At 35.7% G+C, this 72,089-nt stretch overlaps 1 protein-coding gene across 2 annotated transcripts; it reads left to right on the forward strand.

Annotated features, from left to right (window-relative positions):
* The first annotated feature begins 3,910 nt into the window (after positions 1-3,910).
* On the forward strand, positions 3,911-53,052 carry SAMSN1 (SAM domain, SH3 domain and nuclear localization signals 1). 2 transcript variants are annotated; one of them, XM_081072486.1, is made up of 8 exons: positions 3,911-4,070; positions 26,217-26,288; positions 29,050-29,199; positions 32,992-33,121; positions 35,448-35,599; positions 38,464-38,670; positions 40,882-41,032; positions 51,881-53,052. In XM_081072486.1, exons 1-8 carry the CDS (start codon positions 4,014-4,016, stop codon positions 52,081-52,083), a joined length of 1,122 nt encoding a protein of 373 aa, XP_080928612.1. In that variant the 5' UTR covers positions 3,911-4,013; the 3' UTR covers positions 52,084-53,052. The 2 variants fall into 2 exon arrangements, with proteins under 2 accessions (XP_080928612.1, XP_080928613.1); XM_081072487.1 differs by lacking the exon at positions 3,911-4,070 and adding an exon at positions 18,486-18,562 and having other exon boundaries at positions 51,881-53,042.
* Positions 53,053-72,089: the final 19,037 nt, after the last annotated feature.

Here is a 72,089-nt window from a genome sequence, read left to right on the forward strand (position 1 = left end):
CTTGGAAGAAACTTAATCCCTATGCTTAATTTCAAGCTTTGCTGGAAGAATCCTCAAGAGCTCCCTTCTTCTTTACACATTCTGTTAGTGGGAACAGAATTTTCCCTTCTCCCAATCATTGTCTCAAAAGTTGAGCTCATCACTCCCTAAAGAAGGTTACTGGGGCAAAGCAGAAAAAGAAACACTGTAAGATGTTTTAATTAGCAAGACACTAGAAGGGATTTCAAGAGTTTGGGGAAGGGGCTGGGTCCCTTACTGAAAACAATTAGTAAATAGAGACTCCAGAAACAGAGAATGAATAAATGACTTCAAAGAGCTAGGAAATATGAGATTCACAGGGAAGCCACCTTCCCCCAAATCTCTTCACTCCCACCACAAGCTTGGGGGAAGATCCACCCCACCATTTCTCCATAAACCCCCACCTCTAAACAAGGAGGTATTTTATCTACTATGAGGTAAAAATAAGCTAAATATCTAGAGGAGGGACAACATCCAATGTGTTGTATATGAAAATATGACTTTAAAACTAATATCTGAATTACTGAGTAAACTGTGTAGAATTTCATCAGACCCTAGTGTGTATTTGCTTCAAGAAATCCTGGGTAGGGCCAGATTTGTATAACAGTGTAGGATCTCCACTTCTAGAAAGCCATACACAGGCAAGAACAAAATTCTCCCACTGGACTTCTTTCTGTAAAATTCCCTTCTCTATTTGTAGAGAGAAACTTGCGCTGAGGGGCCAGGAAGAAGAGAGGAACTATCAAGGTTAAGATGCTTTTATGATTTACTTGTTTTCTTCTATATCATAAGTGATTAAATTCTGTAGATCTGAATAGAATGTAATCCATTCTTTTTCTATAATTATTCTATCTTACATTAAATGTTAATTTCAAATTGTACTCCATGGTAACCGTCTTATTTCCATTATTTTTCAAGTTCCTGGAAGATGTCTCTCTCCTTTCCTCCTCCAACAATGCATTTCAGGTGTAATCAGAAGTATTTTTGGTTATAGTTACTAAAATGGCTTTTGATTATGGCTGCCCCAGCAATACATGGAAGCATTTGATTTACTGTGACCATGTCCACATGTTGGAGAAAATATAAATATTAAGGCAGTGTCGAGATCCTAGTCCCATTTTTAAAGATTTGGTCTGAAAACCCTCCATCTATTAATAAATGTGTCTTGAAATAATAATTAGGTTAGGATTAATCCAAATATTATTATCCAATTATATTATTCAGTTTGATGACAGGAAGCAAAGAGATATAGATGGACATCATCGGGTAATTAAGATGTCAGAATCAAAGACATTAGACAGCATTTTCTCATATCGATACTTTTCTGATACCTATGATTTGAATTTGATAATTCATGTTTTACAAATATATCAATAAATATTTGTTGGACTGCTGAAACAACTCTTTTATATCTCACCTTTCTTTCTCATAAAACACACCCCAATAGCTATCATTTGATTGCAATGTCTTTAAAGATCTGACTCACCCTCCATGACGCATATATATGCCCACAAAGATCCAAGCTTGTTTCACCCTGCCTGGCTGGTAAGGCCATTAAGGTCATGTGTAAAAACAATGCACTGAGACTTTGCTCTTTTGCAATTTCCCTGTTTCAGAACACGTCTTAAGTAACATGTGGCTTAGTGGTTTAATCATGAAAGGGTGTTAGGTGTGCTCAATACAGACTCTCTACCTTATTCCTGTGCCGTCTTACCTTAGATGTTTGAATTTGCTGGATCACCCCAGGCCACTTATTAAATACCTTGGTGGTCCCAGAATATCATAAAATATTAGATAATTAATTAAAAAAAAACAAGAAAAACCACTTTCTACATTGTTACCTGATATTTTGAGAAGCAAGGAGTTTAATACAGATTGTCATAGGACCTCAAATGTCATATCTGTCTTTTAATCTCCAGAAAACATTACTCTTGAATAGAAGAGAAAGTTGGAAATTGCTTCTCTCATCTGTAATTCTGAAGGGAAAAAATTCAGTTTTATTTACATGTTAAATATTTCTTATAGTGTTAATAATGGTAAAACGCCTAGAGATCATAAATTGAGATTTTAAGAAAACTGCTTGGAGTATAACACTTTTTAAACTGCATTTAGTCCAGCTATAGTTACGATGAATATGAGCATTCTCTATTCTTTAGGTATCATTGTAGAAACCAACGTAAACACCACCCCAAACATAACTGCTTGAAATCACTTGAAATCACCCCAAACGTAACTGCTTCTTTAAGATCCACAAACACTTCCTAACATAAAACATTACTTAAATGATAAGTCATAGAATAAGTATGTTTTTTATTGATATTTCCTTTTACCTTCACCAAAACCCTCTCGTGTAGTAAGCACATTATCATGCCCATATTATTGATTGAACTCCACAGCTGAATTAAATTTCTATTCACATATCAAGAAATGGGGACACAGAGGGTGCAGATGTTTCAGTTAACAAATATATTTTTCCATGACTTTCAATTTCTGAAGACGAAACAAACAAAAATTACTTAGGCTACTGACATAAACCTAAAATAGAAAATTTGAAAGAAGGCATACTTCTAGGGAATTACCCATCCTCAAAGTCTTGAGGTGTTTTAGTGTTATCCTTTGTGTCATTATCTTGAAAATATCAGGTGGGTATTTCTTGAAAATAAAATTCTGCTCTTAGTATCTACTAGAAGCATATTAATGATAATCTTGACAAGTGTATTCCTTCAATTGTATTATAGAACAAAAACTTTTTTTAAGCTAGTCAAAAGAATTGTTGTGTTGGCAGACAGCACACAATAGATTCTCAGTTCAATATTTGTTAAACAAATTAGTGAAATTTGAAAACTAGAACTGGACCTCAGGGAGGAGGGGCTTAGAGATGTGAGGAAGACAAAGAAATAGGGTCAGTTGATTTGTTATCTAGAGAAGCTGCTCATCAAGAATACAGAACCACTGCTTTTCAACCCAGGGGTTTTATAAAGAGAAATCTAGATTAATTTTCTTAACAAGCCTGTTTTAACAGAACTGGAATTTCAGACATTCCGTAAGTCTCCCTTTGGAGCAAGAAGGCATGCATTTCTTGCTTTTACTTCCTGGATATCTTGGTTTTGGCGTTACAATAAAAATGTTAAACCCTTTAGTTTAATGAGGAAAGTCTTTCTATGTCATATTAGTGCTATTCCAGGCCTATTAAATACGGATTCTGGATGCTTCATTTGAGGGTACCATTGGTCTACTGGACCATTACTGAAACAGTGATTATCAGTATATGGCATTGTAGTTTGTGGCAGAAAAACATCTGGTTAATTGAGAGTTCTGTTAAATTCATTTCCATATTATTCAGGGCTTTACAATATAGTGTTATGTTAAAAAAATAACAATATGCATAATCGTTTACTTTTGGAGTCATATCCCCATTTATATTTACATAAATTTCATTCACTCTACTTTTTAAATATATGCATGCATGCTTTAAATAGGATTACTATTTTATAAAATCTAGTTTATTTCAACTTCTGGAAATGTAAAATTGACTACCCTGAGAATTCTCTTCATTTTTTTTTTACTGCCATAAAGCACACATCTCAAGTTTTATTTTATTTATTGGCTCAGATGTTTTCTTCCCTAAACCCATAGAATGTGACATAGATTTTTATTTTTATATAAACTGAAAAAAATGAGTTTTATTTTGAAATCCTTATGGCTCTTATAATAACTGCAGGCATGTCAAAATGTGAAGTTCCCGAATCTACCTCATAGAATATAGCAGAGGAAGAACATTAAAAAGTTACCAAAAAAATTACTTAAAAAAAAAAAAAGCCAAAAACCTTTATCCGTGTCAATGTGAAGTCACATCCTGACCAAAGAAGGAAGTGGCAGGTCACAGGGCTGAGACTCACTTACTGCTGTACATCACTGGCAGCACACTGCTGACTGGCCTCAGTTCTTCCTCTAACAACACAAAGCGTACTCACTTGGACTAATCTGAATTCAAAATGCTGAAAAGAAAACCATCCAATGTTTCAGAGAAGGAGAAACATCAGAAACCAAAGGTAAGGTAATTTCATACATACTAGTCAAACACAACTAAACCATTTAATAGAACTCGCACACACACATTGTTCTTATCTGTCACGCACAAATAAATTCAACCATAGGGTTGAATGCCTCATGGCAAATGTGGAAAAAATTGAATGACAAAATTGAGCCTGACAATTATTGCCTTTGTAGTTTTATCTTGTAGTGCCTATTTGATCATTTGCATCTGTAACTGAACTTTGAAATCAGATTATCAACTTCCTGAGATCAATTTGGTGGTCTCTGTTTGAAAGGTTGATATTATAAAATCTTCTTGCACATTTTTAATAACTATAAAGTTGTTAATATCTATTTAACAATCGATCAAATGCATTTTATCTCTTAACTGCTCAGCTCTTGACAGTATACTTAATTGTGAGAAGGATGCAAAAATAGATACTTTGGTTAAATATTTGATTTTTTTCCACTTTCCTATTAAAATATGGCAGCCGTTTGGAGATAGTGTTTTTCTGTTCTGTCTCTTGAACTAATAGCATTACTAAGGAGGAGACTGTGTTGTGTTTTAGGAAGCATCAAAATCCCATAAATTGACAGATTTGTCAAATTGGTTCTATTTGGAATGTTATTCTGGTTTTAGTCTTGACAATAATTGCTACTTTAAAAAATAAAGCATAAATAGCAAAGTTCAGATTCTATTGTAGAAGTCTAAATTAGTTATTTATTATGAAATACTGGGGGAGACAATTTCTTTATTACTTGTGCATTTCTTAAGTTTCTTAGGTAACTAACATTTTTAACCTGCTTATAAATGAACGATAGTTGGGTTCAAATGTGTTTTTAAGGACTGATTTATTATATGCTATTCGTCTTGAATTGCTTAGCACCCATTCTGAAAGAAAGGAGTTGGGAATTAATTGTGAACTTTTGAATTGATATGGCATTGAACACTGGTCAAGGTTTTAAAACTCTTTGCAAGTTACACACAGTCTCTCTGAAGGAAACTAGAAATAAATTATTTCCAATCTTTGGAAACTAAGGATAAATGACTTTTAATATTAATTCTTTCTCCCACGAAGATCTGATAAAAGATAGATAAGCATTTTTAGTTAAAAATACAGCTGGGTAACATATCACAATTTCTGTATTTTTCCCTAATATAAAAATTCAAGATAACATTTCCCAGAGTACAAAAAAGGTTTCTAAAAGCATCACTTACTTTTTTATTTAAGATTAATTTTATATAAAATTTACTTTATTAAATGCAGCCAATATTGAGTTCATAATAGTAGATTTAGGAAGATTGCAGAAGTTAGCATGAAGTGGTGGTTTTCCTCCCAGTATTTAAAATCTGAAGTTAGAATATCTCCTAAGGCCTGCATTATGTAGTGAGTTACTATGTCATTAAACTATTTTCAAAATGATACTTCAATCAATTATCATCATTCGCCTTAACTGCAGGAACTATAGTAATAATATGGATTATTGTTCATCTTAGTGATGTCCTTATTCATAAAAGTAAAAATATATTTGATAAAACATGCACCTGAAAACAAAATATATCACCAAAAATAATCACATTGAAACATGTTAACTTTTGTTGTGAATTAATTCTCATTTCCTTTAGATGGGTGGTTTTCTTCTATATAATTTTTTAAATTAATTTCTTTTCCAATTGCAGATGACGTGCAATATTACATTAGTTCAACAGTATAGCATAGTGGTTAAACATTTGTATAATTTGCAAGGTGATTCCCCTGATAAGTCTAGTACCCACCTGGCACCATACATAATTATTACAAAATTATTGACTATATTCCCTATGCTGAACTTTACATCCTCATGACTATTAAGTAACTACCAATTCCTACTTCTTAATCCCTTCACCTTTTTCACCCTGTGCCTCCCATCTGGCAACTATCAGTTTGTTCTCTGTATCTGTGAGTCTGTTTCTGCCCTGTTTGTTCACTGATTTTGTTCTTTAGGTTCCACATATAAGTGAGATCATTTGGTATTTGTCTATCTTTTTTTATTTATTTCACTTAGCAGAATACCCTCTAGATCCATTAATGTTGTCACAAATGATAAGATTTCTTGTTTATTTTTTTAAATGGCTGAGTAATATTCCAGTGTATATATATACCGCATCTTCTTTATCCATTCTATATGAATTTAGAGATACGTGGGTGTATATGTGCAAATGGGTTTGTCATCCATTCCAGGCCAACTAAGCCATTTTCTTTGAATATGGAAGATATATTTTCTCAATTATAATAATTATGTCTTAGGAACATTTATTTTACTGGGTAATTTTCTTTGTGTATCTTATGGGGAAAAAACAGAGTCCATAAGAGATGGGAGAGATGGATGTCATGATGATCCCTACAAATAAATGAGTAGTAGAAGGAGGAGTTCAAATCCCTTCATCTACTGGATGAACGTAAGGCCTGTGTCTAGAAAGATAGAATAGAACCATCAAGAAATCAATCTGAAACATAGGGTATCACTGTCTACACTGATTAATTACATACCAGACGATAGTTCACATCTCCTGCCTTAGAAACGTACACTCCTTGTGCTATACTATTTCAGAATCACTGAGATTTCTTTTTGTTTTATTGTAAATACTAAAGTAGGTAATGAACAGCATTAAAAATGATGGAAATATTATATAATCATCTATTTCATGTTAACTCCTGTGGGTTGTATTTCAGGTGACCTAGTACCCAATTCAAATGGTGAATGCATACTGGGGGTGCCAAAAAACGTACACATTTTAAGAGATGTTATCTGTGTATTACTTTTTTAAGTTGAATTGAATTACAGTAGCAATGTACAATATGATGTTTGCTCAAAAGATGGCATTAATCTAATTAAGGGTAACGTCATTCAGTGTATTACAATTTTAATACAGTTTTTTTTCCTTTCTTAAAATGTGTATACATTTTTTTGGCACCCTCTGTATTATACCTAATATTACCTCAAATAAAAGTTATGAAACTGTTCATTTGAAAAGGAATTAAATGGAAGACTTTGTTATTAGTGTTTCAAAATAAGTCTTATTGTTGTGAGAATAATTCAAAAACAAGGATATAAAATGTAGCAATAGATTTTATTAGTCTTATATCCAAAACAATTTATTATTTTCTTATATTCACAAGACTTATTAATAAACATGTCCATGATTTTTTTAAAAAGTCAAAACACATGTTAAAATACTGTTTTACCATATGTAATTTTATCACTAATGTGTCCTCTTTTTCACCCTTTATTCTTCTGTTTCTCCATTTTTGGCATGGGTTCCTGCCCTCAAATACCTCATAAATAGGATCAGTAGTATCCATAGCTATTATAAGACTTTCATAGTGTATATTAGGAGGGAAAAACCATAGGTATCCCATAAGGGAAACTGGAAAAGCCTTGGAAAATTGTTACAAAAGAAACCCACTATGTATGCTGGAATGTTAGTAAATTCCAACAAATTCAATTTGTATCTCAGAACTCCCTATTGTGTATAGGTACATTGCAGATTAAAAAGAGAAATTTTATAAATAGTGGTTAATTATTTTACATTCAGTCAATCAAAAACAGCCTTGCTTAACATACATGCAAGGTACTGTACTTTCCTTTTTGAATTTTATTTGCAGCTTATCACTAGTGCCCCACTACTGATAATGATTTTTTTTTTAATTAACCATATCCAGGATTCATATTTGGTAAGACATGATCTCATTACACTCGATAAATCCTTACATTATAAAACATAATTCCCCTTGACTGTTTTTCCAACTAAAATGTACTATTTTTAGTTTTCTATATTTATTGTGAGTTTATCGCATATCTATTGCTGTGTTCAGAGCTTTCTGTACACAAATAATTTAATATTTGTAACAGCTTTGTGAGGGAATCACTCTTATTTAGCCTTACAGCCTGCAGAAGGCATAGAAGAGGTTACTTGAGCAAAGACATGTAGGTTAAACAAAAAAAAACTGTGATAAGAAATATAGATATCAATTTCTAGTACTCCTGTTCTTAATTATTGAGCTGGCATTATGAGCATAGGGACCGTAGATATTATTTCTATTTCTGTTTTAATTACCAGCTAAATTTTAAGGAAACCAGGCAGGATACGTCTTTAAGAACTTCTGTAAGTTGGAAAGGAATTTAGAAATCTTTCATTTCTGTCTATGATTAAATGCAAGAATTCCACCTACAGAATCCCTCCAGGTGTCCACACAAGCTGCAATACTCACTGTAAAACGACAATAACAACTTTCAAATTGTTCAAATTGTCAAAGTAAAATCATGAGCTAATATTGATCTAAGTGTAACTATGTATCTCCTTCCTGCACGTAGCATAGCACCTTCAGTGCAATAGGCTCTTAATATTATATATATTTGTAAAGTTAATGAAGTTTCTTGAGTACTACATTGTAGCCTAGTTCAAGTATAAAGCTCACTAGTGTTATGCACTTTCATTTCTCTTGGTAGCAAGTCTTTTAATGTGCACGTAAGAAAGTTTGCATGTATGTGTTTAAAAATAACTAATTCATGTTTAAGTTTGATTTTAAGAAGCACACCAATACAGTAACTGTTGTGCAAGAATCTCTAGAGAGGCCAGTTGTTACATAGCAGTAGACCTTTGTTCCAGGTCAGGGAATATGGTAGAAACTTAGAAAACAGAAAAGGAATAGACCCTACAAATGAAACTGCAACTCAAGAAACTGGTCTTTGTTTGGCTGGAATTAATGATCTATGTTAATAAATTTTAACTGAGGCTTTTCTTTGAATAAAAGAGATTCAAATACCACTGTTAAGGTAAAGGGAAACATTGGAATAATGGCAGTTCTGGAAGAAGCTTTTTTTCCCCACCATTTTAAAAAAATCTAAAGTGCATAATAAATGAGACACCATTAGTGTCACAGATGCTAATTTTCACTAGCAATGACTGAAGTGGCATTCTTTCCCATTTGCATTTGATCCTAGCAATGATGAGAGGTGATGAGTTGATTATGAGCTGTTTTCACTGCACTGCCCGCTGTGCAAATTTATGCTCCTAGACAAGGATGACACATAGTTGTGGCATTAAAGAGCTTTTTTTCTTTGCTTTTCCCTTGAAGACTGTTAAGATACACTTTAACTCTTATCTGACCAAGCAAAAGGGCTAATGAAATTATTTTTCCCCAAATTTACAGGAAAGAAAATGGTCCGGTAAATGTGAAATTTTTTTCCCAAAGTATTATAGCTAGTAAAAAAAAAAAAAAAAAGAAAGAAAAAGAAAAGAGAAAAAAAAAAAGTAATTTGGGGATATATGGGACAGTTTTTTTTTTTTTTTTTTTGTTTTGTTTTCTAAACTTTCTTCTAAACTAGTTTCCACCATACTGCTTCCTTTGGATTCTTCATCTGGGTATAATTTTCAGACTTCAGTTGATGTGAATTCACTTGAATGTTTTGTCTTTTCAAACAAAGTGATCTCAGATGTGTGATATACAATGTAGGTAATATTTTAAATTCACTTTTCCTGTTTAATAAATGGTAGGTGTAAATGCACGTTTATATTACCCCCCTCTGCAGCCCAAAACTGCCTCTCAAGAGGTTCTCTTCATTTATGTATTTAATTAGTATTTATGCCATATTTGTTTTCCAAGAAATTTTTTAAGTAAATCATGATGCAAGCCTAAAACTAAGATGAGTCAGGAAAAAACAAAGTGTAGACCATGATCAAAGGTGTCCCAGGGCCATTGGGTTGAGTTGAGCATGGATCTAAGTGTTTCTCCTCAGTGTGGTTGGACAGATTAGCAGCATAAGCACCTCAAGAGTGTGTTAGAAAGACAGATTCTTTGACCTATCCCAAGCCTATTAAATCAGAATATACATTGTGACAAGACACCCCAGGAGTTCTGGGAGCACTTTCAAGTTTGGAAATATGTTCATCTTGATGGTTCTCAACGTAGATGGCACAGGTGAGTAACTGAAGAGCTTGAAGGAATACTATGATTGGGTTCCATCTTCAAATATTCTGATTTACTTCATAGAAAATATGCCTGAGCATAAAGAACTTTTAAAATTTCCCTATCTGGAGCCGTTTATTTCTACTAATCTTTTCAAAATACTTAGAAGTTAATTCATTTATCCATTCATCCATTCATTCATTCATTCTCCAAAGTAACACATATCTATTGAGTGCTTACTATGGACAATATATACCATCTGCTGGGGAGACAGTGGTGTTTAAAACAAAGATCCCTGCCCTAGACAGGATTTACATGTACTGGGGATCACAGACGATAAACAAGATAAGTATGTTAAATACTAGGTAAATGATGCATGCTAGGTAAATGATAAATGCTAAGAAGGGAAGGAGGAATGTGAAATACAAGGGACCAGGGAAGACTAGGTAAGAATGGGACATTTGAAAAAAGAGCTGGAGGACATGGAGGAGCTGGCCATGACACTGACTGAGGAAACAGTATCCCACGCAGAGGGGAGGGAGAGCCCATCGGAAAACTGAGGTGGGATTGTCCCTGGGGTGTTTGAAAAGCGATGAACCAGAATACGTAAGGGGAAGAGCAGTCACAAAGAGACAGATCATAGAGGGCCTCCCAGGTCATTCTAAAGATTTTGGCTAGTGATGAAAGATTTTGTGAAGAGAGGAGAAGGATCTGGCTTACCCTATGGGGGGTTGATTCTCTTTTGTATTTCAAATACATTGAAGGGAGTGAGGGAGGATGCAGGGATATGAGACCCATCAGGAAGCTATTATAGAAACTAAAAAAGAGATGATGGTGGCTCACATAAGGGAAGTACTAGGGTGGATATTGAGAGACGTTGAACTTGGGACCTATTTGTACATATTGTATACATTTGAATAAGTATAAGAAACTTACCACATGTGCTTGAAAGATGGTAAACAGAAAGGCAGCCACCACCCTGCACTGTTCTTGCTTCCAGCTGGTGTTTACATTCCAGAGAAGTGCCTGCATTCTTCTGCTCATAGAAATTCACTCCCTAAATGATGTACCACTTCCTAATGGTTTCTGCTAGTTTCTTCAAAATATAGGGTTTTGCTTTGTTTTTATTGGATTTCAGTTTCATTTCTAGGATACCTCAACTCAGAACAGTTGAACTATAATTTTTCTCATTTCACCACATTTAATTATTTGAAAGAGTTAAATAATTTTAGCCTTGAAAACTCCTCTCCAAAAAAAAAGCACTCATTCATTTTAGCCTTCCCATTGTACAGAATATGAATCTATAATCGGGTGTATTTTTTGTTTTGTTTTGTTTTGCTTTTTTTTTGCAAGCAAGTTTCAAGAGGTTTGGGGTCAAATAGACTGGTTATACTTGAGAAAAGTGTTTAGACAATATACAGGAAGTCAGAAGACATATGAGTGAGAGAAATGATGGAAGTGTAGATGTCCCTTTGGAAATCTGGATATTATATCCTATAAGAAGAGCATAAAGTCACTACTTTGACTACCAATGCACTGGATTTGTTAAAAATCAATTTAATGAGACACTTATCTCTTTAATCTTTTCTTGCCTTGCTTTAGAGATAAATGGCTTCATTATCCCTTCAGACTGTGTGTTTTTTTAATATGTAATGGAATTAAGTCCATACTCCACATATCAAAGTTTCCAAATTTAGCATTACCAAACTGATTCATTTCTCTTCCTTTCTCGTGTTAAGGATTTAGGTGAACTTTTAGAAACAAGACATTTGTAATTAGCTTCTTAGTAGAGAACAAAAATGTCTTTCATTAAGAATTGATTAATAAGAATAGAAGAGGGTTTTAAGCTGTCTCTCGTGGTAGATGAAGTGAATCTTTCATAGATAGAGCCATTTGTCAACACAGCTGGCTGTGTGTCCCCTTTCTCCCCTCATGTGAAGAGCTCTGGAATTCTTCACCCAGTCTGTATTGGATTTCTCGGGCTTCCGTAACAAAATACCACAGGCTGGGTGACTTACAGGACAGAAATTTATTTTCTCACAGTCCTGGAGGTTGGAAGTCCAAGATCAAGGTGCTGGCAGGACTGGTTTCCTCTGAGGGCCACACTGAAAAGATGGGTTCCAGGCTTGCAGATGATCACCTCTTGTCGGCCGTATCACTTGATTGTCCTCTTGTGCCTTTAGAACTCCTGGTGCATTTCTTCGTGTGTCCATATCTCATCTTTGGGTGGTTCTGACCATCATGCTTCCCTGTCTGTGCTTTCCTTAGCCTAGAATGTCTTTGCTCATTTTTTTCCAACTCATGAATTCATATCTATCTATCTTTTAATACCTGGCTGGACTCGCACTCCCTCAAGAAAACCTCCACCATTTCGCCCGAGGCAGTGCTTTAGACGGCATTCTGACGGAGTAGTGGGACATGGGTTTGAGGTCCTATTTTGATATGTCCTCACAATGGGAGGTTGAAGGCTTCTCTAGAGGTTTGGTGTGCTTCTCTGAAGAAGGGGATTTGTGAAAACATGTCACATAGGACTGATGGGATAATTAAGTTAATTACACATGTAAACTCCCTAGCACATAGTGCATGTTTGATTAATAATCTCTCCCTCCTTTCTTTATTCACAGTGCTTGCTCCACACCTCCATTCTGTCTCTTACCATAGTTTATTCTAATGTGTCCTTCCAGCTAGAGTCACCGTCAAGAACGGGATGTATCTTATTCATATTTGTATCCCAGCAATTTTTGTTGGGTAAAGAGGGGGACTGAACTCTGACTTTCAGACTCCATGTGCTTTCTATTCCACTTTGGTAACCATCAAAAACATTTGTAATATGGAACGTAGTCGTGATTTCTCAATATATGTACAATTAAGTGTGGAATGAAGAATGGGTAATATTAATCATCTAAAAAAGTAATCTACTTCAAGACATTTTTTAAATGGGTCATTGATAAAGATCTGAGCAACACCCACATAAAACAAAGTAGCCATTCTTAGAATCAGAATGAATGAAACAAAATAATCATCAAAAATTGTAATGCAATCTGTTCGAAGGGAGAAAAAAGCATTTGCAAAGGGTATTGCTTTTCAGGGAGCTTAAAAAGGAGTGGGAGAATAGAAATTTGCCACTGTGTTTGTAGAACAATCTGGATTAGCTGAAGCAGATATTTCTTTCGGCTCAGACTTGCTCACTTAGGTGAGATGTGTACTTTGGGCTATTGTAACTTCTTGTCTACAGCCTTTACTGTCACCTAATTCACTTTCCTGTGACTCTACTATACTAAGCAAACAACCTCCCCACAATAATTTTGTGTCCCAGGTAGTGTTTCTTCCAGGAGAGACAATTCTCGGATCAGTCAACAGGAATATACATTCTTCTTGGCAGTTGAATTTCTCATACCTAATCAATGCTTGGTATTACCATTTTGGGTATCTTATTCATTTATGAGTCAGTCCTCTCTAAGTTTGTTTATTTCTGCAAGCTGGAAAAGTAAAGATGGGAAAATCATTTCTATACTTGTCAAAATGAGGGCCTGATACTGGACACGGAGACCTGTCCAAAGAACTGGGTTGCTAGAAGGACCGGCCGAGTTGCCAACTGGCCCCACCTTTTCTCTATATACAAACAATGAAGACAACTATAATAAACCTTCTTTGCTATGTTGTTCATCATTTTATTAATTTAGTCCTGAGATATGTATCAAGGCAAATTTGCCTTGTATCAAATTCTATTTTACAATTCATAGTGCTATGACAGTCTGGATGTTTAGTTCAATTTTCTCTGAATATTTCACATGGTAATAGCTATGCAACTTTCAGTTTTTAATTAAGTAAAAGTAATAAATAAATAAGTCAATATATAAATTTTGTAGTGCTTATGAGTATATACCGGGGGTGCCAAAAAATTGTATGCACATGGCTTGCATTCATCTTTTGTTATCGGTATACACTGAGTATTACAACTTTAACACAGTTTTTTCCTTTCTTAAAACGTGTATACATTTTTTTGGCACCCTCTGTATTCTTTATATTGTTAGTTATTATACAGCCACCATCATCTTTTCTAAATTAGGCTATCTACAAATTTTAAATGACTTTAAGTTTATGAATATATCACTATAATCATTTATCCATTTTAAAGCAGCAAGTACTAACGAAACAAGTGTTTATCATTTGAAAAATAAAATTATTTCAAATACCGGGGATGCCAAACAATTTACATGACTTGTATTCATCTTTTGTTATCAGTGCATATTGAGTATTACAATTTTAATACAGTTTTTTTTCCCCTTTCTTAAAATGTGTATACATTTTTTTGGCACCCTCTGTAAAATGTTCTGCAATTATTGGACATTATCTTGTTGGTTTAGGAATGATCATAAACTTCATTTCTACCGCTACTATCACATTTCAACACCACTATTAATCCCACAATAGACTGAAATAGTCATATAGCCAAATCCAAATTAACTGAAAGGGAAATAAGTGTAGTAGACAATGAGAAAGTTAGAGAACCCAAACAATTCTTCCAAATACCCTAGCATGAACGCACTACAATTTTTTCCACCTATTCTTTCCCTATTTGGGATTACATACCATGTATTTATCCCACGTAAACATGTCTTTCTGTTCTTACTAAGAAAAACATGTTTAAATTCCTAAGCATAGTGGCAGCAGGTCCTGCCTGAGATGGGAATGTTTATAAGCTTTATGATATTAACTGCAGCACTCAACCTCAGGTGGCATAAAGCATGCAAAAAAGAACTTTCTGTCAGTTTTATTATTTCTAAAAAGGTTCCCCTTGAAGCAGAAGAGTGACCTTGCTCTGCTGAGCTGACATATGCCACTGGATTAATGGTCGAGCTCTGCTGGAAGGAAGCTCACAGAAACATTACAACTCCAGAAGCTGGGCTGGCGGTGACCATTAATCAGGGGAACCAAAATCATGCATCAAACACACTCATTTAAAAGTAGTAAAAATGGCTTAAAAAAAACTTTTTGAGAATTAGCTTATTGTTTGTCATTACTTTTGTTCAAGGAGATAACTGCACGACTAAAATGTCCTTTAGGAGACCTTTAGAAAGGTTATTATGTACCCAGGGGCCAAGTGAGTATAGAGGACATTTAAGACTGATGGAGGTAACTAGCAGGGAGTTTTTGTTCCAGAGAATTTGATGGGGAAGCTTATTAAATGTATTCTATTTTTCATACTTAATTTTTACTCCTTTATTTCACCATGATTTCAAAGCAGTGGTTACTATGGATATTTGCCTCTTTGTGATGATTTCAAGACCAGAGTAACTGGATTTAGTGGTAGAAACATTTGACTGGTAAACTTGTTAGGAGGTTTTTCAGGAACCTAAATTTGAATCAACACATTCAACTATTATATATATTAAAAAGTATCTAAACAGACTTAAAAGTACTGTACATTCTTCCACCATGTGTTAGCAAATGAAAAATTTTTAGGACTTTTTCTCTCTTGGATTACTAAAAAGGAAATAAGGCCTAAGATCCTGAAAGAAAATGTTCAGTTTTATTTAGCGGATGATAAGTTCCTCTTGCTTTTAAAAAATCTTTTTAGTGATAAAATTGAAGACCTTCTCTTTTATATTTTTAATAGTTTGTCTTTTAGATTAATGACACTGCACATAATACATATCAGATCATTTCATTATTAGGTAGAAAAAAGTAGTAGAATCAGGCCTTTATTAAAAAAAACAGAATATTTGATACTTAAGATTGTGGTCAATGTAGTAAGGCCTATTGCTATTAGTACTTTAAAGTTATTTTTCTCCGTAAAGCACTGTTGTCTTCTTTTACCATGATATTCAATATTACCTTCTTTTGTTAGCCATATCCTATAAAGGAGAATTATTTATGCAGAATTATTTATTTGTTTTTGAAGTTTAGTCATAGGATTAAAATATTTGATAATATTGTGACCACAGTGAAGAACTATTTGATATTTGGTTATAAGTAGAAAAAAATCAAATATGCACACACACAATAAAGAGTTAATTTTCTAAATTTATAGGAGGATAATACATATTTCTTGTAACTGGAAATGTGAATCATTCATCTTGGGTATCAAATTCTCTCTGTCAAGGTACCTAGAAAACAGAATTAGTAATGGAAATTTGCTCAGGGAAATAACTTATCTTAGGGTAGCGGTGGTAAACGTAGGAAATATGTTACCCGTAATCTCTCATTCCTCTTCTCACTATCTTCCCTAAAACACCCAGGATCATCTGTAACTATAGTAGACCTGTGTTAACCATGAACTCGTTAAGCATGAAAGTGGCTTTAGAACCCTTTTCAACACAGCTGTTCATGAAGGTCTTAACAAACTATACACGCTGGTGCAAGGATTGAACACTTTTTGGTTTCCAGAGATAGACAATTTTGGTTTCCAGAGATAGACCATCCAGACAATGGAAACTCCTAGTGAAATATTCTTGTACCCAATACACAACACTTATCTAGTGCCCAAAATGATTATGATCACTCGAGATAATGTTTCTTTCTCTCCCTTGAAGAGTTCAGGAGATAATTGTATTAGATACATTTCTGTAATCTAGTGCTCCTTTTAATATACAGTGCATAGTAAATCACTTTTTTGTTACTTTACCACCATTTTAGCAATTATGATCTTTGGATTTGGTGATTTCTAAAGAGTTTCTTAGCCAATAACTACACAATCTCTTAGAGTAAATATTTTTTTAAGATAGTTAAGCAAATTCAAATTGCATTGATTGAAATTAATTTCACTTCCAAAATCTGTGATCATTTTAAGGGGACTTTCTTTAGATTGACCATAAACTATGTAGATATAGACATAGGAACACAAAATGTCTTTCATGTACTAAGACGTGAGTACAAATTAGTATTTGTAAATGGGTGAATATAAATATCCAAGTTGACATCTATTATATATTTTTAACTTTATTTTGTGTGTGTATATAAACTTAATCTGCTTTTAGGAATTGCTTCTGTATTTGTATACTATTCATTTGAATAGGGCACCGTTTAGCTCTTATCGATTGAAGTTATTTGGTTGATGGCACAAATAGAGTGTAAATTCTTCCAGGATAGATTCTTGCCTATCTTGTTCACATTTTTAAAAGCTTTTCAGTTCCTTTATATTCTATAGGAATTTTTAAGAATCCTTGATATCAAGGACTGAACTTTTGCCACGTTATACTTTTTCCCTGAAGAAAACATATTTAAGACATATCAATACTACTTACTTGAAGAACTCTTTTCAAATAAAAGAGAATATCTTAATTTCTATTCAATTCCTAAAAGTGCAGCATGACTTACATTTTATGGATGCAATGTCAATCATGAGCTACCGTAATAAATCATGCAAAGGTACAATTGAGACTTTGAAGTATTTGAGTCTTCTACTCATAAAACTTGTTTTTTTGTTACATTAAATGGGCCGATATGAGTAACCACTTTTACGGGTTATGGATCATTCTGCATTGATTTTTTTAAATTCTAGTTTCTTTCCTTTGAGGCAGTTTCAATTTGCAAAAAACATCTCTAGTAGCACATCAATGTTTGAAAGTAAAGCTTTAGCATGGAAATGTTGACACAACTTTAAAGCATATAGTGGAGTCAGAATCTGCACTCCCTTTAGATATTTTGCAGCTGGGAGAAAAGATACTGACCCAGGCAGATCAAGTAGACTAACTTTTGTTCTAAGAGTGCAGATGTATGTTGAAAATATTCAGAGTACTGATATACAGAAGGTGCCCAAAAATGTATACACATTTTAAGAAAGGAAAAAACTGTGTTAAAATTGTAATAATATATACCGATAACAAAAGATGAATACAAGTCACATTTGACTTCTGCAATTATGAGAGGTGCTCAAAGTGGTTACCATCCATGTCCAGACACTTCTCATTATGGCGAACTACTGCTTGAGCAGCGTTGACCTAAATGTTAACATCTCTTAAAATGGGTATACATTTGTTTGGCACCCGCGGTATATTTGAGCATTGGGTTGTCTTTACCCAAGGTTAAATGTTAGTGTTAAAGACCATGTTTCACAGCTCTGGCTGTCTTTTAGCCTTCAGCCCCTCGGGTGCCCTATGCAACCGTCTTCCATTGACACTTCATGAGAGTATAATTATTTAACACTGAGGCAAACGTAACAGATTATTTTAAGTCAGTTAAATTTTTTTACACTCTTCAAAATATCTCAGCAGCTGAGTTAGTTAGAACAATTAAATCCCCAAATGTCTTTGGACATTATTGAAATTTAACATATTATTATTATAGAATATTCATACAAGTGCATAATGAAACTAAATTCCAATCTTCTAGAGCTTAGTACTAACCAACACTCTATATACAGTACTGAGATGATGTGAGAACTAATTGGCAGAGTGTAATTTTTAATTTGCCAGTATATTTCAAAATACTGCGGATGTCTGACTCACATATGCAAATTTTTTCTTTGAAACAGACTGTGAAACTTTTCTACCAGTGTCTTGCTCAAATATTAAGTCATGCTGGAGATAAGATTTTACTTGAGGACCCCAAAGTTGGTAGGTAATTATAAAATGAAAATAAGGGTCAAGTTCTTTTGGTCAAAAGGTTGATTTACACGTCCAGAAAGAAACTTCCTAATTCTTCTTCACGTTGATAAATTTAGGCTGGCCATTGTTCAAAGAAGCTTATTCAGTTCCATCCTTTCTATCAAGCTAACTTTCCATAGTTTCCATCCTGCTCACATAGCAAATTTCTTTGAAAATAGAAGAAAGGATCAAAACCTTGGAATTTTTTTTCAAGTTCTTGGTCCTATACGTTTTCTCATTGAGAAGGACTAGATGACTTCTAAGAACCCAACCAGTTTTATATCATGAAATGACATTCTGTAATAACTAGAATTATTGCAAAACTGCCGAAGAAATGTGACTAACAAAAAATGAATCCTCTAAAGTTCTTTAAATTATACATTGCATTGTGTAGATATACACACATACACAAATACACAAATGTGCTCAAACATCCCAAATGATACTTGTTCAACCCTAGTAGAACCAAGTAGACTATGTAGAAGAATGTAATCTTCACAATGTAATCTCAGTTTCTTAAAAGGCACTCCAATAACATACATTTTTATTTTGTTTTATTTTTTTCCTTTGGCAAAAAATGTTTCTGTGCATTTTCTTTAATTTATTAGTTTCAGGTGTACAAGACAAGGTAATACTTAGATGTTCATCATTTATATCCCTCACACTGTGAACCCCTCTCCCCCCATCCACTATCCCTCCGACCTCGCACCGAGCCATCACATTATATATACAAAATTATAGTTGGCATTCATTATTGTTTAGCTTCTGGTGTACAATGCCATGATCAGGCATCCACAATATCCCTGAGGTGGTCTCCCAAATAGGACGCATGTCCATCGGATACCCAACAAAATCTTTACGACATTATTGAATAAGTTCCCCAAATTAATTTTCAGAAAACCCTGAGGCCATCTTGTGGTTACCAGCTGCTTCCTAATCCCTTCACCTTTCCCCTTATTCCCCTCCCCGCCCATCTAACAACTCGCAGTTTTTTCCTTTTTGTCCCCAAAACTGTTTCTGATTGGTTCATTCACTTATTCTTTTCTTTAGATTCTGCACATAAGTGAGATCATATGGTACTTGTCTTTCTCTTTCTGACTTATTTCACTTAACATAATGTTCTCTAGATCCATCCATGTTGTTGCAAATGATAAGATTCCTTTCTTCTTTATGGCTGCGTAGTACTCCATTGTATAAATGTACCACAGCTTCTTAATCCAGTCATCTACCGATGGGCATTTTGGTTGTTTCGATGTCTTGGCTATTGTGTAAAGTGCTGCAATAAACATAGGAGGGCATACAGATTTTTGAATTGGAGTTTTGGATTTCTCCGGGTAGATGCCCAGGAGTGGAATTACTGGATCATAGGGTAGTTCCATTTTCAGATTCCTGAGATACCTCCATACTGTTTTCCATAGTGGCTGCACTAATCTGCAATCCCACCGACAGTGCACTAGCGTTCCTTTTTCTCCACCAGCATTTGTTGTTTGTTGATTTATTGATGATAGCCATTTTGACTGGTTTTTATCACAAAGTTAGTTGTACCCGAATAAATTTAGAAAGTAATACTTTCTTTTCTCCTTAAATATGTATGTACTTTTAAAAAAATTGACCTAAGCAACACTAATGATATTTTTACAGATTCATTCTTTAGAAACTTATGCTACCATCAGCTCGCTTATTTATTTATTTATTTACTTGTTTACTTACTTACTTATGGAGGGGAACCTGGATTAACTTTTTTTTTTTAGAGCAGTTTTAGGTTTACAGCAAAAGGAAGGTATAGAGTCTTCCCATATATCCCCCCAGTCCCCACACATTATTGACTCTATACATTATTTTCTAGCTATTATATAAGTACACTTATTTTTTCTAAACCAACATTTCATTATGAATATTTTCAAGGATATTTAAAAAGTAGAGTGAAGTGCAATCTACACCATATGTCCATCACCCAGTTAATCATTAAATAATGTCCAGTTATGTATCCCCTTTATGCCCACACACTTGCTACCCCTCACTAGATTATTTTGAATTTTAAATAAAAAATAACAATACTTCTTTAACTTCTTCAAATAGCTAATTATTTAAAAATTTCCTTCGTAGTCTTCTGGATGTTTTTGTTATAGTAGTTTACTTGATTTATGTCTAAACAAGATTCATGGACTGTACTCCATTGATACAACTCTTCAAGATTCTTAATTTATACTTTACTTTTCATCTTCTTTTTCTTTCTATTGATGAGTTTAAAAAATCAGGTTATTAAAAATTCAGGTCCTGTAGGTTTTCTCTTTGTCTAGATTTTTATGATAGATGGCATCCTCTTGGTGTAAGTTATCATGCTCCTCTGTCTTTGTATTTAATCTGCTAGTGAAATACAAAAGCTTGGTGTGATTGACTTTTTTAAAAAATTATTTTCTTGGTGATACTAGGTGCTTCCATTGTGAAGCATATATTCCGATTCCCTCTTTTTGTGATTTTAGTAGCCATTGCTAATCTTTTCCTAGATCCATTATTTCACTAGGGGTTTACAAAATGGTAATTTGTAATTTCATCATTCTTAAATTATTAGCTAGGAAAAACATACATACTTATAAGATGTCTAACAATTAAATTCACCAACTTGCCACGATGCACTTACGAAGGTATGGCAGTTAAGTTCGCGAACTCATCCTAGAAAAAGTGCTACATACCTCATTGCTGAATATCATTATGGTCACCTTCCAAGTACTCCCCTTGGGAAGCTATGCACTGATGGCAGCGCCTGGTCCACTCTTCAAAGGAATTTTGGATCTCTGTCTGGAATGGCCATCAGACCTGTCATTGTCATTTTACTCTTGATATCCTGAATATCATCAAAATGTCTTCCTTTAAATATTTCCTTTATCTTCGGGTAAAGAAAGAAGTCATTGGGGGCCAGATCAGGTGAGTAGGGAGGGTGTTCCAATACAGTTATTTGCTTACTGGATAAAATCTCCCTCACAGACAGTGCTGTGTGAGCTGGTGCATTGTCGTAATGCAAGAGCCATGAATTGTTGGCAAAAAGTTCAGGTTGTCTAATTTTTTCACACAGCCTTTTCAGCACTTCCAAATAGTAAACTTGATTAGCTGTTTGTCCAGTTGGTACAAATTCATAATGAATAATCCCTCTGATATCAAGAAAGGTTAACATCGCTGCAACAAGTTCACGAACTTAACTGTCAGCCCTCATACGTGGGCAGCAAGTCCCTCTGTAAGATTTCATAACCTTAGTATATCAGCCTCACATCTGTGTTTGCGTCGACGTGTAGCAGGGTCTTGCTGAGTGGCATTCATTATTGTTGTTGTATATTTTGTGTGCCATCACGAGAATGTCTAAGCTTTAATTAGAACAATGAACAAACATTAAATTTCTCGTTAAACTTGGCAAGAGTGGAAGTAAAATCAGGGACATGTTAGTCCAAGTTTATGGGGATAATGCTATGAGGGAAACTGCAGGATACAAATGGATTAAACAGTTTTCTGAGGGGAGAGTGCATCACTGATGAAGAGAGGTCAGGTTGGCCAGTAACAAACGGAAGTTACAAAAACATTGCAAATATTCATCAAATTGTGCGTCAAAATCATTGGCTGACTGTGAGAAGCATAGCAGACCAAGAGAACATTGATAGAGAAACAGTTAGAAAAATCTTAACTGATAATATTGGCATGAGAAATGTATGTGCAAAAATGGTCCTGAAGAAGCTCTTGCATCACGACAATGCACCAGCTCACACGGCACTGTCTGTGAGGGAGTTTTTAGCCAGTAAACAAATAACTGTATTGGAACACCCTCCCTACTCACCTGATCTGGCCTCCGATGACTTCTTTCTTTACCCAGAGATAAAGGAAATATTGAAAGGAAGACATTTTGGTGACATTCAGAACAGCAAGGGTAATACAACGACAGGTCTGTTGGCCATTCCAGAAAAGAAGTTCCAAAATTGCTTTGAAGGGTGGACTAGGAATTGGTGTGCATAGCTTCACAACGGGAGTACTTCAAAGGTGACTATAGTGATATTCAGCAATGAGGTATAGGTATATAGAACTTTTTCTAGGATGAATTCACGAACTTAATTGTCAGACCTCCATATGTATGTATAGAGAGAAGATTTTCCTCATTAAATATGTCGTGACTCTAAAATATATTTCATACAAGAACAGATTAAAGATTTAAGTATTTCCCTTTACTTGCCAATTCTAACAATATGACTGTAACATTTCAAAGACAACTACTGAATTTTCTTTTTAGCTTCATTATGGACTCATGGATTTTGATATAGTAGATGTATTTTAATATAATTCAGTTATTATTCTTATTGATAATAAAATTATCCTATGTTTGGATAAAATCTACTGCAGTGAGAATATTTTCAATATGGCCCCTGTATTGTTTTGACATGGCCCCAGTAGACTTTGAAAGTTTACTTATGGTAGGACAAGATGAAAATTCTGAGAATTCTGACTGAGAATCTTGACTCCAAATGTTATTGACATCATTACTTATTTTCATTGTCCCTCAACATATGTATTTATATATACCAATGTTATTAATGTGATTACTGAAAATAGGTTAAATTTTAATTTGTCATTGCTTTTTGTCCTTTGGACAGTCAAATTACTGTTTTTTAAATTCACTTAAAATAATTCCTCTCTCTAAGCCACCACTTCAATATGGAATTGGGTTAATTTGTTTCATTTTTCTCTGGAATCTTTAGGGGTTGTTTTATTTTTATATAATTTTTGTATAAATATGTAAAATATAATATGTGAATGGTCTTAAAGACAAATCTACAAAACAAGGTATATTCAGAGAAGTCTATTTTCTCTCCTGTCCCTTTTGTACTTTATTTTGCCCCATTTCTCTAAGAAGGAAAATACATATTTGCCTGTATTAAACCATACTCATGTATTTCCACCCCTAAAAAAAATGGCATCCTACTATGTACATTTTTCTCCACTTGGCTTTTTTCTCTTACACTGTATCCTGACAATCATTCTATAGCTGTATAAAGAGATGTATTTCAATTTCTTACAATGACTTACATTTCCATTGCTTTGCTATATATTAACCAATTCAGTTCCTTCTTGATAAACATTGAGATTTACAGCTTTTTGATAATATAAAAGCTTTGCAATTAATGTGAATGTGTAAGTCAATTTGTATCTCTGGAGCAGATGTCTAGAAATGGAATTGCTGGGTCAAATTGCAAATACAAAGGTAATTTTTCTAGTTTTGCCAAAGTACTCTTCATAGGTGTGCCATTTTTCAAGCATATCTAATCGGACAACAAAAGACTGCATAGATTTAGATAGAGTCTAGTTAAGATTGAATATAATCTAACATCAACAGAAACAAAAATTATCTAAAATATGAATTGCACTTTTATTTAAGTTACTCTTCTCTTGATAGCTATTTGTATAATAGCTGTATCTTGATGGGAGCTTCTGTCACAAGATAACATTTCCTTAATCTAATCCATTACAATTATGCAATGCAAAATTATCAATATTCAAATACATTCTCATTTATAAAGGACTATTTTTTATGAAGCCAACTCACTTCCACATGATTCACCTTTTTATTTGAAACTGAACAGTAGAAATTATAAATTTATTCATTGTCTATACCTCATAGTAGACATTAGCCCTTTTTCATCATAAGCCGTAACCTATACATAATGAAACCATCTCAGAACATCACTAACTTTTAGACTAGTGAGTAATGAACTTTTTAAAATGTCATTTTAAATACGTAGATTTGCCTCTTAAGGGTGTCTTAGCATGGACTGATATTACACTCCTCTGGCTTAAAGCTGTTGAGTGATTCATAATGAGATGAATGACTAAACCAAAGTAACAGTCCTGAAGACTTAAACCAATATTCCTAAACCTGCTTCTCTTTATTGATATAATGAGGAGAAATTAGTTTTAAAATGTGGTGACTATTTATTACTTGATGGGAGAAGATAGTGTGGAGAAATACTGAAGCGAGCCCAGTCCGTGCCCTCCTGGGCAACACAACCTATTATCCAGTGGTGGAAATCATGCTCTAACCCTCATTAATATTTAACAGGTGGGACAGAAGCTGGATGTAGGCTACAAGATTGCCCTAGGCATAGGCTCCCACTGGCCCTAAGAAAGTTTCAGGTGTATAAAAGCGTAACATGTCCCTGTGTGCAGGAAGTTTATCAGCAGAGTAAGAATACATTCAATTCCCTTTTGTAATCTCTGGGCGATGATGGCCTGGTGGAAATGCCTACTAGGCAGGTTGAAGTAATTAATGCTTTGGAAGTCATTCTAGGTTAGTAAGCTCTGCATGAGAAGACGTGGTGTTTTCCAGGGTGGTTCTTAGTTTCAGTCCTTTTCTTTCTCTCCTCTTGCCACAACCTGAAGGGTTTGTTCAGCAGGGGTGGCAAGTCAGCAAAAGGCGTTAATTGTGTCTCACACAGCTATCATCCTTGGGGTGACATTCTGTATCACATTGTCTGTCAAGCTAACCCCTGTCACTGTCAGGATCTTTCTATTTCCGCTCATATGAAAGGGAAACAAGGAGTTTTAAACATAGCTGGTGGGGAGAGACAAGTGTCAAGAGTGCTTGTAAGGACTAAGAGCCTTTGAGTTCACTTGAAATAAAGTGGGCTGTGACTTCTAAAAGGACAATACAAGGTTTTCTAGATTACTGACTCCCATTATTAACTTTTCTAATTACCAGGTTATTTTTCAGTACCACTAGCTCATTTTGAAAATACAAGCTGGAAAGGAGATAAAATTCTTAAGATAGAACATATTTGGGGGAATTACGGGTACTAAAAGACATACTATCAGATACCCACCTTCCCAAAATAGATATAAAATTAAATAGATAGTGAGGAAATATCAATTTTTTGACTTAATGACTGAAGAATTGCGTTGCATAAGAATAAAAAATTTAGCTTTGTAGTACAAAAAGTAACCAAGGGAACAAGTCTCCTATTAACATGCTGAGCTTTTTCTCAAAAACCAGTGAAGGAAATTGACCCAGAGGTCTCATTGCAATTCCATGTAAAATGTGGAAAAATTCACTGTTACTCCAAAACAGACTGTGCATGCCTAAATGCTGTTTTCACATTAATAGAGCTATTCTGACATCAAGTAGAGAATTTCAAATTATCTAGAGTCAACAGTGGAAAATGCATTTGTGTTCCTATTTTTTTTTTTACAAATATGATCTTTATGAGGCATAATGTTGGATCTACTAAGATGCTTTTTGTTTGTTTGTTTTGTTGTTGTTTGTTTATTTGTTGGTTGGTGGGTTATTAATACATGCTGTTCATAAGAGCAAAAGTAACACTGTAAAATAAAAATTTAATAGATTTTCTCCAAGGTGTTTAATACAATAACATAAAATGCATGAAGATATTTTATGTACTGTAAATATTACAATGTTAATAATAGTTACACCTTCCAGTGCCTTTAGCTCTTCCAGAGAACTTTTTTAATACTGTATTTGCAAGACTGATGCTTATTGAACCATAATCTAATGTATTTCACACTAATATATTTTATCAATGAGAGTCACAAGTACTAAAATTCCTTCCCTTTTTCTTCCTTTTCTATTTTATAGCGCAGCAGCAGCCTTGGCAACTTTGATCGTTTTCGGAATAATTCCAGCTCAAAATCAGATAATCCAACTGAGGTTAGTATTTATTGTGTTTTTATGAATAATATGCAAACATATTATGAAAAATTCTGAAAAAGCCAATATCACTTTTGCAAAGTACAATAAAAAATAAATATATTTAGAAATCATAGCCTTACATATATTTGTATAATACATGAACAAATAATTATTTAGTACTTAGTACCATAGTGGATATAAAAAGCTATCTAAAAAGCCTAACAGATGTTTGGAAAGTGAGAACATGAAATTAAGGAGAGAATAACTACTTAATGTAATTCAGACAATCCCAAATTTTTTGAGTATTTCCACCATAAAAGAATATATTATACGTTAAAATTTATTTAAGTTGTAATTGTTTTGATTTAGAAATGATTAAATAGCTTAATAGTAAATTTGTTAAGGAAAGCATATCGCTACTTAATTGTATTCTCACACTTCTACTGTCTGCATTGAAATGTCACATGGTGATCATTCCATACACATTTGCAAACCATGAACACTTTAAAGGTACTTTAAGAAAAGCTTCCCCACATGTGATACATTTGTTTCAGAGCAATAGGTTTTAGATTTCGTGCACTTTTTAATTATTCATTCCAGTTAGTGTATTTTTTCTTTTATAAAGAATTTTTCCCTTTATTAGATCTAATTTATCAAAATACTTTTCAGATTCCTATGTGCATCTATCTACAATACCTTAAAATATGTTAATTTCAATAATGGATATTCTAGACAAAATAATGGAAATAAAATGACATCTATTATTACATCTATTATTAATGTCTCCATTAGTATATATATATGTGTGTGTGCACGTAATATATCCACTTTTATACATGTATACCATGCATATTCTCTTTTATCCATCTATATATATGCATTTGGATAAACTTGTATATAACTATATGGTCTATCAACATTTACATAATTGTTAATAAAATGTAATATATGTATATAAATGGTGAGAAGATAGATCCACATAATTATATTTTCAGTTAACATACTGTGTACACTTTTAACTTTCCATGATCATATGTAGATACATTCTATTGTTATTAAGTTTATAATTCGAGAATTAACCTATGAAAGTTTCTCAGGATCGTTCAAGTTCATTGATTAGTAATAGTGGCTTAGTCATTTGTGAAAGTTTAGTAAACCTGGTAAAGTAGTTTGTACATTTTTCAGTAATCCAGCATTCATTCATTTAACAAATATTTATTAAACATGTATTTTTATGACAGGATTTCCGTTAGACATTCAGAAAGTACTGTTTTAATAACAGATGAAAATCCTTACTTTATGAAGCCTGGAGTCTAAGAAGAGACAGATTAAAACAACAATAAAATAAATAAAAATCTAAATAAAATTGTGATTCAGGCTATGAAACAAAATCACATAGAAAAAAATGTTAAAATTAAAAATATGTTGAGATAGTTTGCTTTGAAGCTTCTGTAAAGAATTCTAGAAACATCTAAAATTAAAAATATTTATCATACTCCTTTTGAAGTTAAGGCAATGGTAAATTAACACAGGTAGTGATGAAATATACTTTCTTATTTATTTTAGCGTTTAATTTTACATGAAGATAAAGTTTAAATAGAGAAAAGAGAAGAAAAAGCTAACTCTAAAATTTTAAAATGTTTCCAAATTATATTTTATTCAAGGTTTTTGAATTAAACAAAGAATCTTTGCCTTTATAACCTTGAATGTAGAAATTAATGAAGTGCAATGAGGGCTTAAATTGGCTGTCCATTCATATTTATCATAGACAATTTGGGGTAAGATGTGAAGCAAAACATAATATTGATTAATAATGATGTTAATTATGTGGTAAAACCTTCATATTAAAATATTCAAGTTCACTAAAGAGAAGTTTCCCATTATTTTTTATATGCAGGGAATGACTGGCTGCCCAGCTATTCGGAATGGTGGGCAGTGCTAGACTAGATGACCTTCTAAGGTCCTTTCTTGAAACCTGAGATATTAAGGACATGTAACCGAAATATGTTCTCCAAGAAAACAAAAAATATTCCAATGTTATTAATGAGAAGTTTTGCTTATTCAAAATATATTGAGGGTCAGTTATGTTCCAGGAAGTAGTCTAACCACTCAGAATAAATAAAACAGATAAAATCTCTAATTTCACAGAGCATACATCATATTGGGATATGCAGGTCGTAACCAAATGAACGAACACATGTTATCAGGTAATGTTAAGTGTTTAGGAGAAGAATAAATCAGGTGAACATGCAGGGAGTATAGACATGTGTGCTTATTTTAAAGAGGGTGATCAATCAGAAAATTTCTCTCCTATTATTTGGAATGTGATTAGAAACCTGGGTGGAGGAAAGAATACATTTGTGGATATCCAGGGGAAACCAATGGCAAAAGCAAGTACAAACTTTGATGGGAACATAAAGAGAAACAGCAAGGGGACTAGTATGGCAATACTTAATTACAATTGTTTTCAAACTTTAGCATGTATCAGAATCACTAGAAGAGTTTGTTAAAACACAAACTGTCCCCAAATGATGCTGAGGCTTCTGGTCTTGGGACCATATTTTGAGAAACACTGCTACAGTGAGCAACGGAAATGTGAGAAGTAGCTAGGGGTGAGGTGGTGAATATATTATATTTCATATACTCTATATGATGCAATGTACAGCACATTATAAAATATATTAATTATATCCCATTATTTTGTTAAGTTGTAGAGCAATGTTCAGATTAATGTTTTTATTGCTTTATTTTATTGTCTTTTGTAAACAATTCTAACTAGGTATATCAGGGGGAACCCATAAATGAAAGCAGAGAACAAAATAAAACTTCAAATCATGGAGGAAGTTTAGGTAAAAAAATGAGAGCTATTTCCTGGACAATGAAGAAAAAAGTGGGTAAAAAGTACATCAAAGCCCTTTCTGAAGAAAACGTAAGTGTACCATTAATCACTTGTATTTTTCTATTAAATTTTTCTTAAAATATTTAACAATTTCTTCTAGACATAGAAATACTTGTGCTTTATGAAGGACTTTGACATCTATTTCTCCCTCAATGGCTGTGCCCAGAAGTTGGGTGCAAGAAAATACTGGTATTCCCATTTTAACAGAGGAAACTGAGGTTTAAAAAGATCATGCATGTAGTATGCGAAGAACATGTCATTTATGTTCTAGAAAACATCATACCTCATTCCTTTCTCCTGTCAAATAATATTCCATTTTATAGATAAGTCACATTTTATTTAATTTTTCATCAGTTGATGAGCATTTGGGTTGTTTCCACATTTTGGCTATTATAAATAAAGCTGCTATGAATATTTGTGTGCAAGTTTTTGTGTGAAAATATTTTGTTCATTTCTCTTAGGTATATGGTAACTGTACCTAAGAGAAACTGAAAAACCGTTTCCCAAACAGTTAAGAAACCAAAAAACTATTAAAGAAACTGAAAAACTGTTTCCCAAAGCAGTTGCATCATTTTACATTCCCACTAGCGATGTCTGAGGGTCTCAATTTCTTCACATGCTTGTCAACACTTATTATTGTCTGTCTTTTTGATGGCAGCCATCTTAATGGGTGTGAAGTGGAATCTCAAAGTGCTTTTGATTTGTACTTCCCTGATTACTAATGATATTGAGAATCTTTTCATGAGCTTATTAGTCATTTTTATATCTTCTTTGGAGAAATGTTTATTCATATCTTTTGCCCACTTTTTAATTGGGTTATTTGTCTTTTCATTGTTGACTTGTAAAGCATTTTTAAAATGCATTTTGGGTACAAGTCCTTTATTAGATGTATCATTTGCAATATGATATATTTTCTCCCATTCTGTGGATTTTATTTTCACTTTCTTAAGGTATCATTTACAGTGTTTACAAGTGTTTATAATTTTGATGGACTGCAATTTATCTATTTTTTTTGGTCACTGTGATTTTAGTATTGTATCTAAGAGACCATTGCTTAACCTAAAATTTAAAATATTTACCCCTATGTTTTTTTCTAAGAGTTTTATAGTTGTAGCTCTTAAATTTTGGTGTATGATCATTTTTCTATATGGTATGTGGTATGGTAGAAATCTAATTTCATTCTTTTGAATGTGAACACCTAATTGTCCCAACACTTTGTTGAAAAGACAATTCTTTCCCCATTGTATTGTGTCGGCACCTTTATTGAAAATCAATTGATCATTAATATATGGATCATAAATATATTGGTTTCTATAGGCATTTTTCTGGCTCCCCTTCTTTTTCATAGTTTCCCTTATTGGCTCTGCTTTTTACCCTATCCTTTTAAATATTGAGTCTTCCTAAGGCTTGTTCTTGGATGTTCTACTCAATGTACTCTCTTCCATCCAGTCTCATGACTTTGTTTTTCCCAATTATATCTCTAACTATGACCTCTTTCCTTACCTATTGTACTTACACAACCAATTGCTTATTTAATGCCATCACTCAAATGTAGAACATCTATCTGAAACCTAATATATGCAAAACTAAATTATTGATTCTCTATGCTATACAAAAAAAGAAAAAAAGTTTCTGGTCCAGTGTTCCCTGTACCAATAGACAGCACTGTCATGACTGTAGATGAGGGGAGAGACAAATGGATAGACAGATAGATTAACATTAGGAAGGAAGGGAGAAAGCCTGAGAATTATTCAAAATTCCTTCTTTCTCTCACTTATCACACGGATTCATCAGCATATCCTTTTGGTTCTAACTCCAAAGTATATCTAAAACCCCTAATTTCTCCATGTAAACTATTTGTGCTTCAGAGTAAGTAATCAACCTATCTTGCCTCAATTACCATAATAACTCCCTAATTAGTTTCCCTTCTCCCAATTTTTCTTCCATACTCTACATGAAAGCCAGAAAGATTCCTGAAAAGTGGAATTCAGAACACACCACTCATTAAACACATTAAAATTATATAATACCTTCACAGGGCATCCTTTACTGTGGTGTGTTCATTCCAGTCTTCTGGAAAGCAGACCCCAAGAAAGGAAAAGACACACCAAAGATTTGGCGAGGTAAATGTCTGCGAAGGATAAAGAAGAGAAAGAGGAACTAGGCAGGGAAAACCTGACACTTGTAAAAGAAGAGTAAGAAAGAAAATTGGTTAGTCTCAGACTTCAACAATGTTCTGAGAAAGCTTTGGCCAGATTGATGGAGAGTCCTTGAACAACAGTTTTCCATTAGAGGAGCCCCATATCCCACCAGAATGGACTCAACCAGTATCCCTATTGTTTCAGTCATTGGCAGAGAGCATAGCTTCCATGCAAACAGTGGTGGATCCAGAGAGATAGTAGCTGGGTCTGTCAGTAAAGCAGGGTTCCTCAGAAGGAGATCTGGCCACCACATGTGGTTCATAAAGCTCTTGGTGATCTGGCCCCAGTGTGCTTCTTTCAGTTCATATGCTAACACTCTCCTTTCCCTCAGCTCCAGTGATATTGACCTTGTTGTTTTTCCCTGCATAACCCAAGCTTATTCTGAGTTTATTTTGATCTTGCTGTTCCTTTTGCCTGGAAAATTGTCTCTAAATCTTCACATAAGTTATTTCTTCTGATCATTCAGGTAAAGAATTCAAAGGATATATTATTACCTTATAGCAGAGGTCGCTGATGTCTACTCCATCTAAATTAGCCAATTGTCCCCAACCCTAATCCTGGTAGCTAATCCCCCCACATTAGCCAGTTTTATTTCCTTCATAGAATTTATTATTCTCTGAAATTGTCTTGCTTATTTTGTTTGCACACACCTCCCCAAATACTACCTATGTACACACACACACACACACACACACACACACACACACACACAGTCTAACACAATAAATGGTACCTCTTACCCTGTTATCTTGTTTACCATGGTATACCTAGTTCCCAAAATAGTGTGATGTACTTAAAAGGTGTTCTATGACTGAACAAATGAATAAAGGAATAGATAGAAACATGGAATCAAACTGAATGTATACCAAATGTATGCTCTGAAGTTTTATCAGTGTTTAGAAATGTTCAAAAATGAGAAATATTGAATTACATTTTGATGAGTATTAAGAAATTCATAGTTTTTGTCCAAACTATCTAAATGTGGAAAACATTTTAGATGTTTTCAAGCAGATGTAATTTGTTTTGAAATTGTCTGTCTTTCTAATTTTATGCAAGATTTGCTTTTCACTTGACTAGGTGGCAAGCGTGGTATGAGATTTGTAAAGCTTCTTAGATAAGCTTTGCTTTAGAATTGCAAAGTGTGCATGTTTTATTCATATCTAGTGATCTGGTGGGGTGCAAATAACTGACATGAAACAACTATGTAGAGTTTAAACTTCTACTATCAGATCTCAAAGGATTAGTAATGGTGGTAAATAGATGATAAAGAGAAAATAAAGAAATAAAAGTGCTTTAACAGATAAAGCATAGATCTCAGTAAATCTAACATTTCTGTAACCAGTCTTGATAACGATATTCATCCTAATTTACAAAATGAACTGTTATAATTTCAGTTGAATTCCATAATGTGGAATGTTTCATCTAAAGGAGTTTTCCAAGTATACTTAAAATGTTTTGTTAAAAATTGAGCTAAAGATTAATGACTATCATATTTTATGTTGATGTATTCCTTAAGTATTTTATTGTTAGACTATGTCTGCTTGGTTAAATCAATGCATACAGCAAACATCTCCACGGAAATCAGTTTTCTGACCTCAATCTCTCATATGATTTTCTGAAGAATGACGAAGATGGAGAGGATTCCCTCCCATGTCGGAACAGTGACCCCGTGATTGGGGCCCACACTGAGAAGATGTCCCTCAAAGCAAGTGACTCCATGGATAGTCTCTACAGTGCGCAGAGCTCATCAAGTAAGGCTATAGAATAAGGAACACGATCCTAGATGGGAGGTCTCTATTAGATTAGATCAAAACAACAGACTTGCTTCTCTGGGACTTTTTTGTCAAATTAGCAACAAGGTTCCAGCTACCTGATAAGAGAAATAGTGAAAGTGTAGGATGTGTTGACTCTAAAGATTTGTTATTGTTTAAAATAATATGTTAGGTAGAATTCTATATTATTTCGAAACTTTCAACGCTGTGGTCAGCAGGGCTCTTGAGGACGTGCCTCAAAAAGGTCATGTTGAGGAAACAAATCTGCATCCCTAAAATAAAAATTCATGCTGTGGAGAACTAGCATTATCCTGAGTCAACAATTATAAAATGACTTAAAGTTTCAGATAAATAAAATCCCGTTCTCTGCCTCTTCTGTCCTTCCTCCCTTACTTCTTTCTCTTCCTTCTTACCTTCCTTCTTTCCTTCCTTCTTTTCTTCCTTCCTTCCTTCCTTCCTTCCTTCCTTCCTTCCTTCCTTCCTTCCTTCCTTCCTCCTTCCCTCTCTCCCTCCCTCCCATCCTTCCTCCCTCTTTTCGTTTTTCTTTCTCTCTCTCTCTTTTTCCCTTCTTCCTCTCCTTCCCTCTCCTCTCCTTCCCTCTCTCACTTTTTCCATCATTTCCTTTCCTTTTTTTCCTTTAGTATTCTGAAAAAAAGCAGGACTTTTACATAAATTCTGACATTACTTTGTAGGTTTCTATCCAGCATTAGTGCTTAAAGACAGAAGTAATATGTAAACATTAAATAGTAGGAATATCACCAATTAGTTGACAAAAAGGAATCTGTACATACTCAACAAGGATTTTCTAAAAACATTGGTATTTTCTAAAAAGTATACACTCAGGATTCAGTCACACATCCTGCTATGATATTTGGATGAAACTACTAATATTGCAGGGTGCCCTATATGTACAGTGTTACACATCTCTCTAATCTTTTAGGATCTTTTAATTTTTTTGTGTGCAAAAGTTTAGTTTTCATTTCCTTTTAAATTATTTGTTGTTATTTGAAGATGGATAGCAAAAGACCAGATGTTTCAAATATCCTGCATTTTATTCTTATTTTCCTATTAGCTGTAGCACAACTATTTTGTGGGAGAAAAAAACAAAAACAAAACTATTGCACAAACATTTGAAGGATATATTTTTGTATGTGTGAAATTCATTATCATTAGTATTTATTTCTGCTGAAAGTTTTTAAATTCTAAGTTGTGATGCTCAATGTGGGAAGAATTTTATTAACTAGAGTGCACCATGTAAAGCCAGGGCCTGGGGTGGTCATTGGAGGGAGGGTGTGAGGAGATGGTGGCTCATTTAGCTGTTATCATATACAACTTTCTTCCTATGATTAGAAGAAACTCACCTTTCTTTTACACCAGTTCATATATTACATGGAGCATCTCTTTGGCTTTCCACCTTGTTTCCATAATTACTGTAATGAATAGTAGAGAAACAGGGACTGTTCTCTCATCTAACTTAGCACCAAAAGGCCACAATGGAGAAAGTGACAGTTGAGAGTGATGGAGAAACTGAGACTTACTTTCACTGGGAACCATTTTTGCCCTCAGACAAGGAGCAAAAATGGAATCACTCTCCTGTTTTTCCCTTGAGGTTCAAAGTCAGAAAGGGAGAGGACAAAAAAACAACAAGGATTTGGAGCCGTTTAAAAAGTGCAGTTTAGAACAGTTTCTAACCACTTGGGAGTACAGGCATTGGAACACACTTCCTCCTTCCCTCATACTCACACAACAAGCAAAAGAGCTACCCTCTATGCATAGAGATGTTGCCTCAGAATGGCTTTTGGTACATAACAGGAAGTCTGGGAGAGCATTTCTGCTACATTGTGGTAAATTGTAAGGAACCTCATGTCTCATGCTTTGACCATTTGTGATGAATAACACACAAAGCTCAAGTTGTTGCTATTGGTTTCTTTAGTTACATGTACAGGATTAATAATCTGGTTTGTACAGGGAGGTAAGCCTGTACTGTCTGCTTCTTTAACAAGTATCCAACGGTCAAAACACTGCCCTTCTGGATTGGATCGTGGAGACGGACATCAGAGGGTGTTTACGTTAGTGGTTGAGGAAGGAGTGGTCCGATTGACTGGAGAAAGGTCAGAAGTAGCTCAGAGGACAGAGGTCACTGGTGGAGACTGGGAGGCAGAAACAGGAGGGGTCGCTTAGGAGCCCCTCCTGAGGCTAGTATCCAGTGTTTCCGCATTATCCCTGCTTAGGGGTGTCAAGACGATGGTTCAGAGTGTTTTGAACCTTCAGTGAGAACTGTTAACCTCTGCTTTGCCTTCCTCAGGTGGAATAACCAGCTGTTCAGATGGCACCAGTAACCGGGACAGCTTCCGACTGGAGGATGAGGGCGCCTACTCAGGACCGTTCTGCGGCCGGGCCCGAGTGCACACGGATTTCACGCCCAGCCCCTATGACACTGACTCCCTCAAAATCAAGGTGCGTGCATGGCATCGCTGCATTCTGTATGGTGTGTCTCATCCTGGCTATGTGACCTGTTTCAGAAGTGCAGGCAGTGAGAACTGGAGGGAGGGGTGGTGAGTGTCTTCTTCCTCATGGGAAAACCCGGGACAGGTTTACTAGGGCCACAATTTAAACCAAACGTGTCAGGTGGGGTAGGGGGCTAAGTCTGTTGAGCCTATTGGCGTAAGTTGCTGTTATGTAGAAAATGCAGAATCAGAGCCTATCAGGGTAGGAGGAATTACCTACATTTTTCTGAAAACGGGTGCCCAGCTCTGCCCAATACTTTCTGGAGAGAGAGAGGGAGGGAGAGAGAGAGGGAGGGAGGGAGAGAGGGAGAGAGAGCTCAGGAGCTTCAACCAACACACATGTATTATTACTTATCCCAGAGGTCTGCACGTCATGCATTTGGGCATGGCTCATCTGCTTAAGGTCTCACAGGGCTGAAATCAAGGTGTCAGCTGCACATGAGTTGGCATCTAAGGAGGGGGATCCACTTCCAAGTTCACTGGCTGTTACCAGAACTTAGTTCCTTGTGGTTGTAGGAGGGATGGCTCCTGCTCTCTTGCTGGATATAACTGGGAGCCATTCTCAGCCCTTTGAGGCTGTAGCTAATGTCCTGTTTACGGCATGGCAGTTTGTTCCTTCAAGGCCTGCGGAGAAGAGCTCACCTGAGTAAATAAGAAACACCCAGATAATCTCCCTTTTAATTACAGAATTAACTAATTTGGGACATTAATTACATCTGCATAGTCCCTTCTGTCATATAACACAACATAGTCACGGGTGAGAAATCCATCATTTTCAGAGTCCTGCTTACACTCAAAGGGAGGAGCTGATTACAACAGCACAAATAGAATAAGACTTTATGCTAAAATATTTTATAGATGTTAAATTATTCCTTTTTGTAACACAAAGTGCTATGTAGCAAAAAGGACAGAATTTATGCATTTTTTTATACTGTGGACACCAAGGCAATGTTAATCAATAGTTATGATAAGTTAAGAAGTATTGATATGGTTATTTAACATTCAAGGCATTCAGTTCTTCTCTTTATCCCTCCTATGGTTTCAAATCCGAGCAAGCTCAGCTGGAGAATGAGGAAAACATTATTTCCCACAATTAGCTCCTTAGTCATTTCTTCCTCCATGTCTTGGGGAAAAGATGCTCGTAGCCTAGTAACCATTGTGGGGGATAGGGGAGGGCAGGAAAAGCGGCTAAACTGAACATGTTTTGATTCAGGATAGCTTGTCAACTTCCCTACAGTCTCATGCCACATATCACTGCTGGTGCTGCCTCGGGCACATTTGTGGAGCTCTTGAGAAACACAATAAGAATCACTCACTTTCCACCGAAGATTGAATACTATCATTTCCATAAAGGATCTTATCCAAAATGAAATTGAAGCTCTGCTTGGTGACCCTTTCTGGAATGTACAGTTTTTTACAAGTTTAAAGGATAATAGGAAAGATGCAACAGAGGGCTGCCATGTTTAGAAACTTCTTTTAGAGCTTCGGGATGTTGTGGGTCTGCTTTGCTGATCCCATCTAGCCTAAAATTTTATGTCTCATAGTTAAAGGCAGGGAGCACTAGATGAACAACTAGCTCATTGAGTCAGATAGGCAGGTGGTCACAAATCAGAAAGATCAGCTCTTTTCATCACGTGGAATTCTACTATTACGAATACAATTTGGGCTTTAGATAGAAGAATGAACTTTCACAGAGCAGCAAGGAAAAAAATATTTTTAGTAGAAGACTTAGTATTTTGTTTGAGGGTAGACCCCTCAAATGGCAAAAATATCGGAAAGTCCAATGTCCTCTCTGGAGTAGAAAGTTGTAAGTCACAGGGAGTGACTCGGTGCCTTAAATGTAGATACTGTGTTTTCATAAAAATCAATTTTCTTCACAAAGAAATACCCCTGAGGGGTTTTGTTCTCTTGCCAATAACTGGCAGCCTGTAGCCAATTAGAGTCTCAGGCATGAATAAGAAAAAGGACAATTGGATTATCCATCCCAATGTGTTTCGTTCATATTTCAATTTAAATTTTGTTATGGCGCTCAATCTAAGTATTATCTTCTCTAGAATAATTAAGTAGCATCATTTATCTTACTGCACACATATTTTTGTTTCTTATTTGGTTTTACAAAGTTCTGAACAGTTCTGTTATGTTAGATGGATGCAATACTTAGATAGGTTTATTTTGTACTGTAGATGAAGTTTTCAGATAAAGTGGAAGTGTGGACAGAGTCACAGACTTCTCTTTCTTCCCGTTTCCAATATGGGAGCCTCTCCAGGAATGATGGCGTGAACTTGGCTACATATATATTGCTTTGACAGGATGAATGAGAAAACCATCATTTTTGAGTTCAGACAACTTGGGCTTGAGTTCTGGTTCTGCCATTAACTTCCTGTAAGCTCTTGGGAAGTTATTTAATGTTTGTGCTTCTTTTTCTGTAATGTTTAGTGTAATGATGAAACCTCAGAGCATAAAATTACTTTAGGTAGGCAAAAGTGTTTTGTAAATTACATTGTGCTCTACAGATAAGAGTTGATAAGTTGATATGATACCCCCCAAAAAATTTTAAAAAATAAAAAATAAAGATGTCATCAGATGCACGTAGGAGCTTTTCTCCAAGCATGTTGTTTACTTCATTATTACTAGTAAATAGTGCCCTTGAACTTTTAAAGGAAAAATCCTCCAAGATTTATTTCTGTCATTTTGAAATCCTTTTAGCATAATGCCCTCATTATTTTAAATTTCTATGATTCCATTATTTTGTCTACCAATTGCCATAGCACCAGAGCTCTCTGAAATCTTATTTTTATATTTCTTTGTCCTTAGAAAGGAGACATCATAGACATTATCTGCAAAACACCAATGGGGATGTGGACTGGAATGTTGAACAATAAGGTGGGAAACTTCAAATTTATTTATGTGGATGTCATCTCTGAAGAAGAAGCGGCCCCCAAGAAAATAAAGACACACCGAAGGAGTGGAAGAGAAAAAGCCAAGACTTTGCAAGAGTTCTTAGAGAGGATTAGCCTTCAGGTTAGCAAAACTTATTTTATTTGGGTGGTATATGAATGGAATAACTGAGGAGAATGGATCAGTGTTTGCACAGAATTGTTAAAAAAAATGCATGACTTACAGCAAGGGAAAATCTGTTTTCCAAGAACAGTTCTTATTTCTCCTTTATTACTTTTGTTATGCAAGGACAGGTCTTAACTAAACTCTAATGGTACTTAGCCATGACAGTAGGATTAATGTTGAGAAAATGCAATGAAAAATGAAAAATACTTAGGAAAATAAAAGACAAAAAACACATGTAAATGAGAATGATACAGAGAATATGAAGAGTGAAGATAAAAATCCCATTTCATAGACTGTGTAGATGTCTGACCAATGCACTGTACAACTGAAGCTGAAGTAGAATAATATTGAATGTCAACTAGAAGTGGAGCTGGAGTATAGCATAAGGAAGATAGTCAATGGTACTGTAACAAGTATATAAAATGTCAGAGGGGTAGAAGCTTGGGGCAGGGGGGTTATCACTTTCTGAGGGGTGTAAACGTCTGACTATAATGTTGCTTTGTACACTTGAAACTAATAAAAAAACAGTTTTTAAAAATATCCAGACAATTGAAGGGAAAAATGAAAAGAAAATTATATTTTCTATAGATCAGAGATCAAAAGCAAGTCAAGTGAAGATAACTAAATATAATTTTTTAAAAGTAATTTGTTAGGAAATAGCGATCCTTAAGCCAGTGTAATTGTGTTAAGGAAACTGTATTCTCTATATTTATAATCCAATTATTTTCTCATTATATTAGCAACATTTTTCTGAAATATCTACCTTGTTAAATGGTATGAACTTACAGTATACTAACCTCACTCAATTTACTGTTTTGCAATCCATTTTCTAAATTAACACAGTACTACTTTGAGAGTGTTCAAAATTCATTAAGACAATAGCCAATTAAACTTTCCTTAATTGTTTTCCTGAATTATCTAGTTATACTCTTGTCTGTCGACACACTATCTATGCCTTCCTACATTACTACTGGTGCCCCCAAACGGGGCACATCTTGGAGGAAGTACAAGTTTGAATTCTGCCTTCTCTGTTTGTTTGTTCCATGACCTATGAGAAAACCAAGGTCTAAGGAAGTGAAACAACTTACTTAAGAACCCACAGTTAGATTATTATGTCAGAATGGGAATTTTGGTTTTCTCTGTTCTAATTCCGTGTTCCTTCTAGGATACATTATTTTTAAAATAATTGCTACTCTTTTTTTTTTGCATAAATGGCTGCTAATAAGTTCTTCCTGATTAGTTAAAATGTTTATACTTCCTCTTATTTAATTTTAGTAACTAAAATAAAGATATTGAAATAACGATCAGCAAAATGGGAGAAATTTTTGAGGAAGTTGAAAAGCATTCAACTCAATTTTGAATTTGTATTGTGTTAGAGAGAACAGAGGTTATATAAATAACATACAGACTTTGAAATCAGAAGCCTATAAGTTTTAGACTAGTATATCTTGATGAAAACGACGGATAAGATGTAAATGCTGAAAATAGAAAATAATACTTTTCCCAACAACAATGCTTTTGTAAAAGCTTAATACAAGCTTTTAATGAAATAGAAAGTCTTGGATTCCTTAGGTTTATGACCAAAATGCTAAGTCCACTTTTTCATATAATACAAGCTTTTAATGAAATAGAAAGTCTTGGATTCCTTAGGTTTATGACCAAAATGCTAAGTCCACTTTTTCAAATTCATTTTTTAACCTACTCCAAGAAGTTAATGAGGGTAGCTGTTTTTTTTTTCAATCAAGCAAACAAGAACAGATGTAGATTCAAAAGTATTACTGTAATATACTCGATCAGCGGTATTTTATTGATAGACTTAACAACACCGTAGCTTTGCTAATTTAGCTATTTGAGAAGTGAACAAATTCTAAATGGGATGAATGATCCAGCTATTTAATTGATCCATGATTTAGCATTGTATAGCTTAAGGTAATTATTTCTTCTTTACTTTTGTCTTTCCATAGGTCAGAATTATATAGCATACTCTTCTAAATGCCCTAGAGTTCATATGTGGAAAACTAGTGAAGGAAAATAAAGTTAAGCAGAAGTTCTATTGGCACCTTTGATTTCCATATGCACATCTATATTTTCGTTAAATCTAAAGAGAACTAAAAATAAAATATTTGAATCTGACTAGCTTATATTATACATATTTTTTTCCCCACACAGGAATACACATCAACACTTTTGCTCAACGGTTACGAGACTGCAGAAGATTTAAAGGATATAAAAGAGAGTCATCTCATTGAATTAAACATTAAAAAGCCAGAAGACAGGATGAGGTTACTATCAGCTGCTGAAAATCTCTTTGATGAAGAAAGTAAGTTTGTATAACTATTCTTCTTCCCTAGCTGGTAATCTCAGTTTAATGTACGTAGTAAAATCAAAAACAAAGTCCCGGTTGTATTTATTAAGAATCATATAAAACATCCTTTCCCATAAATAAGTATATAAATATACTTATTTGTAAGTATATAATAACTCTGATCAAATATGTAATTAAGGAGAGGACCTTTTTTCCTTCTTGGACCCAGAAATTGAAAGGACTTTTCTGGGTACCTCGCGTAGACTCTGCAGAGCTATTAATTTACACACAAGTGAATGTCTGCATTCCCAAAGGCTGAGGGAGTTCGAGACAAATATTTAGTGACAGCATGAGCCATTAGTGAGAAATGTCACACGCGACTTCTGTGGCACAGCACAGAACATGTCTCTAAGCTAATGAGCCCTCGTGCCACACAGGGAAATTCACTTCATTACCATATAATCAATCTTGTATGTGTTTATAATATTCTTTTAAAATGTTATCATAGCTTGCAAAAATATTCAGCACTCAATTTTCTTCTCTGAGATGGTTCTGTATATTTGTAAGTATAAAACTTAAGATGGAGTGATATATGCAATTCACTTGTGGACTAATACAGACTCCACCAACTGGGTTTATAAAAGAAAGATAGCTTTTGTTTTTACCATTGCCAAATCTGAACACTCTTCTTACTAAATCTGGTCAGGCTCCCAGAGCCCTGAGTTTAGGGTGTGCCAAGATCTGCAAGGAGTATTTTGTTAGAAAAAGGATGGGGGAGGGGGAAGTGTCTAATTTTAAAGATGAAAAAGAACTTAGATCATCTAATCCAATTTTTTCCTTCAAAAGTAGTATTAATAATAATCATTAACTACTTATTTTGAACATGCTCTCTGAGTAATACTTTGAGCCAAGGTCTTCACATTTATTACCTTGTTTAATGCTCTCTGCAACTGTGAGCTAAATAGCACTATCCCCACTATTATGAGAAACTGAGAAGACAAGTAACTTGTCCAAACTCACATACCTAGCGAATTGGAGAGCTAGAACCAGTGTTGGCAATGCTGTGCTATACTTTCTAACCCTACAAATAACAGGCCAGACGGAAAGTAAGGAGGAAAGTTGTACTTAGAACCCAGGCCTCCTGACTGTTCTTTTGCGGACTTCCCTATATCCTCTCTCGTATGCCCCCACAAAACGGCCACAGTTTCACATTGCGTGTTTGTTACACACCAACCTTTTATCTAGTAGGAATTAAAAACTGCTCCTCACTTTCTTCTTACTTGCTGTCTTGAGTTTGCTTAGCTCTTCATCCTTTTCAAAGAACTTTCACAGGTACAAGTAATTTCACACCTGCAGAATTGATGTCATTCTTAGGACTAGGTGTTTATATGGATTCTTGCAAGTTGTGGAGTCTAGGAGATGCAAAAGAGGGGATGGGGTCCCAGAGGCAAAGGTCAAACTTAAGTAGCCAATGTACTCAACAGTACAAGCCCAAACAAAACTGATCAATGTAAATTGATGTAGCAATATCTTTCAGGTAAAGATGTTCCTCACATCTTATCATTTCAAAACATGTCTCCTTACTACGCAACATTCGACTAAGAAATGGATTCTGTGCCTTTCCTGTCATTGATAATGTTCAGTGTCATTGTCAGTAGTCTCCAAAATAATTTGATGTTGAAATAGAGGGGAGGAGGAGACTGAATGTTTTTTGAAGACTTGTGTATAATTTGCTTTTCTTCTACAATACCATCCATGGAGGTATTTTGCCCTTTTTATACATAAGGAAATATTTCAGAAATGAATTTCAATGAGGCCCAACAGATAAGTAGCAGAGCTGGAGTTTTAATCAAAGACAGGCTGCTGTAAAAACCTAAGTTCTTTCTTCCCCACATACAAACTGGTGACTATGAAAAGAACAATGAATATTTGAAAATTGAAATTTTCTACTACTTTGCCAATTTTCTCAAGAGCTTCAGTTCAGTTTTCCATCTCAGAAAATGGAAGTTAACATTTATGTGAGAATGGAAACCTTGGAACAGCCTTGAATCCCTGAAATGTGCAGGGCTACCTTTCATTGCAACAGGATTTGTGAATATAAGGGTACTTGGAGCCTGAGTAAGCAGAGCTTTCAGCTATGAAACAGTTTTCAGCAGGGCCCCACAAAGGGAAGATCACTCCAGTGCCAAAAGCTGGGGCCACTGAAGGTGTCCACTTATTTTCTTCATTCCAACCCCTCATCATTCATCTACTTTCTATGTTAATAAAAAATAATGATTTATAAATGAGAACATATTAGAACTAGGTGTAATTTTTAAAAACCGTCTGACTCAAATTCTTTCTTTGCAAGATGGGAAACTGAAATTAGAGTACATAAGTAGTTATCTCAAGGCCACTTATCTGGAACCGAGAGTCCTTCCTAAATATAGATATTAGAAACACATTCTATTATATCCAGATCTCTGAAAACAAAGCACAGTATCTCCAAAGCATGATGTGACATTCAGTGTTTGATATAAAAAAGTACAAATCCCCCAAATTGTTTCCCTTATAAAAGTTTAGAAAACTATACTTGAAGGTCACTAGAAGTATGTCATTTAACAGTAGCCAGTAATGTACAAACGTATACACACCGATCCAAATTCTGGAAGATGAAAAATGGAAAAAATGCAGATTCAACCAGTGTCTGTTGTCAACTCACAACCCGGAGATATTTTTTCTTATTTTAATCTTATGGTCTAAAGTACTATTAGGATATACATGTCAAAAAGATGCATATTGCATGTTATGCTACTTTGACTGAAAGCTATTTATCTTATATGAAACTGCTTTGCTCAAGAAATAAAGAAGAATGACTTCTATTTGCTGATAAGATGTAGAGTACTGATGATTTGGCTCCATGCTGCTGCGTGCTTATTTTTATCTATTCTCTACTCTGTGAATCATATCTTCTACAACCATGCTAAAGATTAAATGCACAACCTTCACATACCTTGAATGATAAAGACCTTGAATAGATGGTTATATAAAACTAAGACATCATTAAAACCAAATGCATGTCACAGTCATAGGTTAAAAATAGTTAAGTTTCGTGTGTGTGTGTGTGTGTGTGTGTGTGTGTGTGTGTGTGTGTGTGTAGTAGTAGAATGGGGTATGCAAATTGGCCAGGCTTTTACCTATGTATTTTATTTTGATCACTGAATAATGTCAGTTTGGGAACATCAATAAATTCTTAGTTTAGAGCTTCATTGCTTCTTAGGTTGGGAACTGGAAAGTGTTGCTTTGCTAGTCATTCAATATAAAAAAATGGAGCAGAGTGGACACCTGCTATGAGGACAAGATTTAAAATTTAGAGGTAATGTAGGAAGGTCCACAACCCCCAGGTGACCCTTTAATACATCTAACGGGACTAAGAGGGTGAAGGATGGGACGGGGACAAAAACAGAAATCGAAGACTTAGAGCAAGCAATTTTCCTTTTCTCTTAGGGCAAAATAGATAACAACGTACCAACTTTGACCTTGAAAATGTAAACCCCATCAAACTTTTCAGGTCACTGCTTGACAGGAGGCAAAATGCTTCTCCAGCAAGCTGATAGAAGGGCTGGCAAGTCAGATCACAGGATTGCCTCTGGAGGAAGAGAACGACTTTGGGGTTCTGCCATCCCAGCAAGACCAGTACAGAGATGCTCTCAATGTGCTCCTGTGTGGCTTTAGAAGTGAGCAGAATTAGGTCACTGGCTCCCTCAGCTAGGAATCTAGATGAGATTAGAAGAAGAAAAATTGGGGGGAGACTCGGTTCTTGAAAGAGTAAAAGAGCAGAATCTGTTTATTTTGTGCATATTAGGATTTCTGTATTTATCATCTGAATTTTAAAAGGGTCTATTTACTTAGAATAAAGATTCCCAGCAAGTAAAAAGGAGAGTATACATGTGTGCATGTGTGTGTGCGTGTGTCTGTTGTTCTGTAAACACAACCTTCAAGACCCTTTTGCCTTGCGGAGAAATGTTTCTTTAGAATAAGTAAACTGCTGTTAATAGTAAACATTTTCTCTTTATTCTGAACTTGTTCCTCTTTTCCCACATTTAGAAACACTTTGATGTGTCTTAAAAGTGTGTCTATAAGAATGTGTACTATTGTCCTTGGGGAAAATGGGTGATGGAAATATCTTGTTTTTCCTTTAGCGCAGGAATAATTAAATTTTAAACTGGCGGGGGAAAAACACCAACCAGCAGCTCAGTAACTGAACAAACAAACTGTACTAGTATCTGTACATATTTTAGGTATCTGCAACGTTTTCAGTGCTCAGGGAGGAGGAAGGGGGAAGGGTGGGCAGTGTGCCAGGCCGTTGGCACTAACTGTGGTCACAGCAGCCCCTCATTGCTCAAACTATCCCCAGTTGTGCCTTCCTGCCTGCCTACCTGCCCAAACCGAGGCAGGGCAAATGGCAAGACCCAGCCAGGAGCCTGGAACACGAGCTGCCAGCAGGGAGATTTATAGTTATGCCAAGCAGCAGTCCAGCAGTTGGCTGATAACGTGCCAGGGTAGCCTGGTGCCCTAGCCCCTGACATGCATACCTGGTGTTTCCAACCCCCTTGCCATATGATTTGAATCTAGATTCCAGAAACGTTCATGCATCTTTTGAGAAATGATATGCTAACCATCCACATACACAGAGTAGAGAATGCATATAAGTATTTTACTTTTCTGTATTTATTAATATGGATTTAATTGCTGTTTCTAGTCATAGATATTTGGCCGTATGCAATTAAATTTCTTCAGATTTCTTTCTGGTTTTACCCCTAAGTTTTAATGTATGATAGATACCATATTTTATGTAACACAAGGAAATAATAAAATGCAATATAAACGTGTTTACTCTTCTACTACAGAATTATTCCGAGAGAAGGAGTTCACAGAATGTTCACCTCAGTTCTCTGTCACCTCCACGTTCGTGCACTGCTCATATGTGGAGGGCACTCCTGCACTTGTTTTTATATTGCATTGTGATTGTGGATTGGGCACGGCCTTTGTAATAATTATCCTGGCCAAACAAGACTGAATCCTCCATGCACCTTTCCAAAGCCCCTAGTTCTGTGTTTTTTCTTAAGGGGATTGTTAACAAATGCTTGTAGAATGAATAAATGTCGAGTGAGGGAGTGAAGGGATTTCCAAAGAGGAAGCAAGACTTTTTTCTGGTTATAATACTTGAAAGTTCCCTGCTATCCCACCTCAGGCATAAAAGTTGTGTTAACAGGCAGGTGGGTCTTTGTGTGTGATGTCAAGATTTCTTTCATGCCTGTGTTAACCACGCATGCATGTATATGTGCTAGAATGTAAATGAGTACATTTCTAGAGGGCAATAATGTATAAACTATCCAAAGTTTGAAATGTACTATCCAGATATTCCACTTTCTACGGATTTAACTTCAACATACCAATCCATTAAAAAAATAGTAGCTAAATTAATTGCTAATCATTTTAAAAATTAAAACTAATGTGGACTTCCATCATTAATTAATTTGTTAAATAAATTAAGATACATGAAAATAATAAAGTAGTATGAAGATGTGAAGAGAATGAAATGCATACTGACATGAGAAGATGTCTTAAAACTTACTAAATGGTAAAAGTAAATTGTCAATCAGTAATATCCAGGGAGATCCTATTTTTATCAAATAATAATTTTTAAAATAATCAAATTAGGGTAATTTTTTTACCATATCAAATAAATAGCATGAATTTAACCTATAAGAAATATGAAATTGGTTTCCCAAGGTCTTTAATTAAGCAATATAAACTGATAGTTTTTCATCTTATTTGGTCATTACCAAAATAATCGATCCAAGAGGACAACAACTCAACTAGTAAGTATTTCCTGGGACAAAAGTTTTCCATGGGAGGCCTGGTCAGACAGTGTGGCGGCCTAGTGGTGCTATTGGTGGTGGTGCTGAGTGACTGTGATGAACTACTGCCCCGGCCCTGACTGAAGCACCCAGCACGGGACAAGCAGAGGGTGCTGTCTGTGTGAGTAAGAAGATTTACTCCCCAGCACACTTCTCATTAGAGGGTAGACTATAATGCCGAGATACCAAGAGTAATGTACAAAAAGAGGGAGAGTCATTTCAGCTCCATATTCTCTCACGGCCTAAGGAAAACAAAGGCAACTGGTTGGTTTTCCATGAAGGGATTCTTCTTTTACTTTTTTTGTTGTTGTTTTTCCAAAGGGTAGGTTAGTATGCAAATGAAATTAACACCAAAGAGTCACTCTAAGTAGAAAATTAAAGGGTTCGGGTGATTTAAGGATGTGCTTAAGATGAAATCGGAAGTACCTAAGCGTTCTGCCATGTTATCTCCATGGACAACTATGCCTCTGGACAAAAGTAAATACAGCCATAGTTACCTGGAGAAGGCCTGAGTTTTGGTCTGAATAACTCAAAGGGAGCTACAACGTGATGCTGAGGTCTTGCCTCACGATGAAGATCCCTGGGTTTTCCTCATTGGAGATGGCAATAGGCTAGAGTAAATCTGTTGAGGATAATTCAAAGAGCTGAGAGATTTCATTTGAATTCCAACAAAATTCCTTATTTGATCTTCTTTAGTACATATTTCCTTTAGTTAATCTAAACATCACATTCTTTTTATAAAACAAAAAAAATGTTCACTGGACACTTTTATTGGCCAGGCATTTTCCTATGCCTTCCAGGATGCATTATTTTATAGTACTTCCTCCAAAGAAATAGACGCTTCATACGTATGGCAAGTAAGAGAGTAAAGTCAAAATCTGGAATATGGATACAGAAACCTGGGAAAATCAAGCAAAAACTAGTAGTTTACATTTTTATTGAATCCTTAACTTTCTAACATGTGAATAAAGGACAGATTTCTCTCTTTAGGGCATGAAAACTTTTCCCCAGAATTAGGATCTAATTTGATTTCCTTAAAACTTCCTTCACTTTTAGTGTAATTGAGATTGCCTATACCTAATTAATTAAATGTCATAACTCAATATAATTATTTTATGAATAATTATATTAGCTATCCTTTGTTTTAATCACCATGCCACTTTTTATCTCCATTGATGACTATCTTGAAATATTGAACCATGAGCTTTATACAATCCATAAAAAAGTTGATAAGAATAAAATATTTTAATATTCAGATTAGTTCCTGATGACAAATATTTCCTAAATAACATTTTTCCTTATCACAATTATTCTAGTTTCATTACGGAGAATACAGAATGGTTTGGGGCTGCTTTCTCGGCTTCTTATTCTGCTTCTTGTTAGCTGGCAGCAAAAAAAGACATCCCTATTCAAATTATTTAATAATCTTCCAATATACTCAGATTTGAAAATGTACAGCCTTTTGGATATTTGCAAACCATTCAGGGCTTGCTTGAAAAATTGTACCATTTTAATTTTTTCATTTTTATTAAAATAAAATATAAAACATAGATGCTCTGAGAAATACAGAGGAAATCTATCTAAAATTTTAATACTTTGATTTGCAAATTATACGTATATGGTTTTAGTTCATATTATAATAGACTATAAAAATTGTATATACTGATTTTTTTAACTTAACATATCAGAAATATTTTGGTATAAAAAAAGACACACTCCTATCCTATGACAAGTCTAATTTTGGAGGCAAACTCTTTCTTATTCCAATGTTACATGCCTGGTTAGGTCAGAAGATTGGACCATGGGACGAAGGTTATAGTTTCGATTTCTAGGTAGGTCAGTTAGCTTTACTTAATGGTCATGTGAAGGGACTGAATGACTGAAAAAGAAAATATGGATGCATTACTGTGCATTCATCCCCTTTGCTGGACAAACCACCCACAGCACAAGTATTAGGTTTGTGCCAATCCCTAATTCATCAGTATCAAGATAAAAAAAAAAATCAAAAAAAGGAAAGTCTTGACCCTCAAAATACAGAAACAGAATACTATACAGCTTTCATTTCCATAATATAACATAATGGCCTGCCTTTTCTTTTTATAGTTACTGTTCAGGGGCTCCAGCTGATCACCTGCCTGAAATTATCGAAAGGTGTGTGGGAAGCACTTGAGGAGGCATAGTCATGTTTCCGTTACACTAGGAAATCATTTAGCAAAGTACTGCTGTTCTGTAAATTACTGTGCTGCATAACTTTCATACTGAGATACTATTTCCTTTTTCCGTCAAAATTGCAGATGAAAGGTTTATGCAATCAATAATCTGTATTTAAAACAAGCCAATTCCTAGAATTTAGAGAATGTGATATAACGTTTCTCAGATGGGAATAAAAACAAATACATTTTTATTACTAATATTAAAAAATGACATTCCCTGTTAAAGTCAGATTTTCATTTACTGTTTGATTTCGTTATCCTTTGAGATGAATATATAATGGCTTCTGAGGATAAAACAACAAGCCAAGTACTTATTTTTTGAAAGGAAAAGAGCTAATTTTGGAAATCAGAGTTCTTTCAGCCTAAGTTTTGTATCTTGAAGACAGCCCCACAATCAGTAATCAATCTAAACAGAACATGGTATTGGGAGCAATTTTTATTATGCCAAGTCCTGTTTAGATGTCAGCCTGAAGGGAATTTGCTCAGTAATATTAATTTTGTGTTTAGGTGATAGGCTCAAATACAATCTGGAGAAATATGGCCTTATCCCCATAACCATTCGGAGAGGATCACACTCCCAATATGGTGGTCACTGCTGACGTGACAGGAAGCATACAGAAGGACTAATTTCTCTGGCCTTTTCCAGAAACACTTGGATAATGGAGATGGCTCATTTCATTTCAGTGGCAATAAGACAGACAAGCAGAGGCAGGACAGAAAGCTTTTTCCTCAGAGAATAAGGTCTCATTTTAGAGCTGCCTTTTTACACACACATAAAAGGGTGCTTGGAAACAAAAGTGATTGATGGATATTCATAAAGGCTAGTGAATATTAAGTAGATTTCCCCAAACATAAAGGTCGTTATGACCAATACAGAGAAAATGCTTCATAGTAACTAAAATTTAAAAATAACAATCACAATAAGTGCATATTAAAATTAAAGCTCCTGATACCTAGAACTAGTTGTAACATCACTAGATTTAAACACCTGATAATTGAATCCATAGTTAAATAAAGTTGTGGCAAACATGGAGAAGATTCAGAAAATGGCATCAGTGTGGTTTCATTATTGCAAATAAAAGTTTTGAGGAAAAGGTTAAACAGATTGTTATGATTCATTTTGAGGATGAGTAGACTAAGAAATGATTTCTATCATTTTTATCCAGCCTTTCTCAACCTGTATTCCTCATCTAAACCACAGAATAAGGAAAATAATTTATCTTTTTTCAATTCCTCCACGGATGGTGTATTACTAGTATTATTTTAGAAACACAGAAGAGAAGTTAATTCATTAAATACAAGGATGCCTTAGGGCACCAGGGCTCAATTCTCTCTTGTAATGGGGGCGGGGGGGGGGGTTAGCTGGGGTGAAGGGTGGGGGTGTGGAGGGAGTGGAGGGAGTGGTAACAATTGGATACACAGTGAACCGTAAACTAATGTTGGCCAGCTATCTGGAGCTTAGAAAATTCATTTAAGATGTGTAGATAGGATAAAGGGCAAATTTCCTAAAGATAAATTATTTAGCATTATGAGAGTCTATTGAGGAAAATCATACCATTTCCTTCTCCCAAGGGAAGTGGGAGAAGTTGAGACTCACTTTGAAGTTGGGACTCACTTTCTCTCCTGACTGGAATGGGATGACCTACACAGCCTCTGAAGGCAGAGGTCTTGTCCCACCCTGAAATGTCTGTATTTGATTCTTCCAAAGTGGGCTACTTCAATTGTCCAAAGTGTGGTAAGCTCTGAAGTTCAAAGGGAAAAGAACAAAACATGCTGAAGCAGTTGAGGAGTTTGGGCTCCAAGATCCATCTCCTCTCTGAGGAACCCATCTCATAATGCAGAGCAACTCCAATATACTGGAGTCAGGGAAGGCAAAGAAAAGAAAGTTCACATTCACGAAAATAATGTTGATGCTAAAGAATTCTTGAGAAGAGTAAAACTTTACAGGGCTACTTAGGTTCTGTGGAAGTACCTTTGGTTACATCACTAATATTATTTTTTTTCTAACAAAATGCCAGTTGAATCTAGAATACTGCTGTGATGATACAATAACCAAGCTGAACATAAATGATTGTTATTCAGAACTGCAAACAAAGATATAAAAAAAAAAACTAAACAAGGCAGATTTGATGAAAATAGTGGTGTTTTACTACCTAAAAGCCACCTGGTTTCTATGTCTACTTTTTTGACGAATGCAAACATAGGAAAATCCTAAATACTCTTAAGTTTTATTAAATTCCAAGTAATTGAAGTCCTGCTCTACATTGTTGCCCATAGTGATCTTTTATTTGTTAATCCACATTGTCATGATTCTAGAATTGGTCACAAAGATAACTGTTGATGTGGATTGTACATTTAAACTACAAATTACTTTTTCTCATATTACTTTAAGGAGTAGTTGGATAAGGCATCAGTCACACTGTGGATACAATCTGCTTTCTTTGGCAACTTATCATTAATGTAAAATGAGAGTCCATATTGATCTTTGCTTGTGCAAGCGGTTCACATGGATTCCATGAAACTGCCGGTGAACAACAAAGGGTAGACTTTGACTTCTGAGAAAACAGTGGCTTGAATGTTTGAGTGTAAATATCTCTTTTATGGTAAACAACTGTGTCATTTACATACAGAAGTTTCAATTGTAATGACATCGAGGTTGGAAAAGTTAAAATAGCTTGAAGATGAATGAGTACATGAATAAAACTCTCCTCGGCTTTGCCTAACTGCTGCCCCTTTTCCATTTGCAGCCATCCAAGAGCAAGAAAACGAAACTGAGCCTCCATCCTTAAGCCCCGACATCTCCTCAAATAAGTCACAGCTAGATGACTGCCCGAGGGACTCAGGTTGTTACATCTCATCAGGAAATTCTGATAACGGCAAAGAAGACCTGGAGCCTGAAAATCTTCCTGACATGGTACAGAAGATTACTATCACAGAAACAAATGACTGAACACACACTCACATCTCTCTATCTACAGCTGGATCCCATTTTAACTCTTCTTGAGCTGAAAGATCAACTAGGAAAAGAAGAAAACTATTCTCAGATGCAACATAAAGTGAAAATGTTTGAATCTGAAGGACTGTACATTAAAGTTCTTCTCTTTAACATTCCCAAGTATTGTAAATAATTTGTATATTTATTATTTTAAATCTTACATGTTAATATTTCATCTGCCTGTGTTAGAAAAGCTATCGTACAAATCTGTATGTGCGACATAATTTTATTTGGCTTTATTTTGTAAGTGCAAAATGATGAATTCTGCAAAAATCAAAGAAACAAACAAAAAAAGACTTGTTTTTTTCGTATCTGCCAGGTTTGAATTTGTGTATGTTGTTGAATAAATAGTCATGGAGCATGTGTCTGTTTAACCAGCTGTCCAAGAAGTATTTACACTCATTTTTATACTTACTGGGAAAGTGCAAGTTAATACTGGAGACATTTTATCCACATCTACAGTGGAGTTTTAGTAATATTTTGTTGTTGATTTCTTCAGTGTTATTTGGTATAAACATATAGATAATATATTGCCAGTTCTGATTTAGTAAAACTAATTTTAATAATGCACAGATGTTTCATGTTTAAGTGTAAATATTTTTAATTTTGAAATGCTCTAATTTTAATAATAAGAAGAACCATGTGCATTTGGTATTTTCCAGACCAATGTTACTTAAGGTATTTTCATATTAGACCTTTATACAAAATTTCTCCTCCCAGACAAGTCCTTATATACTGTGTAAGCTCACAGTGGAAATCGCATGAACTTAATTGTCTGACCATGTGTACTTATATTTAGATTTATATATATATATGTATATATGTGTGTGTATGTGTACAAGGTGTGATCAATAAATACGGTGAATGTTTAAATTTTTTTAAAGAAATTATTACAATAAAGACATATTGCCATTAATCCCCCTCAAAATACTCCCCCTCACTTCAAACACATTTATCCCATTGTTCTTGCCACTTTCTGAAGCTGTCCTGGAAATCCTCTTTTGTGAGTGTCTAGTTGCGCTGTTGTGACTGCCTCGATGTCCTAAATCATTTTGACTTTGGAGAAGACTTTTTGACTTTCCAACGGAAAGGCAGCGATCTTCAAAACAGAAAGCGTCACATCGAACCTTACTCACAATGTGTGACAAGTTTCAACTTGTTCGGTGCACTCAGTTGGGTGTGAGCTACGGTTGAGAGGTGTGTTTTAAAGTGTGCCGTAAATCATCCTCCATCATAACATCAATTCTGTGTACACGTTTACACGTACACATACATATAAATATATATATGTATGTGTATATATATATATATAGATATATATATATCTCAATTACCTCACCTCAGTCTTCTGAACCCCAGGTGTGTGTGATCGAACTTCCTCAATACTTCTATTTATTAGCTCAACCTGCCATAACAAAATACCACAGCTTAGCGGCTTAAACAACAGAAATTTATTTTCTCACAGTTCTAGAGGATAGAAGTCCAAGATCAGGGTGCCAGTATGGTTGGGTTCTGGTGAGAACTCATTTCCTGGTTTGCAGGTAGCCATCTTACTGTGTCCTCACATGGCACAGAGAGATAGAAACTTTCTGGTGTTTCTTCTTACAAGGGCAATAACACCATGAGGGCTCCACCCTCATGACCTCATCTAAACCTAATTATCTCTCAAAGGACCTATCTCTAAATACCATACATTGGGGGTTACAGCTTCAACATATAAATTGGGAACCAGGGCACAGTTCAGTCCATAGCACTCCAAGAAGTTTCACCTCAACATATCCTAATCCTTGATTTTCTCTACAAATTTGTCTCTTCTTTTTATTCCTAATCTGCTTCTCTTTAATAGTACCAACACCCAGCCAGTTACCCAAAGCAGGAAATCATCTCACTTCATCTCACATGTATCCTCTTCATACAGATTCAATAAGTAATCAAGCCCCATGGATCCTACTTCTAGAAATGTTTTCATATTTATGGCTTTCTAGCCATTCCCCTGGTTGCTGTCTCGATTTGTAACCTCATGACTTCATGTGTGAAATAGTGCAATAGCTTTCCAACTGACTTCTGTTCTGCCAGTGTCCTCCCTCGTAATCCATTCTCCACACAGCTTCCAGAAAGATCTTTCCAGCACACAAATCAAACCATGTACTTCCCAGCTTGAAATTTTTTGATGGCTCCTCTTTGTTTTTAGTATAATATTTAAACTTTCTTCCAGGATACATGTGTTCCTTCCGAACCTTTTTTTTTCCTTAACGTACCTTAGGAGTCATATATTTCTTCTCACACCTCCCACTTTGCACTTCCTAGCCATAACAATCTACTTGCAATTTCATGAATTCACTATTCCCTTTGTGACTTTTGTTATGCTATTTATTTTCCTGGAATTGTTCCTGCTATTTTCTACATCTGGAAGCCTCCCTGTTTTCCATTTTAAGGCTCGCAAAAGCCACTCAATCTGTGAAGCCCTTCCATGATTTCCTCTGGTGTGCTACACTTGACCTTAGCCAAAAGGCTGAGAAGCGATCCTCTGGTGTGCTCTTTGGGTTTCCATAGCGATTTGTACCTCCGTTGATTATAGCACTTATCATATTGTACTTTATCTCTTGTATGACACTTGCCCTTCCACGAGACTGTGACCTCCTTGTGGCAGAGATTATTTTGGTTCGCTTCCTTAATCTCTGATGACAGATATTACACTGGGTACAGAGTGGGCATTTAGGAATGTTTGCTGGACTGCATTGAATATACTGATGATTCCCACGTAACACATACACTATGTTGAAATCAATGTACTCAACTTACAGTGATCTTAATTTTTATTTTTAATAAATAAAACATAATACCTTAGGAAAAATTAGGAAACACAAAGTGTCACTTTAGATGCTGTGGAACAACACTGCACAGTTAATCTCTAATGTGTTTGTCCAGATCCGTGAGATTTAGTCCCATATGCAGAGCTCCTGTCAGGAGTAGAGCACACACTCACTTCTGCCCCTCCTCCTCCACAGCGGAAATGCTGTTTCAGTTTCAGGCTTTAAAGTGCTGCACCGGTCGTGGTCGTGGCCCCACTCCTGCTATGTCTACCTACCCAAACAGATTGTTGGACACTGCACATCCACTGACCATAATTTTTAAACTTTAAATCAACCTGCTGCCGCAGGGAGGTCAAGAGAGTACAGCTTTTTTTTTATGAAGATGCCAGGAAATTGTAGGTTAGGAAGCATCTAAAAAATTACTTGATTGTAAAGTGGGCAAAATCGCCTGTGAAGCATACTCAGCCACAACGCCAGTCTCTTCAAAATGAAGATCGGGTACTCCATCAAGGATTCAGGAAAATGTTTTTGAGCAGAAGTGCTACAGAGGCCTTGAGGAGATTGAAGCAGAGGAAGAGATTCCTGCCAAAGAGGGAAGCAGGGAGGAGAGTGGAGATACCATGAGGTTCAAGGTGCTGGAAGGATGGCTCCATCCTAGAGCACAATACTGAAAGGGACACCTTTGTGGCAGAAGTATACACCACCATGAGGGAGGGCTGCTGCCTGTACCTTCTGGGTCCTTGCAGCTCTAGCCTCACCTTTCTCAGGTTTTTCTCTTGACCACGGCAAGCTGGATAAAGAGTGGAAAAGTAGAACCTAGTTCATCCAAGGTTGTGAAGTAGGTGAGGTTACTTAGGCCTTTTGCTGGTTTTGACTGGGAAAGAGACATGAGTCTGAGCCTTTTAAGAATGTTGTGGAGTTGGTGAGAGGGTTGACATTTTAGTGTTTACAGATAATCACACTGGCTTTTTGTTTCTAGGTTGAAACCTGATGAGAGTAATAGTCTCATTCATTTATTTATTCACTTAACTAAATTTAGATAGGGAACATGTATGCTGCCCAAGACTATGGCAATAAAAGTCTTTTGGATCAGATTATCTGCATTAGAATCTCCCCATAGCCTCTTCACTGGAACCAGCTGAGTCTTTCAGTATAGAAAGGTTGTAAAACCATCCTGCAATGCAATGATTATTCTGATCCCAAGGATATCCTTATTTACAAATTCAAGAATGTTGTGATGGTATGCATGGTTAGAGAAATTTTATACCAGGTAAATGGAAAAAATCCTCATAATAGTTTTTTGATTAGAGCAACAATCAGATCATTCAAGTTCTGCCCCTCCTCCAATTCTATTGCTGATATAAACACAAATAAGTCTTCACCCTAAAGTATTTTTTCAGTTTCTATTTATCATTTAATTGCCAAGATAATTAGTTAAGGCATAAAACAACTTTTAAAACTTCTAAAATGACAGGCAGCTAAAATTTATCAGGTTTTAGAGAACATCCAATTCACTGAGGTTTCAGTCGAGCGCCTTGCAACTTCCTGAGTGGGGCCAAATTGATGACATTTCATGTTGAGAAACTTCCGTTACAAGCATAACTTCTGAGAAAAATAGTATGAAGAAAATTTAGATACTCCATCATACCACACAAACACGCACTTCCATCCCCCCACCACGGACAAAGAAAACTGTATAACTAATTAATATGCAGACTTCAAGTCCTCCTTCGTGAAGGGGGAAGTCATGCTAAAATTATATAAAAATTGAGAGCAAAACAAATAAAAACTAAATACTGGTAAAAGAACAACAGTTTGTCAATGTGACCAGGTTTTTTGACTATGGAAATAAGACAGAAGTAAGCCTCACTTTACACTTTATGCTTCCTCCTGTCTTAACCCCCGAGTTCATCTGATCATACCCAGTGTTGACTGAAACACATAGACTGGAAGTCCTGATTTGAGGACTGTGTGACTTTGGGCAGGTCACTTATGCTCTGAGCTTAGGCTTTTCCCTGTACAAAATGTATACAAAGAGTACTAATATTTCATATTGCTGTGTTGATTAAATGAGATAATGTATACAAAGCACTCGGCACTGGGCATGCAGTCTGTGCATAAAACTGATATCTGAACATCAAATGGAAGCGGTGCACATGCTTCCATAACACAGGCATGGATTTGTACTAATTTTAAATTCTCCAGACAGATTGTCTGAGGGCTTAGACAACTGTAATGTCCAGCAGCAATGAGAGAGAATGGGCTGATTTAACAAAACTTGTCAGATAAATGACCATTCCGTCCTGACAGTATAAGAAGAGACTATGCTGTATTTAGCTTTGATTCTTCACCCTTGGCACATAATAGGAATAATCACTTTTGAAGACTGAATGATTGAATAAATAAATAAATAAATGCCTACATTAATGAATGAATAAATAAAGATTTGGGGTTACTATTGTTATTACTACACCTTGGGCCCTGGTCTTTATAATACAGAGTCAGGGCTGATTGTACTATTGTCAACAGAGAAACTCTTAGGAAGACACCCTAAATGTAGATATTTACATATTCATGAAGCTTACAGACATTTAGGCAAATGATCTGCCTTGGGAAATCAAAGTGCAGAAAGAGGCCACTAGGAAAATAGGAAGGAGCTTTCTGTTACTCTCCCTTTCCTTCTTCATCATGCAAATCTTCACATCTGAATTACCAACAGAGTATCAGTGTGTCTGCATGATGTATATCATAAATTAAGGAGTCATGATGAAAGCATCTAAAAAATGACATTAGTAAATTCAAAGGTCTCTTTTGAGCTTCTGAGATCTCTGGGGTCCCTGGTGGCCTGAGCACAGAGCACTTTTCTTCCTAGGAAAGGAGTAGAATCCCGATGCATGTGACTAGCGGGATAGTTTTCCTCTCTGAGTTCTTGGGCACTAGGCCAAGTGAATGGGAACGAATCATTCCATTTGCAGAGTAAAATGGGGTGAAAAGCACTTCTGGCACACTTTGTCCATATAAATTATACTTGTTTGCAATTCATCAACTCCTTCTCTCCTTTATATCCATATGTAATGTAAATGATCATCTTTCTCTGAAGCTCCATAATGATGCACAGCTCCAAAATGTGATGGAATCAGCTAAAAGAGAGCAGATGGAAGTTTTTTCCTCAATATGCATATTCATAAAAAAAATAGAGAACTCAACAAAAAAGATACATAAGTACTTGGACCCAGGGGCTGCATGAACTTATGTACAACAATAAGTTGGTTTTCTGTAACTATTCATTCTTGAAACCTTTAGTCATTCATTCCTGCAGCAATCATTAAAAATGCTCTGGGGGGAAAAAAATCTGTCTCTCTGTATAACACCAAATATATTTCCCTTGGGATTTTTATTGCACCTTAGAATCCGTTATCCAGGAAGTATTGGTTAAATATTTTACTAGAAAATATAATTAGAAGACAAACCATGTAAAAAAGTGAAGACTTCAGTGTTCTTTTAGCAATACAGACTACAGACATTTAAAAGCACACTGTGATACTGTGTAAAGCTATATAGGGAGAATAATGAACTGTCTGGGTGGCATTTAGATTTTTTTTTTTTAATACCTGATCATGCAGAGACTCAGGTAGTTCATGCATGTGTCCTGGGGAAGAGGCATCGCTACTAAAACTTTAAGATAATGAATAGAGCATCAGGAGGTATTGTGAAACAAACTAACCATAAAAGAAAATATAAGAAATTGTTTTCAAAAAGAAAGAAAAAACATTCAAAGGACGCCTATGAATTTTGGTCACATAATCAAAGAAGTGGCATTCATACCAAAATTAGATGTTCCTGACTTCCCGTGTCTCCCTCCAGACCTGCTCTCCGCATGTGAAGCCCTGAATGCCCTCTGGGAGGCTGACCTGTGTGGACTACATTCTTGATCTGTGCCCTTGGGTTCCTATTGGACTCAATGAATGGGAAGCCCCATCAGGAGACTGAAGGGAAAGACGGAAGTAAGTCCGCTTATTTGTTCTTCCCATGAGATCACTTTGTGCTGGCTGTCTCCCATAATCAAAGGTCACTACTGAAGGTGACTTTTGGTACATAATTCTCTTTTCTATAGATGCTGATAATCGCTCTGTTCTCTCATCTCTTCAGGCCTAGATTTAATAACAGCTCAGTGGCTGTTAGCTCTCACTACCTGCACAGCCTTTAATGGTTCCCCTATCCTTCACCCAGCCCACACATTTGTAACTCGTCCCTTTATAAATAAGCCTTCCTTAGATTATTCTAATTTGATTGTGCCATCTGTTTCCTGTTGGAAGCTAGACTGATCCACCATCACTCGTGACTTCCGGTTACTGGGGTCATGTTCTTTAGTCTGATGAGCACTGTTCTGTGACTCCAGTTTGTGGTCTCAGGTCATTTCTATTTCACTGCCAGCCTCCATCCCTGCTGGCTATCAAATAGCTTCAGGGTAAAGCATTCCCACTAACACTACCAAAACTCATGCTTTTCATCCCTTTCAATTCTTTACGCATCTGTTCCTTGGGCCCACCCGCATATTTCTCATTTTTCCAAGCAGGTAAGATTTCCTGGAACTGGGGTGACTGGACATATATAAATGGACGTTTTCATGGTGCAGTTCAAGCCAACCTAATTGCAAGAAACACATCTTCTATCCTCTACTGACAACCAAGCCCACAATCCACTTTGCTGTGAAACATAGGAGCATTCCTATTGAAACAATACACCATCTACCACCATTACTATCCATCCGCCAATTATGTAAGAAAATAGAATGAAGCAAGTACATACGTAAGCTGCTTGCTACCTAATCAGAGTGTCTGACATTAATAGCATTTTGGTGTGTTTTTTTTTTAATATAAATGTGATTGTACCTAGTAGATCATACCTAGTAGATAGTAAATACTGGGATTTTACTAACAACTTTTTTATTTCCAAAATTCTTTAATTCTAAGTTATATTTCATCTGCAATATCACCTCGAATATAGGTTTCTTAAACACCAAGCCTTAGGCCTCTTAATATCAGAAGAGGTTATTGTAAAATATGGATGCCCAGATAATTTCCATGATTAATGAAAATATGTTTTAGAATATTAAACATTTAAGATGTTAGCATTTAGTAGGCTTTCTGACAGAAGTTAAAAGACTATTAGAATGACTGATGAATTGCTACAGCACATTAGCCCTCAGAACAGGGAATGTGCTAGAGGACATTTATGTAACTTCTTAGCGTTCTTGTTTTTTATTTCCTATTTTTCCCCCTCCAAGTAGGCTGTCCTTTTGAGACCTTGGTTCAGTTGTAAATGACCAACATAGACTTTTTACACAACAGGCACATAGTAGGAGATGAATAAAAATATGTTGAAGGAATGAAACCTATTCTTTCATGGTTCAGATGGTCTTACCTTAGCACGGTGGAAAAAATAAAATAGAAAATTCCTTCCTAGTCAGTGACAAGGTCACTGACAGTTTATCTGTTCATAACTAGGGAATATAGACACATGCATTCTTTCCATTTGTAGGATCTGTGTTTCAAAATGGAGCTCCTCTTACTGACATCTTTATAGAGTCTTTTGTCTTTGATTGCTGGGGAGCTTATCAGGACCTATTTGGTCATTTATTTCCTGATGTTGTTATACTTAGAGATGAAATATACCAGAAAGGAGTGTCAGGGAGGTGTTTATATCCCCACTGGGTGAAAAGTAAAATACCGTTGAAAAAGGAGAACCACAAGAAATGCCAAAATAAATTCTTAAGGTAGGAGCAATAAGCTGCTTAATGGCTGTGCTTTGGGGGAGACAATTAACGTTACTTTAATTTATGTTAGGTATTATCGTGAAGTTATGGGCTCCCTCTCTGAGCCCTACTTGCCAAAGCTTGCTCCTTTAGGCAGGATTTCCTTGAGAGTGTTATTTAGTGTATTGTTTTCTAACTCACTTATTATACAGCACCCTTATTCCTGTGTCAGTGAGCATTGAGAAGAGTATATTAGAATCCCACTACTTAATCCTTAATGCAAAAGACGGCAAGGCAAATGTAGCAGGCTGAATGATTGCCCTCAAAGACAGAAGATCCTAATCTGTGGCACCTCATAAATGTTACCTTGTTTGGGAAAAGGGTCTTTGCAAATGTGAATAAATTAAGGATCTTGAGATAGGGAGGTTATGCTGAATTTTCTGGGTGGACCCCAAATGTCCTCGCGAATGTCCTTATAAAAGAGAGGTAGAAAGATTTGGTACACAGAGAAGAGGCGGCAACGAGCAGAGAGAAGAGAGATATTGAAGATGCTGGCTGGCTCTGATGATAGGGTGATGTGTCCATTAGCTTAAGAAAGCTGGCAGCCACCGGAAGCTGGAGAAGGAAAGACATGGATTCTCCTCTAGAGCCACTAGGAGAAGTGTGGCCTCACAGAAATTCTTTGGATTTTGACCCAGTGATTCTTGTTCTGGACTCCTGACCTCTAGAACTGAGAAATAATAAATTTGTGTTGTTTTAAGCCACCAAGTTTGTGATAATTTGTTATAATAGCCAGAAGAAACTAATAAATAAACCATTTTCAGCATTAAACAAAGGGACAGTGGCCTCTGTTCATGCCATTAGTATTACACTATAGAAAAGAATTATATTACTAGCAGCAAGTTTAATACAAAAGTATATCAACATAACTATCCTTTGTAACCTGTATACATTATTCTTTTTTACTAGTTTATGTGTTATGTGATAGTATTTAAACAACTCATTTTTTTTAAACAGGACAAAAACTTTTTCAATAAAATAATCACTTTCTGAATATGACAGGTACACACTGATTTTATCTGTGAGATGTTTTAAAAATTTCACTTAATAAGAGTATGCTTTCTTTAATCCCTACCTGGAACATGGCTATTATGAGCTAAGGAGCATAATGCAAATTGAAAATGTTCTTTCAAAACAAAACAAAAAAAATCCTGACTTTGGCTTTATTAAGAGCAGTAGTTTCCTTTAAGACTTGGAAATAGATATTCGGCTGAATGAAAAAAAAAATGGTGTTTTTATTATGACTTGTTTATTTCTTCATTCTTTCATCACATATTTATTGAACATATTCTAGGTGCCTGGAAACTCTACTAAGCTCTAGGAATATCAAGATGAATGGCAACAGCACCTGTTACAAAGAGTCAAGAGTTCATGTGCTCCTTTGGCAAATGTGCAAATAAATAAATCCTTCTGAAATGTGATATGCTAAGTAGCGATATAGGCAAGTGGTGTGGCAGCAGGTTTAAAAATAAATCATTCATTTCAGAACCAAATGATTCTATGAGCTTGAGAAGAGTTAAATTGTACCTAGGTATTTGCAGTAGAAATAGAATTTAACACATTACATTGGAAAAGTTTTTTATTCTTTATTCTTGTTGCCAAATATTTGGGACATTCATAGCCAAAATCATATTCAAGGTTATGGTAGACAAGATTCAGCATAACAGGATCAGCAAATTACAGTAGTTTTGTCATGGTTTCAAAAACAACTACTTGTACAATAAAGGTTACTTAATTAAAACTTACCCAACTGAAACACCCATTTACGTGAAACAAATGTTTTTGCTATCAACACCAACCAACTTTTTACATGAGTAGCTAACAATAGACAATGGAATGATGCTCAATGGATATCAATTAAAATAAAATGCTCCCAGTAATGTTTGTCCTGAGAAAACATATTCTGGCATGAGTATGTTAACATCTGCATGCACAAACACACACACACAGACACACACACACACAGCTTTCCTATTTTAACTTATTTTCTTTAAAAGGTCAATTCAAATTAGCTGCATCTTAAAGACTGTATCTTCTTTTTATCACTGAGCCCAGTTTTAGTCTTGATAAGGCATGAGTTTCAGGTAGGACCGGTTACACAATGGGAGATGGCCAGAGTGTTTAGAATAATGGCCCAGTGCAAAATGAAAATGTGGGTCTCCCTGTTCAAAATTACTGAGAATTTTAAAGCAGCAATAGCAGAGCGTTAAATCAAAAATGGGGCTTTTGTGAGAGCGGAGTTCTGTGCACCAACACAGGCCCATGCCCTGGGGTCAGATATTCCTTATCAAATAGTCCACGTTTGGATTTTCCCAAGGACCATGCTATAGAGTATGAAAATGCCTGTAAGTCACATTACGGTCATATATCTTTTGCACAGGCCTATATTAACTATAACGGTATTGTTGTACGCCCATTAAAATTCTGTCAGGATCAACATTTTTCACTGACTTGGCTTTGCTATTCTCTGCTCTATCCAGCCTTTACTCACAGAACCTATGAAGCAGAGAAAATTATATGTGTTCACCACACTGTTTATGAGGCTCCTGGGCATATGATCAGCCCTCTCGCATTTGGTTGGGTCCATGTGACAAGTTCTGGCCAAAATTAGGGCTTGACACATAAGATCTCCTTTGAATCTCCACCTTTCAATTCCCCCACCTTTCAATCTACAAGATGTGATCAAATATACAGTGAATGTTTAAATTAAAAAAAATATATATATATATATATATATATATATAATTACAGTAAAAGACACATTGCCATTAATCCCCTTCAAAATACTCCCCCTCCCTTCAAACACACTTATCCCATCCCTCTTGCACATTCTGAAGCAGTTCTGAAGTTCTCTTTTGTGAGTGTCTTTAATTGCTGTCGTGGCTGCCTGGATGTTTTGAATCAATTAAAAACATTTACCTTTCATGGTCAATTTGACTTTGGGGAAGAGCCAGAACTCGCTTGGTGCCAGATCCAGTAAATACGGTGGATGAGGAAACTTTGTAAAGTTTTTATTTGACAGAAATTGCCATATACCAGAAGCAAAGTGTGAAACAGAGCTTGTCAAGATAAAGGATGAAAACATTTGCCCATTTCATGTCAATGCACTGTTCATGATCCATGATTTATGGCACACTTTAAAACACACCTCTCAACCATAGCTCACACCCGACTGACTACGTTGAACATTAAAACTAGTCACACACTGTTACGAAGGTTGGACACACCACTTCCTGTATGGAAAATCTCTGCCTTTCCATTGGATGACATTCAGCAGCAGCATTCACTGTATTTTGTGATCATAATGGAAAGGCTCCATGTCTCACATTACTTCTGGTACAGCAATTTCTGTCAAATAAAGACATTATGGTATGTCCTCATACACCTTATTCACCGGATCTGGCACCGTGAGACTTCTGGCTCTTCCCCAAAGTCAAAATGACCATGAAAGGAAAACGTTTTAAATCGACTCAGGACATTGAGGCAGCCACACAGTGCAACTAAAGGCACTCAGAAAAGACGACTTCCAGAACTGCTTCAGAAAATGGCAAGAAAGTTGGGAAAATTGTTCCAAGCAAGGGTAGGTATTGCGAGGGGGAGAAATGGCAATGTGTCTTTTATTGTACTAATTTTTTGTTTATTTAAATATTCACTGTATTGTTTGATTACACCTCATATATAGCTGGAAGCAATAAACTGAATTGTGGAGCCCTCTATAGGAAATACCTGAGTTCCTGAGTCATTTTTGGAGAAGAGACATTCAAAAATGCTACTTACCACATAAAATTAAACTTTATTGTCTTAAACCTTTTTTATTACCCTAATACACTATGTTTGAGAGTATGATAGTCTGAGGAAGGGAGCTTAAGGCCCAGAGTAGCATCAAGCTCATTGAGCAATTCTGTTACACCTTGTGGAGATATATAATATATCTCCTACATACATATATAATATCTCATACATACATATATATACACACACACACACACATATACATATATACATATATACATATACATACATACATACATACACATATATATGTATCTCCACGGGATGTGGAGAGCAGAGCAGTCAGTGGAACTGTGGTGGCTATGTGCGATATCAGAGGAGTGGTAGATTGGGGGAGGGGGTCACTTTGTGAGGGGGGTAAATGTCTAACTATTACATTGTTTTGTACACCTGAAATGAAGAAGAAGAAGAAGAAGAAGAAGAAGAAGAAGAAGAAGAAGAAGAAGAAGAAGAAGAAGAAGAAGAAGAAGAAGAAGAAGAAGAAGAAGAAGAAGAAGGAGAAGAAGAAGAAGAAGAAGAAGAAGAAACATCACTAACGTCTCTTTTCAGTGGACTTGGTATTATCTTGTGGGGCTGTTTACATTCTCATAATAGCATACATTTACAATTTTTGAAGCATTCTTTCCTATGAATTTTTAGGGGATTCTGGAACATTATAAAGGCCTCAAAACCCATAACAATAAATTATCAAGGATAGAATGACCAGCGGGAACAGTGACACTTTGATAAGCATCCCCTCAAATCTCACAAATTGTCATACCTGTCTGCTTGTAGGACTTACAGATTGCAAAAATTCAAATTCATCCTGGAAGTATTTGATAGAAACCTTGGAATCCAGAGTGAGTCTAAGAATCAGGGAACATTGTTCTTAGGAAACTCAGGGCCTGGTATTATTGGGAGGGACAAGGATAGATGGCCAGAGTGCTTAGAAAAATGGCAAGTATTCTTTTCCCTTTGGTTGCAGAATGTCAGCATTTATGGGAAAAGTTCGATCAAGTACTTACTGGATCTGCTTAATCAAGCATAATTGTCACCATGTGACTGGCAGTTATTGGAAGCTTCTACATGAGACACTGCCAGAACCAGTATGCAAAGAACTACCTATATTTTAGATAGTAAAAGGGAAAATAACTTTTTCTCAGCACAGGAAATCAACATGACTCAATGTAAGAGCACGGATTTTTGGAATGTGAGAGATTTTGAGATCAAACTCAGTTTCGGCACTTATTCGTTCCAAGTTCTTAAGCATCTAAGCTCTAGTTTATTCCAATGGAAAAGAAATATTAATATCTGCATTGCAGAGTTGTAGCTCAAAGAGCTTAAGCAAATAAGGCACCTAGCATGGTTTCTGTAAACTCTGTCAGGTCCTCTGTTTGTACTAGTGATAATAATAATAAATAATAATAATAATAATAATAACAATGACAATAACAACAACAATACTTTAAGATTTAAGAATGAAGAGGCACTCCCACCAGGCACTTTCAAATTTATACCACAAAGAATCCCACTAAACATCTTGTCTGCCCTCTCTAAAGCCTAGAAATTCTTTTCCCAAGACTGTTTCAAGACAAGCTCACAGTGTCAAACATTTATAATCACCCTTTTCCCTATACAGCCAGACATATACTCATATTCCAAACAAAGCTTTAATTGTCCAAACATTTATAAGTTGTAGGAAATAATAATTCATTAAATATTTATGAAATACAGAACTATCATATTCACACCAAGGGAGTTTAATGAGAGAAATTACTTCCATATCCTATATCTTTTTAAGATTCCAGGAACCCTGATTTATATACTTTCCTAGTGTGTAACTTTTATAATGCCTTTATAAATGTTTTGTTTAGTATGCTTTAAGAGGTGTAGGATAGTTTTCCCTGAAAAACAAAAACAAAAAAATTGTTCAAAACCTAGGCAAAGGATATAAATTAAAGGACTATTTATGAGTGCATTTATAAGATATGAATCAGACATCACATACATTTCTATTAATAAAACTCTGCTATCTTTTTAATAATTAGAAAGCTGACTTACATTTTAACGTGTACTGCAATGCTGATAAATAAAAAATTCAGTTATTCAACAAATTTGTTATTTTAGATGAATGAAGGCATTTTAAATCTTGAACAATTCTAAACTAAAGCTCCTATACTAAACTCTATGGCAGGATCTAAAGGACCTAAGAATATCTTTTAATATATATATATATAAGGAAAACAAAATAACAAAAATTTAGAGTAAATTATCATAAAATAAAAATAGCTATTTCTGCACTAAGGTTGTTTCCTGAATTAGGAAGCTCAGTAAGTAGACTTACATTTGTTTATTTTATTGTGCGCTTGCAACAGGCAAGGTGTCTACAGCCCTACTTACAGAATTCTGGCAAATATTAATTGAGCACTTTCTAGATAAACAAAACTCTAATAGAAAGTTGGAATACAGAATCATGAGATACATGGTCTTCTTTCTCAACAAGTTTGTGATGTAGCTGGGGAGGTGGGACAAATACCAAAGACTGGGATAGCAATAGTCCTGCAACAAAAGATATATCATAATGCCAAACCAACAGGACAAAGTAATAGCTGTAGAGTTCAGAGAAGGAAGACACCCCTAAAAGTTGTGAGAAACTCAGATATTCTAGTTCTCAATTTGTAGTTTTAAGGCGGGGGTAGGAGGAACAGACAAAGACCTAGTATAGTATATAATTATATACTAGATAAGCTATTTGTGAAGTACTTAGCTGCATACAATATGATTTATGGGAGGCATTGTCAATAAAAATCAAATAAGCACTAATTACACCAGAGTGGATTTCAGTTTACCACAGTAGACCAAATTATTCATTTCTACATTACTTTTTCATTGAGTTTTGTGGGAAATTGTTTACATTTCAGAGATTAAGAGGAATTCTTTAGCTTATAGAATTTTTCTATAAGCTTTACTTACAAAAAATAATCATGTGGTTTAACATATTAAGGGATTAGTTGTGGTGTTAACTGATAAATGATAAGTGCTAGGAGTATTTAGAGCTTCTCCCACCCCCGAATATACTTCCAGAACTTTACAGACTTATCATCTAACTGAAAAGTCAGGACTTACACATAATACAATAAAACAAAGTGGACCTATGTTAAAGGGTGAATAAGTCTATTGGATATAAGTGTCTTTCTTAGTGGTTATAATATTGCCCAAACTGAAAGAAGCCATTTACATTCTAACCGTGAGTCTATAAATATGGGAATGATGCTGATGTGTCCTTTGATTCCCCAAATTTCTATTATCTGCAATAATACAAGACATGTAGGGGTGAAATCTTCTGAAAACAATAGTTCCTAAATAGCAATCACTTGAGTGTCATAAGTAACTCTTTACAAAATTACATACTAAATGCTTTGATGCTGATAGCTAATTCCTCAAGAGAAGAGATTCCTGTCTTCATGGAATCCTAGAAGTCAAAGATAGAAAAGACCTAGAGAAGGTCCATTCGAATACCACCATATTGTAGAAGAGATTTGAGGCCTAGGAGATGAAACGATCTATCCATGTTCACACCTATTCACAAATAAGAATAGTTCACATTTGCACTAAGATCTTATAGAATTAAGCCTAGGCCTCTTTTCTGTATACAGTGCTGCTGAATTCACCATAAGTGGACAACAGAGCGTTGGGCAAATTTGGATATTTAACATAATATTGTTGACTGAAGTTATGGCTCATCTAGAAAAGGCATCACTTCTCTCCCTTACAAATCCTCTGAAATTTGTGTTTCCTCAATAACATATGGTGCCTCAGTAGGAAAAATGTAGAATCACTAGTCTGGATATCATTGATCTTAAGTAACAGCAAAATTATATATATATTTAATTAAATATAAATATATTTATAGTTTATATATTCATATATTTATATTTTATATTAAATATAAATTAAATATGAATATAAATATATATATACTTAATTAAATATATATGTATATATATTTCATAATGTTTTCTTTTTAGAATCATTGTAAGAGTGCTTTCCCAGAATAAGAAAACTTACAACTTAAAGGAGATTTTACAAATCTTTCCTACGACTTCACGTGAAATATGAGATCTACACCAGCCAACTTAGAGAAAAATTGTATCTTATAAGGTGTCTCGAACACCATCAGAGCCTTGTGAAACAACGTTTTTATTAGCAAAGTGAAAATGAATCACAATTACTGGCAAAGAGTTGTACTACAGCTTTACGCAAATCAAGAACAATTGGTTGAAAAGAGGTGAAATGTCAAGAAGATTCATTCTGATTAGGCTTCTGGATCCCCACATGTGAGACCCATACTTTTCCCAGGATTCATCATTGCTGGATGATAATTCCAAAGGTATGGTAATCAAGGGCCTTAAATCAAATGTGCATGGTAGATCTGCTGTCACTGCAAGGACCATCTCATTTCAAGCTGGCAGGGAAGGATATGCTTGCCTTTCAACTGGCACAGCAGGCTTCTTGGCTAGCACATTAACTAGGTCTGCCCTAAATCTTCCTGAGCTGCACCCTGTTGGAGTAATTTGGCTAATTGAAAATGTCTGTCTTTGGAGAAACCTTTCATAATGTGGGTGCGATTTGCAGGTTGCTGAGGAAGATCTCTAGGGCTACCGCTCTGCCTAGCTACCTACATACCCCCCACTGATCAATGGTCCCATCTAAGGAGACTACTTGGACAGGAGGCCATCCAACAATCTGCCAGTCATCCTCTCTTGCCAAAAGTTATATGTGAGAAGTGTCTTGAATGGATATGGAGTCTCTAGGAAAGTAGACGGTGTCGATCAGCATTCCCAGGACACCCTAGATAGTGCCAGTTATCTCAAGAAATAGTATGGAATTGGGAATCCTCAAAGGACACTTTGCCAACCATCTTTAATTTTAAAAGTAAAGTTATGTTACAGGCCACTTGGGAAGAATAAACAGAGGTGGAAAAAGTATCAAAGTAAAAATTCTTTCACAATTCAGGAAGAAACTATCGTTGAGACACCACGTGTTAAAGGTTGTGTGGAAAGTGGTTTTTAATAAAATCACAATAAATACAATATTGCTGTTTAGTATTCTTCTTTCCTAGACATTTTATCTCCGTTTAAATCACAGAGCTTATTTTTCTTAACCTTTAAAGCATTAATATGCTAACAGAAAATGAGTATGTTTTCAATTCTTGCCTGAAATGAGAGATTAAATTTAATACTATGTCTACCCAAATAAGATTCTACCAAAGTACACAGTGAATTGAACTATACAAGATAAGAGCATTGTGGGAAAAAGTCTCTGAGGAGGCAAGTCATTTTTGTTGTGTTCTTCCTGTTCTAGTCCAGATCAGCTTTAACTGGCCTCCAGTTCCCCTCTTTTCCTGTGTCTCCTAGTCCCTTATCTAATCCTGGTCTCATTATGCTCTGTTGGTCTCAACAATCCTCCGACATCCATTGACTTACTCTTGTTTTACTTCTTTACTTCTCCCCTGAACACTATCTGTTCGGTTTCAATTCTGCCCTTCTTCTTTATGTGGCTTATTGCTTCAAAGTCTCCTCAACCACCAAAAACTAGCAGTTATAAACATTCATAAACACAAATATTTCAGGCGGGACAATGAGTCCACGGACCACCAAAACACAGACCTAATCTTTGGGATAGGATATCATGCCACATGTATCTCTCTTCCAAGCTCATTTCTAAAGGATCTAAAATATCCTTGGTAAATGCCCTCAACATGTCCTGGGATGAACTCATCTATTTAAAAGTACACCCCAGCTCAGCAGAGTTATCTTTCAATTTTATTTGGAAGTGAATCTTTTGGAATTTTGAATGCTTTTTCTAATGGAAACTATCTTACACAGAATGGTTTAAGTCCTAGACTAACTCCGAATATCTCTGGCCCAGAAAGTACATGAAGAATAGTATTGAAATGTGTGTATGTATATATATTTATATAATATGTTGGAGGCCCATTTGGTTAGAGCTGGAATGGAGCATGACAATTATATAATCTAACTCTTTTATACTACAGGTGAGAAAATTAAGATTAAAAGCTAACTTTTCCATTGTCATATAGCATCCTCCTCTTTACTGCAAAGACTAGGCATTATTTCAATTAACCCACTCAAGAAACTTGAAAGACTGGCATTATTATCCATATAAAGAAGGACTGAGAGAGCCAAGTAATTTGGCCTAGGTCAGGCAGCTAGTAGTACCAGTAGTGATAGAGCTGGATTTAATCTCAGTTTTCTCAGACTTTATGCATGCTCCAATCCACAGTCCCTCATAGATCTAATTATATAGTTTCATTGAGGATATATTCAGAGGCATAATTTGTCTGTCAAGTATCACATTTCTACACCAGGCTCTCCCTCCTGGAGTACTAATGCCCAGAAGAGGAGCCCCCACAACACCTGGCTGTAAAAAATAGTGGGGATTCCAATTCAGTTGGGATGGAAGAATAAGGGAAACCCAGACGTCCTATTAAACAGCCCACACACAGACTCACTTGTTTGCAGGCACACGCCTAGGGCTCCAGCGGAGGGACAGTGACTGAGGAGACATACAAAGGGTAGACTGAGGTGTGTGGCTTCAGGAGGAGGACTATCAACATTTTCCCTGTGAGGAGTCCTGCTTCTGTACAGCCAGCAGGTGGACGCCATCTTGCCTGTGTTGAGCCTGCCCCCCAAAGGCCAAATCTGAACCTGATTGGCCTGCTGAGCTCGAGTGCCCCACTCTGCTGACTCACTGAGACCCTGCTCCACCGAACTCCAATGTTTGAGGCTCTTTCTCTTCCAGCAGCCAGCCCCGCTTGCATTTCACTCTTTCTCGGAAAGCTATCAGAGTCTGGCAGGGCTCACACAGGTGGCAACTGGCCTTGGTGTGCTCTGAGACTTTTGTTGAGTAACTCCAGGCTCAGCACTGGCACCAAACCAGAATTTACATTAAACTGGTGACCACAACTCATCCCACTCTAGTGACTCCCTAAGACTCTGCCTCATCCAACTTGCATACCACATGAGGCTTTATCAGTGGCTGAACATTAAGGGAGCCAGCAGGTGTCAGCAGGCCTCAGGGTGTCCTGGTTTTTTGAGGAGCTACTCCAGGCCCAGTACTGGTGGCAGATGTCCTTGGTTCGTAGTGTGGCCTCTCCCACATGCCTCTAGGTTTAGCACAGGCAGCAAACAACAAAGGATCACTTTGTACCTTCTACCAGGTATTCCTGGAACAATCACAGGCAGTGGGTGATCTGGGCCTGCACTGGAGCCCCTTCCAAGAGACCCTGGAATGAACATACTCAGAGGTTAGCTTCAGACTACAGCAGAACACCACCCAATTAGCCCCACAAGTGGCACACACACACACATTAAAAAAAAATGGTCTCAACAGGCACCAGAGCCCACTAGGGCAAATCCCACTCAGTAGGGTAAGCCTCCCACACAGTAGTTCATAAATTATAAATGTGGCCAAATCCCACAGCCAGTAAGCCTGAGGGTCAATCCCACCCACTGATGTGCCAAGAGCAACCAAGGCTC

This window comes from Rhinolophus hipposideros (assembly GCF_964194185.1).
Source record: "Rhinolophus hipposideros genome assembly, chromosome: 2".
Lineage (NCBI taxonomy): Eukaryota > Metazoa > Chordata > Mammalia > Chiroptera > Rhinolophidae > Rhinolophus > Rhinolophus hipposideros.

What these genes read in the sequence shown, in the direction of transcription:
- SAMSN1 (XM_081072486.1), top strand. Translation starts at nt 4,014, where the DNA reads ATGCTGAAAAGAAAACCATCCAATGTTTCAGAGAAGGAGAAACATCAG. An exon ending in CTGACTCCCTCAAAATCAAG is followed by an intron (nt 35,600 to 38,463) that starts GTGCGTGCATGG and finishes CTTTGTCCTTAG; the next exon opens with AAAGGAGACATCATAGACAT. An exon ending in AAATCTCTTTGATGAAGAAA is followed by an intron (nt 41,033 to 51,880) that starts GTAAGTTTGTAT and finishes TTCCATTTGCAG; the next exon opens with CCATCCAAGAGCAAGAAAAC.